This window comes from Quercus robur, chromosome 9, assembly GCF_932294415.1.
Source record: "Quercus robur chromosome 9, dhQueRobu3.1, whole genome shotgun sequence".
NCBI lineage: Eukaryota > Viridiplantae > Streptophyta > Magnoliopsida > Fagales > Fagaceae > Quercus > Quercus robur.
In genome coordinates this window covers 22,871,780-22,943,868 of record NC_065542.1, presented here as the reverse complement: position 1 = coordinate 22,943,868, position 72,089 = coordinate 22,871,780, and the positions used below count along the sequence as shown (strand labels likewise).

General features: G+C 37.2%; 2 protein-coding genes, 1 long non-coding RNA gene and 1 pseudogene across 3 annotated transcripts; 2 read left to right on the top strand and 2 right to left on the bottom strand.

The window, feature by feature from the left end:
* The first annotated feature begins 31,512 nt into the window (after nucleotides 1-31,512).
* Nucleotides 31,513-32,114, top strand: LOC126699686 (uncharacterized). The gene is made up of 2 exons (XR_007646863.1): nucleotides 31,513-31,658; nucleotides 31,761-32,114. It is a non-coding gene; the product is annotated as an uncharacterized LOC126699686 (long non-coding RNA).
* A 2,258-nt stretch (nucleotides 32,115-34,372) lies between these two features.
* Nucleotides 34,373-34,936, top strand: LOC126700858 (uncharacterized). Its single transcript, XM_050399036.1, has 2 exons — nucleotides 34,373-34,537; nucleotides 34,622-34,936. The coding sequence occupies exons 1-2, from the start codon at nucleotides 34,373-34,375 to the stop codon at nucleotides 34,934-34,936; spliced, it is 480 nt and encodes a 159-aa protein (XP_050254993.1).
* Nucleotides 34,937-39,569: 4,633 nt separating this feature from the next.
* LOC126700857 (protein BPS1, chloroplastic-like) lies at nucleotides 39,570-48,970 on the bottom strand (annotated as a pseudogene).
* Nucleotides 48,971-55,038: 6,068 nt separating this feature from the next.
* LOC126699685 (MDIS1-interacting receptor like kinase 2-like) lies at nucleotides 55,039-58,560 on the bottom strand. The gene is made up of 2 exons (XM_050397636.1): nucleotides 55,733-58,560; nucleotides 55,039-55,653 (listed from the first exon to the last, which is right to left on the bottom strand). The coding sequence occupies exons 1-2, from the start codon at nucleotides 58,491-58,493 to the stop codon at nucleotides 55,361-55,363; spliced, it is 3,054 nt and encodes a 1,017-aa protein (XP_050253593.1). The 5' UTR covers nucleotides 58,494-58,560; the 3' UTR covers nucleotides 55,039-55,360.
* Between the last annotated feature and the right edge of the window lie 13,529 nt (nucleotides 58,561-72,089).

Below are 72,089 nucleotides of genomic sequence, written 5' to 3'. Positions count from 1 at the left end.
GACTTTTTGATTGCTCAGCAGTCCAGTTCCCTTTGCCATTTCTTGGTCCTCTTGACGTTTGAGCACTTGCATTCTTTAATGCTTAAAGCTTATGGCAATTAGGTCTGGTGTGTCCTTGAATTCCACAATGATAGCAGAAATGTTGAGTTCTCAGACCTCTTTATGACTTTGGAAGTGATTTTCCTTTCGTCTTAGGTTTGACCACTGATTTGGTAGGAGGCTTTGTCAAAAACCATTGGTCAGTCACATTTTGCTTCTTCTCAGCCCCCACTTTCTCAACAGCAATGATTGCTACCATTGGTTCCTTAGCTTTCACAAACTTCATTTCCTTGGACATATTTGCACTTGAACTGCTCTCTCCGTTGTATCCCAATCCGCTTTTGTTGGAGAAAGGTTTTTGATGAGCAAGCACTTCATCAAGCTCCTTGGAGGAAACCCGCTCTACTTTAGCATTAGCTTGAATCACCTCAAGCTCAAGAAATTTGATCTTTGAATAGGCTTCGATTAGCTCTCCATTCAGCATCTTAACTTCACACTTAGATTCCTTGTACCGCACTAGAAGACTTTTGTAGTCTTGCTCTGCTCTCTTCATTTTCTTAATGGCTGCTTTAGCCACTTTTGTATATTCACCGATCTTTTCAAGGAGGGAATTGTAGGTTTCTTACAGTCCCACTGTTCTTTCATCTTCCTCATCATTGGATTCCTCTACTATCCCAATCGACTCCACTTCAGTGTGCTCACCAAGCACTTCCATTAACGCACTCAAATCATCCAAAGATTGTACAGGAGCAATGGTCATAAATGCGGAGTAGTTTCCTTCTCCGTCACAGCTTTCTTCCGAGTTTGAATTAGAGGAGTTTGTGTCACTAAGAGAAGTGGCATACACTTTACCCTTCCCTTTCAAATAGTTAGGACACTCCTTCTTGAGATGTCCATGATTGTTGCATTCATAGCACATGATTCCTTGAGAGGATTGAGAATCCTTCCCATCTTTCTTTTTGAAATCCTTTTTCTCCTTCCAGGAATTTGGGAATTTTCCCTTCTCAACAAACTTTCTATTCTTTTTGAACTTCAAGAACTTTCGGAAGTTCTTAACAAGATATACCACATCTTTTTCAACCTTATCCTCATCCGATGAGTTTTGAGCTTCCACTCTCTCATTGATTGTCTTTAGAGCAAGAGATTTGTTCTTCCTTTGTGATGGTAGAGATAGCTCATAGGTTTGAAGTGAGCCAATAAGTTCTTGAACTTTGATCTCATCAAGGTCCTTGCTCTCTTCAATGGCAGTAACCTTTGCACAAAAGCTCTCTGGTAATGATCGTAGAATTTTTCTCACAATCTTGGAGTCCTCTATCTTTTCTCCCAAGTTAAATTTCCCAATTACCACCTCATTCAGCTTCCCATAAAATGAGTCAAATGACTCGTCTTCACTCATCTTCAGTTCTCCGAAGCGTGTGGTAAGCATTTGCAGCTTAGTGTCCTTCACCTTTTTGGCTCCCTCATAAGTTGTTTCCAAAATTTGCCACGCCTCCTTGGCAATTGTAACATGAGAAATCCTATGAAATTCATTAGGAGAAACACCATAGAAAATAGCATTTAAAGCCTTGTTATTAGCATTAACTGTCGCAAGGGCAGCCTTATACCATTCGAATTTGGCGACCTCCGGCCTAGTCCATCCAATATCTACAGCATCCTAAACACTCTCATCAATAGAACATAGAAATATTCTCATACGGACTTTCCAAAATGCATAGTTACTTCCATCAAAATATGGAGGAGCATTATGAGATTAGGATCAATCCATCTCAAAAGGGGTCAAGGATCGCACTTAGGTAATGAAACCACAACAAGTGCACCTACTCTGATACTAATTGAAAGTTTGATTAATGTGTAAAACACCAATGAACGTTTAGACCCCCAAATTAAAATTACCAATACAAGCTTATAAACAAACAATATATGTGCGGAATATGAATATAAGCTAAACCCAAATAGATAAAACTCTATAATCCATAATTAATCACAAACACAGCAGTAATTAAATGGTAAAGAGTAAGAAAAGAAGGATGCAAACACAAAGATAACACGGCGATGTGTTATCAAAGAGAAAACCGAAGTACTCGGCGAAAAACCTCTCCGCCGCCCTCCAAGCAGTCAATAATCCACTAGAGAATAAAGTTGGGATACATGAATAGCAAAAGACCCTCCAAGCCTAATCTACTCAGTGCACCTAAGCCCTCCAAGCTTCTTTCTCCAACAGGGTTACGCCGAATCTTGTCTTCTCTAGCTTACCGGATCCCGCAATCGCCCATTGCATTAACCAAAATGAATTGGTCCCTTTTGAACTGCTTCCCAAGCACCAAAATACTTCCTCACTGATATGAGTATGGTGAGATAAGGATTTGGCTAAATGTACCTCTCAAGGATATGTTAATAGAGAGGGTGAGAGTAGAGGAATTTGGAGAATCAAAGGATGAAGATTGTGGATGAGTCAATCCTATTTTTTTCTAGGGTTTCTCTCTCAAAATTCTCTCTAAAAGCTCTCTACATTTCATAGGTATAAGGGTATTTATAGTAGGGTGTATGAGGAATGCGAAAAGTCATGTTTCAACCAAACAGGGCATTCTGGCGACTCTACCTCGCGATTGAAATGAGTCGTGAATTTGAGTCGTGAGCTAACTGCCTGGCCAGACTAGAATTTTTGTCCCGTAGTACTCCAGCTGTCGTGACCCTTCAGCTCCCCCACATGCTTCACACATGTGCCACCTTTAGTGACTTGCCAATCATGAGATCTAGTCGCGAGACTCTTCTTGAGTGCACACATCTTGAGTTTTCTTCACACTCTCTCACACACTATCCTTACATGATTCCCACCTAAATACAGGGTATCTAATTGCTAAATTACAAGCAAATTTGGCATGGAATAAAGCCAACACATGATTGAATAAATTCGACCGTACATCTTCAATAGCAAAAGCTCCAAAGCTATAGATATCGCATTTCTCAATTATCTTTATTTGTATAAGCAAGCTTTGCAAACAAATAGAATATCATGCCAATATGTTCATATGCTCTTGAAAGTTCAAAAACGTGTACAAAACACCTTTGAACGTTTAGACCCCCAAATTACAACTTAACCAATACAAGCAATATGTCAAACAACTAGTGTGCGGAAACTTAACACATGCTATAATATGAAATTGGTTAAAAACTATCTAAGCCATAACAAAATAAAACCACAGCAGATAATAAATAGGCAAAGATAGAGAGGAAGGAAGATGCAAACACAAAGACAACACGCGATGTGTTATCGAAGAGGAAACCGAAGTCCTCGGCGAAAAACCTCTCCGCCGCCCTCCAAGCGGTAAACAATCCACTAGAAAATACAGTTGGGATACAAGGACAGCAATAGACCCTCCAAGCCTAATCTACCCAGTGCACCTAAGCCCTCCAAGCTTCTTGCTCCAACGAGGTTGCGCCGAACCTTTTTCTTTTCTAGCTTCCCGGATTCCGCTACTAGATCGTAGCATCAACCAATGAAGATTGGTTCCTTCCTAACTGCTTCCCAGAAATCCAAACAACTGTCTCACAGTGATGATGATAGTGAGAACCAGGTTTGGTATAATGCCTCTCAAGGATTTGACAATGGAGAGGAAGAGAGTTGAGGAATTTGAAGAGACTCTAAGGTAGAGATTGTGGGTGAAACAATCTGGTTTTTCTTTAGGGTTTCTCTCTCAAAATTCTCTCTGGAAGCTCTCTTTCAATCGTGGGTAAAAGGGGTATTTATACTAGAGTGGGAGAGGAATGTGAAACGTCAGGTTTTACAAAAACAGGGGTGGCTCGCAGCTTGACCTCGCGGCTTGACTAAGTCGCGAGATCCAGTCGTGAGTTAACCGTATGGCCAGTTGTCTTGTTTTGTCCTGTAGTGCTCCAGCTAGCATGACTGTTCATCTTCCAGCATGCTTGGCACGTGTGCTGCTTCTGGCGGCTTGCAGCCGCGAGTCACCTGCGAGTCCCAGCCGCGAGTCTCTGTTTTCTTGCACACTCTTGAGCAAACTTCACTCTATCTCACTCACTACCCTTACAACAAACCCACCTAAATACAGGGTTACTAAATGCTGAATTACAAGCAAATTTGGCACGGAATAAAGCCAATAAGATGGTTGAATAAATTCAACCTTACAGCTCTATGTTCAACATTAGTTAAAAAAATGAAGTATATTACCTAGTGCAACATATCCATATGTGCCAGCAAGTGAAGTCCAATTCGACTTTAAAATTGGAATTTCTTCATTGCCACTATGTTTCTTGATATTTGACTTGCTTTATAAATGGTTCCATGCCATCCCTTCCCAATGCAAAACATAGAATCAAAACCCTTGGTTGTTTCAAGGATTTCCTTGTACATTGCTCTTCCATCAAAAGTTGATATCGAAAAGACCTTTTAATTATGCATGTTATTTGTTCAGTTTGCATGTCGATTGTTCCTTTTTATTTGTAAAAAGAAGAAGAATATTCCAATGAATGCCAATGCAAGTAGAAGTGTTCCTAAAAGAGGGAAAATGATTAACAAAATGACTTTATGTCCCTCTTTTGGAATATGTTTTTCTTCCACACAAGTTTGCAATCCTTTATTTCCTTCTTAGGCTTCTGTTGTAGTATCTTGAAATGACTTTATTTCCTTTCAATTCATTGTAGGATATGTTCTTGTTGGGGAGATAAACACCTTGGGGAGACTCCTTGAATAGTTAATATAATATGAGCTCAACTGTGGACATCACTTAACCCAAAAGGCCTAAGCCCTATAGGTATGAGCTCAACTATGTTATATTAACCACTTATTTTTCTCATCATTATTCAATGTGAATCTCCACTCACATGTGTACATTCAATATGATATATAACAAGCCATGCATTTCTTCAAAAGCAGTGGGAATTAAACCATAGAGATATTGTGGGAGAAGTTCAGTAGCTCCAAGCTTTATAAATTTCCAATTTCGAAAGATATCTCTCCCTTAAGCGAGTTATAGCTCAAATCTAGTTGGGACAAGTGTGCTAAATTAGACAAATCAACTGGAATGCCTTGACTAAACTTGTTGTTGCTCATATTCAAGTAGTTTAGCTTCAAAAGGTTCCCTATATATCTAGGGATTGAGTTAGTGATTGTTGGCAGATAGATCTAGATACTCAGGTTTTGTTAATGATCCAAGCACTGGAGGTATATCCCATGAAAATTGATTTCCATTCAACATCAACTTCAACAAAGAAGTCAGCTTTCCAAATTACTTTGGAAGCTTCCCAACTAATCAATTATAAGAAAGATCAAGTAATTGTAGTTGAGTTGAATCTCCCATTTCAAGTAGTATGCTACTAGTAATATTGTTCCCAACAATCCGTAAGGTGGTTAGTTGTGGGCACTGACTCCAATTGTGTGAGATTTTACCATAAAATCTATTGTAACTTAGGTCCATGTATCGCAACTTTCTATAGACACCGAAATCTTCAGATACATTTCCAAAGAGTTGGTTTCTTTCAAGGCGGACTCTAAATAAGCTTGTACAATTTCTCAAGGTTTTGGATATTGGACCTATAAGTTGGTTGTTGAAGGTAGTAATGTTTTGAAGGTTTGTATCTAGTTGTAGCACTACTAATTGAGAAGTCTATGTTAATTGGCTTTATTCTGTGACAAATTTGTATGTATTTATTTTCAAATTTAATGTATCTTTCTAGGACTTAATTATATTTGGGGTAGAAGTACTTGAGCCTCATCTGCTATTTGGAAAGCTGCATTTGAAATCATCTCGTGACCTCAGGCAACCTTCTTTGCCCGTGAGTGACATGGGGCAAAGTTTCAAAATTAGAGTGATGACTAAGCAAGTTGTGATCATCTTGCAAACAGCCAAGCCGCGTCAAGCGCGTGAGTTGCAAGCGGTCATTGTACTCTGCTCTCTGTACATTTCTGGCCACTGTGATTATGCTAGCACACACCCTCACAACTTCTATGCATGGCTAGGCCTTTCAGATAAGGGTCTTAACAAACCCTAGAACATAAGTTCAATATCCAAGAGGCCAACCCTTATAAGAAAAGAGAGATCTTTTGAAAGTTCAAAAACGTGTACAAAAACACTTTTGAACGTTTAGACCCCCAAAAACCAACTTAACCAACCCAAGCAATATGTCAAACAACTAGTGTGCGGAAACTTAACATATGCTATAATATGGAATTGATTAAACAACTATCTAAGCCACAACAAAATAAACCACAGCAGTTAATGTAAAGGCAGAGATAGAGAGGAAGGAAGATGCAAACACAGAGATAACACCAGATATGTTATCGAAGAGGAAACCGAAGACCTCGGCGAAAAACCTCTCCGCCGCCCTCCAAGCGGTAATCAATCCACTAGAAAATACAGTTGGGATACAAGGACAGCAATAGACCCTCCAAGCCTAATCTACCCAATGCACCTAAGCCCTCCAAGCTTCTTGCTCCAACGAGGTTGCGCCGAACCTTTTTCTTTTCTAGCTTTCCGGATTCCGCTACTACACCGTAGCATCAACCAATGAATATTGGCTCCTTCCTAACTGCTTCCCAGAACTCCAAACGTCTGTCTCACAGAGATGATAATGGTGAGAACCAGGTTTGGTATAATGCCTCTCAAGGATTTGACAATGGAGAGGAAGAGAGTGAGGGATTTTGATGAGACTCTAAGGTAGAGATTGTGGGTGAAACAATCTGGTTTTTCTTTAGGGTTTCTCTCTCAAAATTCTCTCTGGAAGCTCTCTTTCAATCGTGGGTTAAAAGGGTATTTATACTGGAGTGATGAGGAATGCGAAACGTCAGGTTTTTCCAAAACAGGGGTGGCTCGCGGCTTGACCTCGCGGCTTGACTAAGTCGCGAGTTCCAGTCGCGAGTTAACCGTATGGCCAGTTGTCCTGTTTTGTCCTGTAGTGCTCCAGCTAGCATGACTGTTCATCTTCCAGCATGCTTGGCACGTGTGCATCTTCTGGCGGGTTGAAGCCGCGAGTCCCAGCCGCGACACTCTGTTTTCTTGCACACTCTTGAGCAATCTTCACACTATCTCACTCACTACCCTTACAACAATCCCACCTAAATACAGGGTTACTAAATGCTGAATTACAAGCAAATTTGGCACGGAATAAAGCCAATTAGATGGTTGAATAAATTCAACCTTACAATCTCCCCCTTTGGCTATTCCGTGACAAAACCCTAAAACAGACTCTAGACTTAACATGTGAGTTGGGAACAGTTGATCAAAACTCACTCACACCTAATTCTAGAAGCTGTGAAGCACTTGAATCATATGAACATAAACTCCTGAAACACAACAATACACCATGATCATTGTAAGCAGAAAATTATAAATGCATATGAAACAGGCAAAATGAGATCAAGCAAAGATGGAGTTAATAAACAAACCATGGCTTGATCAACCAAGTGAACACCACAAGGTAGTGATCACAGTGTTCATTCACACTTGGAATGAACACACGGACATACAAGTTAACAAGCACAAGGCAAGACACTTGTATGTTCAACACTCAACCAATGCATAGCACACATGGCATATGCATCTAGGAACAATCTTACAAGGGCACAAGAGTGACAGTACAACAATCACAATGCAGAACATTTAGATTAAAGTACTGATTTCAACATAGCATAAAGGCTGCACTTAAGCATGGTACATACCACAAGGCCTACAAACTATGCATAAAACAATAAACCCTAAAAGCTTATAGAAGCATATGGGTACAAACCAACAAAAACCTGAATAACATCATCAAACATATATTAAAGTTTAAACCAAGAGTATATGAAAAGAGTTAGAAACAGTTATACACCAAAACACAGTGTATCAAAACCATAAAAACCATAAGTTTAGAAGATAAGACGAAAAACAAAAGTATGTGTGTGTGTGTACTCCCCCTATCACTATGCACACTTCCCTTTGAACTTTTCTCCCCCTTACTGAATGCTCTCCCCCTTTTTGTCACGAATAGCTAAAGACTCTCGTCTAACTTTCGTTGAATCTCATCTAGCTGATTTTCCATAGCCTCGAGGCGCATTTGGACATGGTTGTTTGTGGAGTAGAGAAGTGCCACAAGCTCATCAACGCGTTTCTGAATATGCTCAAGGACACTACCAACTCTGTCAGTATGAGAAGCAGTTTGTGCTTGCGGAATATCAGCCGGTGAAGTATCAGGAACATCACGTGATGCAGATGTGGTATGTGCAGGTGTCTCTGAGTCAGGGGCAGATGGATCAAACGGAGAGATGTGAGCACGTCTTGGTGATTTGGAGGAGTGACTTCTGCTTGCTTGAAGAGTGAACAATGAAATGGGACGTTGACGAGTCAACATTTTACCATCTGCAGGAGGAGTAATGCCTGCATTAAGAATGAGTTTCATGACGAGACTGCAAAATGGAATGATTCCTCGAGCTGTAGATCGACACGCGGTCTTCCTCAAGTTGTAGTAGATGTGAGCACATATATCAATAGGGGCTCCAGTAATGAGATCACACAGAAATATAGCTCTCCCAAGATTGATGAATGTAGTGTTGGACAGTGGGTAGAGATTGGTGAACATGATCAACTTCAGTGTGGTCAGCTCAGATGCAAATTTTGCGGTGCTGATGGAAGTTCCTGCACTTGATACCTCATGATCGTGCCCTAGGATTTGTAAAATTTCCCCAACCTCTGGATTTCGTTCATCATAGGGAGTCAAATTCACATTCTGAGGTCTGGTGATGCCGAGAAGATTTGCGATGGAGTCTGGGGTAACACTAAACTCTGTTCCTCTGACCCAGAAAATGAGGATAGGTCCAAGATCAGATGCATTGGAGAAGCATTCCTTGACCAGCTCATCCATTGGATCATCAAAGTTTCCGAACAAGTTTGCCCAGTCTCGTTTCTCAAAGATTCGAGGGATGAAAGTAGTCCCTAAGGTGTTGAACTCTACTACCCGCTCCACTATAGTTGTTGACTTGTCAAACACATTTGAGTAGGCGTGTGAGTTCAGGGGAACTCTGAATCTATCCTCATTGGGATCTTGAGATGCTTGAGATGAAAGACGAGTCCTTTTAGCAATTGGGGTTGCTGGTTCGTCAGAAACAATGTCTTTACCCCTGGAAGATCGACGAGACATCTGCAAGAGAACAGGCCAACAGAAAAGAACCAAGCAACAATACCCCACAAAAGATTGTCAACAAGATTCAGTATAAACAATATTTCAATATAAAAACCCAAACTGAATATAGTGCAGACCCAACCAATCCTTCCAACAAAACACAGAAGCACAAACTAATACGTGCATCAAACTTGGTGAAAGTGCACCAAGATAAAGAAAGACATCACAACTGTCATTGAGACAGGTTAACATGACCATGATATGCAATAAGAAACAGCATATGAACATTTAGAGCAGATAACATAAATCACTCCATCAGAGACATGAACATGGGGAAAATATTTCAATCATGAAGAAACCAAACATCCACACTGGAGCACGTGGTTGAGAGACAAACATTATGTTATCATATCAACTCAGAAACCAAAACCAAACACCAACATCAATATTCAGGCAAATGTAAAGAGTAAGTCACATAGACACCAAACCCATTTCAGAAAAGATTCTCAGAGTCAATAATAAGAAAAAATGAGAACGATGAAAAACACATTGTGATTGCTCAGTATGAAAACAGGTGAGAACAATATCAAACAGTACACTCCATACCCATTACACATAGAGATAAGTATAACGAATACAATACCAGTCCAAACAGCAACAGAAATATGCAGGAAAAAGAAAATGAGATTGAGAAGACAAAACCCATACCTTTTCTTGATGATTTGGAGAAGAAACGAAGCACCAAAGGGTTTTGAAAAATGGATTCACGAAGAGTTTTGGGAGGAAACAACAGTTTTAAAAGAAAATGAACAGTTACAAAAGTTCGAGGGAAAACTGAAAGAGGTTTAAAAACTGCTCCTGTTTCTGCAAAACACGCGATTTTCGCGACTGGATTAAGTCGCCACACAGTCGCCAGCTCAAGCCGCCAAAGCACTCAAGAGGAAAATTTTGAAAAATTTTTCTAAGTATTTTTCGCGACTGGAAGGTCTACCAGCGAGTGAGTCGCGAGCTGAGCCGCGAAAATCTCTGAGTGAATCTCGCGACTGGACCTTCCACTCGCGAACAAGTCGCCAAAACTGACCAGCGAAGATGCGACTGAGGCTCGCGACTTGTCATACCCGCGACTGAGCCGCCAAAACAGGGCAAAACTGTATTTTTGAAATTTTCAGATTTTCCCAACAAAACACTTTCCAAAAACACCTAAAACACTCAAAAATCTTTTTGTGCTTGAATTAACAAAGATTGAGTATGTGAAAATACTTTTTATCAAGTACAATCACACAAATGAATATGACATTTATCGAACATAAACTTGTGTGTTGTGTGTGGATAACAACAATGAGATAGTCCTTTGTCTAATGTGAAGCTTCAATGATCAATTCAATCAAGGCATACACAATTAGCACTAGATCATATGACCAATCTCAATTATAGAAATATGAATATATGACTTCCCACACAACTTGATAACATAACTTGGAGCCTTTCATTTGACTCCACTTTTAGCCATAACATTTGATCTTTTGAGGCAATCATCTCTCATTTTGAGAGGTATAGACAACATTTTTCTTTGAAGAATAGGCCTTTGGCCTTTTTGAAAGAAATTTCACTTTTAATATAAGGTCGCTTACCCTTTTTCCTAGTCAAATACTAGAATGTGCGACAGGCTTTTGCAGCTCAATATCTCTTTTCATTTGGAGATTTACATTTGGTGAGCTCTTTTTAGCAAAAAAATAAAAAGTGGGAAGAGATATAGACACAAGTCTATGCATGTTTCAAGATCAACATAACCATTCACTAATCATTCATGACAAGTTTGAAGATCTATTTACAACAATCACATAGATGTCAAGATTTTTCCAATAGTGATATGAGTGCATGAAAACAAGTAATGCTCGAAAATGCACAAAGCCATTAGCACAAAGGTACAAGGCAAAACGAGTTTTAAGACAAAACTCAACAAAGTCAATCAAGCTTTTTGATTTTCAAATTTTTTTTATGTAATTTTTGGATTTTTGACTCAAGAAATAAAAAGATTGATAAAACACAATTAAGAAATATTCACAAACAATCAACCAAAATAAAAAACAACAAGCATATCAAAACAATACATAGTCACAAAGCATAGGAAGTATTAATGCATGGACATGTTGTAATGCTTATGCATGAGTACCCCTTTTCACCCACACGTCACTTGCGTTTGGGGTGATTTCCTTAAAGGATTGGGTACGAGAGTTAGGGCTTTCAAACCTTCGTGAGAAGCTTTCCAAGCAGTTGGTGAATGCACCAATCATCTTCATCACGTCCATTATTCCGGGATCTCCATTTTGCTCTCTAGGTTGATCCCCTGCCCAAGTTCTCCTATCAATTCTTGGTCCTCCTGACCTTTGAGGAGTAGCACTGTTCTTTGCTCTCAGCTTTTGGCAATTTGGTCGAGTGTGCCCTTGAAGTCCGCAATAATGGCACACATACATTCCTCTAGGACCTCTTTGTGGTCGAGGACGTGACTTGGCACGAGACTCAGACCTGCCCACATACTGATTACGATGATTCAGCATCCGTTGGTCCACCACATTCTTCTTCTCCTCCACCTCGAGCTTCACACCAATAGGGTCAGCTACAACTGGATCTTTGGCCTTCACAAACTTCACTTCTTTAGTGACATTTTCAGTTGAGCTACTTCCTCCGGTAAATCCCAGTCCGGATTTGTCTGAAAAGCTCTTCTGAGATGATATAACATCATCTAGCTTCTTGGTGGTGACCCTCTCTATTTTTGCATTTGCTTGAACCACCTCACTTTCAAGAAAACTCACTTTAGTGTAAGCTTCGGACAGCTCACCATTCAAAGTTTCAATCTCGCATTTGGCCTCCCTATACCGGATTAGGAGACTTTTGTAGTCCTCCTCAGCCTTCTTCATCTTTCTCACAGCAGCCTTGGCCACCCTTGTGTATTCACCAGATTTCTCCAAAAGTGAGTTGTAATTTTCTCGAAGAGTAGCTGTGCTTTCTTCTTCTTCAGCTTCTGATTCTTCAACAATTCCTAGTGAATCATCCTCACTATGTTCTCCAAGGTCTTGAACAAGCAAATTCAATTCATCCGAAGACTCAACATGAGCAATAGTCATGAAAGCTGAGTAGTTCCCTTCTCCATCACAGCTTTCTTCGGATTCTGAGTCAGACGAATCTGAGTCACTCAGGGTCGTGGCATACACCTTGCCTTTCGACTTCAAATAATTCGGACATTCCCTCTTAAAGTGTCCATGCCCGTTGCATTCAAAACAAGTGACACCTTGTGTGGATGGGGATTCTTTTCCATCTTTCCTGTTGAAATCCCTCTTCTCCCTTCCAGAATTTTGGAATTTTCTCTTATCATCAAATTTTCCATTGTTTTTGAATTTCAAAAACTTTCTGAAATTTTTAACAAGATAGGCTACATCTTTGTCCACCATATCTTCTCCCGATGAGCCTTGATCTTCCACCTTCTCATTAGTGGTCTTTAGAGCAATGGATTTACTCTTCCGTTGATTTGACAGCGACATCTCATAGGTCTGTAGAGAACCAACCAGCTCCTGTACTCTGATGTCGTCAAGATCCTTGCTCTCTTCAATAGCTGTCACCTTAGCACGGAAGCTTTCCGGCAATGATCGAAGGATCTTCCTTACAATCTTTGAGTCCTCCATCTTCTCCCCCAAGTTAAACTTACTGACAACCACTTCATTTAACTTCCCATAGAAAGAGTCGAAAGACTCATCCTCACTCATCTTGAGCTCCTCAAACCGAGTGGTCAGCATTTGTAACTTGGTATCTTTTACTTTCTTCGTGCCTTCATAAGTTGTTTCCAGAATCTCCCATGCAACTTTGGCAATGGTAATGTGAGAAATCCTGTGAAATTCATCTGGAGACACACCACAGAAAATAGCATTTAGTGCTTTACTGTTAGCATTAGATGCAGCAAGTGCTGCCTTATCCCATGTGGATTTGGCTGCCTCAGGTTTGGTCCAACCCATCTCAACAGCATCCCACACGGATTCATCAATAGAGCATAGAAAAGCTCTCATACGAACCTTCCAAAACGCATAATTACTTCCATCAAAATATGGAGGTGCATTAAGGGATTGAGACCTATCCATCTCAAAAAAAGGGAGTCAAGGATCACACAATGGTAATGAAACCAAACAGCTGTGTACCCGCTCTGATACCAATTGAAAGTTCAAAAACGTGTACAAAAACACTTTTGAACGTTTAGACCCCCAAAAACCAACTTAACCAACCCAAGCAATATGTCAAACAACTAGTGTGCGGAAACTTAACATATGCTATAATATGGAATTGATTAAACAACTATCTAAGCCACAACAAAATAAACCACAGCAGTTAATGTAAAGGCAGAGATAGAGAGGAAGGAAGATGCAAACACAGAGATAACACCAGATATGTTATCGAAGAGGAAACCGAAGACCTCGGCGAAAAACCTCTCCGCCGCCCTCCAAGCGGTAATCAATCCACTAGAAAATACAGTTGGGATACAAGGACAGCAATAGACCCTCCAAGCCTAATCTACCCAATGCACCTAAGCCCTCCAAGCTTCTTGCTCCAACGAGGTTGCGCCGAACCTTTTTCTTTTCTAGCTTTCCGGATTCCGCTACTACACCGTAGCATCAACCAATGAATATTGGCTCCTTCCTAACTGTTTCCCAGAACTCCAAACGTCTGTCTCACAGAGATGATAATGGTGAGAACCAGGTTTGGTATAATGCCTCTCAAGGATTTGACAATGGAGAGGAAGAGAGTGAGGGATTTTGATGAGACTCTAAGGTAGAGATTGTGGGTGAAACAATCTGGTTTTTCTTTAGGGTTTCTCTCTCAAAATTCTCTCTGGAAGCTCTCTTTCAATCGTGGGTTAAAAGGGTATTTATACTGGAGTGATGAGGAATGCGAAACGTCAGGTTTTTCCAAAACAGGGGTGGCTCGCGGCTTGACCTCGCGGCTTGACTAAGTCGCGAGTTCCAGTCGCGAGTTAACCGTATGGCCAGTTGTCCTGTTTTGTCCTGTAGTGCTCCAGCTAGCATGACTGTTCACCTTCTGACATGCTTGGCACGTGTGCTGCGTTTGGTGGCTTGCAGCCGTGAGTCACCCGCGAGTCCCAGCCGCGAGTCTCTGTTTTCTTGCACACTCTTGAGCAAACTTCACTCAATCTCACTCACTACCCTTACAACAAACCCACCTAAATACAGGGTTACTAAATGCTGAATTACAAGCAAATTTGGCACGGAATAAAGCCAATTAGATGGTTGAATAAATTCAACCTTACACAAGGCTAATGGAATTTAGCAAAAGGAAAGCATACAGCAGGCCCAAAGAGGCTCAGCAAGCATAAGTCAAATAATAACATGCAGACAATCAGCAGAAACAATCGAGCTAAAGAGAGGCAAAGTTTTCAGCAAACTCGCTTTGGAGTGACAATAACAAAACCACCACCTTCATGAACAGCAACTTTTTGGCTACCCTTAGAGGGTCATAAATTTGCAAAAAGAAAGAGAACGACTTGTCTAAGGAGAGTTAAGATTGAAATAGCAGGCCCGCGAAGAAAAGAAGAGAAGCATTCGCATGTGAGTTGAGAAACAACCCACGAAAGAAAACTGCATGAGTTTTCGCATACGAATTGCAGGAGCAATCCATATGCTCAGGGGGATGAATGTTGATGCCTATTTTTGCAAATCCATATCCAAAAGCCTATGAGCAAGAAAGCCCAATGAAAAGCAAGGCCCAAAGGCCCACCAAGAAGACCAAAGAGCAAGAGAGGTCTAAAGAAAGAAACGCAAGGGAAAGCGATCTGCAGCAAAACGCAAATCTGTCGCAGAATACAGTTTTGCCGCAGAATACAGTTCTCTGGCAGAATGGTTTTGGCAGATAAAGACAAATTGGGCCCAAGACCCTTTTGATCCAGTCAACTTTATTTGGCTCACAAAGGCCCCAATCCTTTTGTATAAAAGATAGGTGTGAAAACTAATATGAAAAAGCACGGTGAAAGAAACAAGGAACAGCAGGAAGTGTTAGCTGCAGGAAACGCGTGAAGGAAGAGTCAAACTAAAGGAAATGACAAAACACAACAAGAAACACGTGAAGAAATAATACAGCTACGCAGTAGAACAAAACAAAGCTAATCTGCTATGACAGTAACGGTGTGGGAGACAAACACAGAAGGGCCGGGGCACCACTAACCTATACCCAGCCAATACAAAGGAGGTGGGCCCACGGTCAAGGGGATTCAGAGGGTGTGGTTTGGTGGTGGGGGGAAAAGGGGGTCTATATTTGGTTTCCTGCTGTGACTTCTTTTGGGAATATATCTTGCTGGGATAGTATCTTACCCAAAAGAAGTAATGAATGGTTGGGACCATCTGATGCATGCCATAGAGCTAGGTAGTGAGGTAGCCCAATCCTTATTGATTAGTCACCTAGAGGTAGAGGTATACAGCAGGAACAAACAAAATGGAATTTTGTCGTGAAATGAGTAGTGGTGCAGCAAACATGTACTGAGCAATGGCAGGGGCAATCAATGGGTGGGTGGGTAATCTTGAAGGGATGCCCGCAACAAACCAAAAACAATTGGTGAAACCTTAGGGGTAAAAGGGAGAAATCTCATTGAATCAGTTTGCTATAAAAGGAAGAGGTAACCATGGCAAAAAAAAAAAAAAAAAAAAGAAGAGAAAGGAAAACCAGGGAAGAGAGAAAAACACTGAAAGAGAGAGACCCAACGGGGGGGAAGCACTTAAGGGGGGAAACCCATGGTAAGAGAGTAGTAAGCACCTAGAGAGAAGGACCCAAGAAAAGGAAAGACCAAAAAGGGGGAACAACCCACGGCAGGAGAGTAGCAAGAAACCAAAAGTAAAAAAAGAACGGAGAGAAAGAAAGAAAGTGGTAAAACAAAGAGAGAAAATACGGCAGGAATAGAGGTATGCATCAATAGACCATCTTTTCCCTCCCTCTTAGCAAACCCACTTTTTGATGTCCCCAAAAGTAATAGCTAGTAGCCATTTAGGCATATTCTCCAAAATGCACAACTTTGATGGCAGAAGCCTATGACAAGGTTGTTCAAATTGGGGTTTGGGTTCCTTCTTGGTTTACTTATCTTATGGGAAGATTCAATATTTGATTTTGATTGCAAATATATTTAATTTATCTCATTATAAATTGTATCTGCTGTATTTAATCATTTTGCCAAAGCACATTTTTATCATGTTTGCTGCACCAGTTGTTCTGCTGTGGTATCTTTACTTTTTGTACTAGTTATTCTGCTATAGCACATTTTCACTATATTTACCATGTTAGCTATTATACTAGCTAAAGCTTTTCTGCTAAAGCTTTCTTCTTTATTTGTTATTATGTGTTTTACTTTTGACACAAACTAATCATTATCCTACCATAAGTATATATACATATATCTTGTTCCTCATTTTCTGCAAAATATATTTTATATATGTGTATGTGAATATGTATAAGTATATATACTCATATATGTATGTATATATTTGAGAATATGCTAACCCATTTAAACTAAAATTTGTTTGATGGGTATTTTCTTTGGGTTTTAGATTTGTTTATGTGCAGGAAGTAGAAAAGTATTTCTGCGGTAAAAACAAAGAGTAGTCATTCACATTGCAAAAGGCTTTACTGCATGGCAGAAGGCTTTAAAGCACAGCAGACAGCTTTAAAGCACAGCAAACAACTTTAATGCACAACAGACAACTTCAAATGCACAGCAGAAAGCTTTACTGCATAGTAGGAAGCTTTATTGCACAGCAGGAAGCTTTATTGCATAGTAGAAAGTTTTGCTGCATAGCAGAAAAGTCAGTCCTGCGGCAGAAATTGGAGAAAAGTTCCTTTTGTGACAGAAACTAGAGAAAAGTTCCTTCTGCAACAGAAACAGAGGATAAGCCCACTTCGCAGCATCTTTCCCTTGGACTTGGACTCAGCGTTTGCGCACAACCTGGTAGCGGCAAAATGGTACTTTGAAGCCCATTTTGCAGAGTGCCAGGCCCGACTTCCTTCTTAAAAAAAAGAAACGTAAAAAAGGAGAACCCTCTACAGTAGTTTACCCTATTTTCGTATTGCTCTATATGACATGCTTTGTGTAGCTTAGTTCTTGGTGTATGGAAATTGGTTATTCAATTATACTCGGACTAATTCATTAGTTTAGCTATGGTTGGGGTTCTAAATATTTTGCTAGGTTTGCTTTAGAATCTTTCACTAACTTCATCAAATTTCCTATCTCTTGAGGGATGGGACCAGAAAATTGGTTTTTACGGAGTAATAAAACTTCTATGTCCCTCAAATTGCCCAAAGATAATGGAATATTACCATTTAACTAATTGTTGTCTAGTTGAAGACTTATCATGGATTTCAATCTCCTAATGATATGAAAATTGAGCCAGAGAGGTTATTACATTGAAAGCTTAAAGAGAAAAGACTCCAGATTCCCTATTTCTAGGGGGATGGAGCTAGAGAGCTGATTTTCATACATATGCAACCATGTAAGCTTTTCTAAGCTTCTAATACTAGAAGGAATGAGACCTATTAGGCTATTGTTGTTCATGTCAAGTTCAACTAACTTGGAGAGGTTTCCTATTTCCCTAGGAGCAAAACCATATATTTGATTATCATATGAGTACAAATAAACTAAGTTACTTAGATTACCTAAAGAAGAAGGAATGGAACATGAAAGGAAATTATCATTGAAAAACAAGTAGACCAGGTTGCTCAAATTGCCTAAAGATGTAGGAATGTAGCCATGAAGATGGTTGGCATACAAAGAAAGGGTATTGAGAGACTTTAACTGATCTATTTCTGGAGTAATTGAGTCGTTTAACTGATTTTCAGCTAAATCTAACACCTCAAGATTGGTCAGTAGTCCAATCTATGGTGGGATTTCCCCCAGATAAGTTATTAGATAACAGATCAAGGTGTGTGAGTTTGGACATCTTACTAATTTCAATAGGGATTGTACCAAAGAGTTCATTCATGCTGAGATCTAAGAATTGCAAGGTTGGCAAGAGATGAGAATGAAAATCCATGAAGCGTACCTTCCAAGCTTGAGTTAGCCATGTTTAAACCAATAACACTTCCTGCTTGGTTGCAAGAAATGCCTAACCAACAGCATGGGATTGAGCTCGTATTTTGATTGTTTGAAGAATTGGTTGCATAATTATGGAGATTCCATGAAGGCAGGGGTGGCTGCGTTTCATTTCGAAGACTGGCTTTCCAATTGAGTAGAGCATCTGCCTCTTCATTCACCTAAAGAGAAGCAACATTGAATGAGGAATGTAACATGGCCAACGTTACTAGAGAAAAGAGGGAAAACACTTTTTTCAAGCTAGTGAATACCATGGGGCTTTGTTTTACAAGTTGCAAACTAGTTCAGAATTCTTTTTTTCTTTTTTCTTTTTTGGGAGAAGAATTCTATTTAAAATGTCTAATCCTCCCCACACTATTTATAAGTTTAAGATTTGGTTGTCTCATGCAATCAGTTCTCACTATGAATCGAGAAAGATAAAAAGGATTTGATACAATGGGATCATTGAATTTATAGTTCTTCTAATTTAATCTTGTATCCCATGATACAAGCGTTCCGTTAGATTATTTATTTTATTTTATTTGATCTTGTATTTTTATGTTTTTTTGTGTTTTTGGAGGAGAGAGACATAAAAGTGGAACAAAATTACATATTTAATCTTGTTTTTAACAGAGGTGGGTTACAAAAATCTAACTGAGTTAATCTCAAGTGGGTAAAGTATCAAATTTCAAACTACAGGTAGGCAACTTAAATTTTGGCCAAAGCATAGGTGGGTAAGTTGTAATTTGCCCTTAATAAAATAAAGGAAAATGTTTGGCTCCAACCACCAACAGAAAGATGACATGTGTCTTGGTACGTGCATACGAATAAATGTTATCCTTCTATTGGTGGTTGGGACAAACTTTTATCCCAAAATAAATACTTTATGTAGCAATCTTGACTAAACTAATTTCTAAAGAGGCTAAGTATAAGGAGGTTAAAGAAAATATGATATTTTTCACAATTTATAGCAGAGAGTTTTTTTTTTTTTTTTTTTTTTTTTTTTTTTTTTTTGAGATTTTATTGCAGAGATTAGGTAGATCTTTTCTGACTGAAAAATAATTCCCTTTTGACTTTTGACCCCAATTATGGCTAATTACCAATTTTAAACAATTTCCACAGCTAAGTCCGGTTAATTGATTAGCCAATAGGTTAATAGCATGGATATGCACCACAAAATAGCAAATCCAACACTCACACACCCAATTATGTATGTTGAGGTTCGTTTCAATTTCGGTCTAATTCGACACTATAAAGTTCTTTATCCACTGTACATTTGTTAGAAATTTAGCTAAACCAGCAACTAAACCAGTGGATTTAAAGAAGATATGCAAAAGAAGACTTGTGCGACGTGTAGCTTAGGCTCATTGATGTTTTCTACTTCAATTCGTATAAGTGTAATATTTTATACATGTGCAGATCACGTGATTCTCTAAGTCCTTGATACACATTACTACATTAGCGAAAAAACAAAACACACAAAAATAGTCCTGCTGTCAGTCTCTAATTGGAAGTTAGTGGGATTAGTTATTTCCGTTAATACTGTATTTAACGGTAAGAAAGGTTGTTTAACTCATTTTTCTGTCTTTGCTTAGTCTCTTTTGCTCTGTTTCAAGTGTATATAGAGCACCTTGATGTATTTTATTCCGGCTAATCAATAAAATTATTCTTTTTAAGAACAACTTTTTACTTATGCATGTATTTATCACAATAAGAGGAGTTATTCAGGTATTACATATGTATGTGTACGTTTCTATAAAACGACGTCCAAAAGTGGATAGATCATCCTAAGGGATGCCTACAAAATAATTGAGTCCACAAATGGGCGAATTCACTAAGTCCACAAGTGGAAGACTTCAAAACCAAGTCCACAAGTGGACGGATCATCCCAAGGGATGCCTACAAAATAATTTAGTCCACAAATGGATGAATTCACTTAGTCCACAAGTGGACGAGTTCATTATGAAGTCCACAAGCAAACGAGTCCACAAGTGGATGAATTTATTACGAGGTCCTTAAGTGGATGAATTCATTATGAAGTCCACTTAAGTGGACAAATTCATTTCCAAGTCCATAAATGGACGAGTGTGATACTTAGTCCTCAAAAAGGACAAGTTAAGTCCAACAAGTAGACGAATTCATTATGAAGTCCACAAGTGGACGAGTTTATTACGAAATCCTTAAGTGGACAAGTTTATTACAAGGTCCACAAGTGGACGAGTTCATTGCGAGGTCCTCAAATGGACAAATTCATTACGAAGTCCATAAATGGACTAGTCTTATACTAAGTCCTTAGAAAGGACAAATCATGTCCAAAGTGGACGGCTTTGCACCTACAAGTCGTTAAGTACTAACAGACGAGTTACTAAATACTAAGTGGAAGGGTTCATTCCAAAGATGCATGAAGTCCCTAAAGGACGAGCGCACCCAACAAGACGGGAGCATCCTAACACGTACACCCATCCCAAGATTGACGACATACGCATATATCAAAGTAAGAAATCAATACTTAAAGTGACAGATATAAAATGTTAAACAGACGCCATAATATAAAAAAGTGCTTACAACCAAAGCCCAAAAGCAAAGGGAACTTAATATTGTCTGAAAATAAGACGAATACATAAGAAATTATTATTAAAAATAAAAAAGCTAAACTAAAGGGTTTTGGACATCCTGAACTGGAGGATTCTCGTCGTCTTTGGAAGGAGGATTCTGGGCGTCCTGAGTAGAAGGATTTTTAGCATTTTGAGGAGGAGGATCTTTGGTAGATGGGATCAAGGGAGTGACGGGTCTCTCCACAGCAAGTTGAGCAAGGATCACACCGTCATCTTTTGGATCCCGCTCTGACTGAGTAAAGATGTTGGTCTCCTCACTAACAGTGCCACCACCCGCAGGGGTCATCGGCAGGGGGTCGTCCATGGTGACTTTGGATAGATCCAAGTTTAGGAAGACAGACCTGACCTGTTTCAGGAAATCCTCAAACCCGTCACCATAGTAGACTGTACAGGCATTAATAAAAAGCTGTAAAGCCTTGAAGTCTGTTACAACATTAGCTCTGGCTGTCTCTACCTACCCACAAAGAGCCACCAGCTCCTTCTCCAAACTCGCCTTGGCCTCTTATACCTTTTCTTGCTGACTGGTCTCCTCTTTCATCTTCTCGTTCAAAGTCGTCACCTACTTGTTAAGAGTATGGAAGGCCTCCTTGTATTGATCATGTTCATTGGTCAAGGTCTCATTGCACTTCCTAAGACAGTTAATCACCCCTTCCTCAGTGATGCACCAATCTTGCAGTGCTTTCATACGCACAAGTGCCTGAAAATGAGTTACAATCGTCAGCTAATGAATAAACAACAGAATAGAAGAGTCTGGTAAAATAACATACCCTAGAGAGGTCAAAAAGACCCGACGCCCCCAAATCCTCCGTCTCCTGCTCAACACAAGGATCCAAGTCCATCTCCTTGTTGATTGACTCAACCATCTCAACGGCATATCCCTTATGCGTAAGGAGATGACGAGTTCCCTGGGTGATTGGGCTCATCGCCGTCATTAAGCCTTTGTCAGCTCCATGACTTGGGTTAGGAGGCGACGGCTTTTTGGACTGTTTGTCGCCAGGAGTGACCATTCCTTTCTTAAGAGGATGATCATCCTTCCATTTAGCTTTCCATTTAGGCGCCCTTTTCCTGACGAGGACGCACCGCAGCTGACGCCCTCACCAACGCTCTCTGTCTGGCTACCTCCATTTCTATAAAGGACAAAGGACAAGAGTTAGATACAAAAACGATAAGGAAACGACGGAAAGAAAGAAGTAAGAAAGGAAAGACTTACGTCGACGAGAGTATCTATTCAATCTACGTGTTGCAGGCGTTGGCTCTGGACCACCATAATAGGCGTGCAGCATATCAAGAGGGATCAGGTCCCTGCACTTCCGTTCCTCAAATGGAATCTTAAGAACCTGATGGATAAAAGCCTCCTGCTCGTCAGTTATATGTGAACGAACACTAGTTGAAAAAGAGGAACGGATGACGTTAAATACTTAACAAATAAACAGAGAAAGAAGTAAAAGAAAAAATCTGACAACGCTAAACCTAAGTCTTTGACAATACCCTAAGTATTGTCGAAGACATGAGGCATTGTAACTCACTCCTCTAGACAACATACCCAATCTGTCCCCTGAACGAAGAAATATCTACCCTTCCAATTTCTATTGAAATCAGGCATGTCCGACACGAGTCTAAGCTCTTTCTTTCGCGTCGCAAAATGGCATATCCCTTGAGACGAGATGATGTGCTGGGGTCTATAGCACCAAAAGAACTCGTCCAGTAAAGGCTGACGATTCCCACCATTAAGACGACTCTATAGGATTTCAGCACCAATGAATATCCTCTAAGTAATGGGTGCAATTTGGCTGACGGATAGTCCAACTAACGGTGCAATGCCGTCAGTGGCAACCTCAGTCCTGCCGCAAATATGGCATCATAAATGCCAACGTTCGCGATCTTCCCCAAGTAGCACTTTTCAAACTTCTCGAGAAGAAGGATTGGGATATGGTCTGGAATTTGGAAATGGTCCCCTAAATTCTCAAAGATGTTGGTCGTCATCGTCGGCTTGAAGTCTTTGACGGTCCACATGTTGGGGAGAATAAAAGGACAAGTGTGGCCATCCTTGGGGCTTCCTGAACTTCCTCCCTCAGGGGCTCTCTCGTCACCTCACCCTCGACCCCGTCATCTTCTCCTCTGTATTCTTCATCCACTCTTCCCTCATCATATCCTTACCTTCTTCTCACTCTTCTTCCTTACCTTCCTCTCCATCATAACTTTCCCCTTTGTCATCAGAAGAATGGGCGAACATTTCCCTCTCTGATGACCAGGAAAAGCCCTCCTCGGGCTCATGACCTGATTGGAAGACTTTGTCATAGCCCGCTCCCTCACAGACTAACAACTATTCACTCGTCGCTTCTCTATCACTTGACATCTATTCACCTACAAATGACAAAGTAATTAATCTAAGAAACTATTTGACGATTCTTTATAGAAGTGACGACTAACTACAAGAGCTGAAGTAAAAAGAAAATGAGGGGAAAAGAGGACTTATAAGATGAAGTGACGACTCTGGAGATGACGAGATCCACAAGCTGAAGGCGACAAAGTGATGGGATGACATCTCTCTTTCTTTTAGGGTTTGCAAGGATGAAATACGAAGAAATATGAGGAAGAGGTGAGATATTTATAGGATGAAAATACATAGGAAACGAAGCGACGTTTTTGTTTAGAAACGAGGCCAACCAGCCCATGCCACGTGTCTTAGCATTAAATGATGGCTACTTGAGGAACCATTAATGAACACACCTTTTCCTGAACAAATAAAAAGCTACGAATCAAACTCCATATCATATCAGCTAAAGCCGATGGAGCCATGGAGTAGGGGGCAACTGATAAGGGTAATTTTAAAAAAGGTGTTAAACTCATTCACATGAGATAAAGCTGTTGGTCTCAAAGAACCCGTCAGCCATACCATGCATTCAAAGAAGAAAACGACAACATTGTAAGGCCGACGAGTCCTTTTCAAAGCCGACGACTCCACCTCAAAGCCAATGGCATTTGGGTGGGACGACCAGAACAACTGGACGTGGTTGGAAACTGACGGAAGGAAGCCGACAGGGATAAAGAAGCTTTTGACAAATCTAGCATTGCTTTGCTTGGACTCCATGAATGAGTATATAAGGAAACATCTTATGCCCCACGGTTAACCCTAATCAAGAGGATCCCTAAGGAAAGGATCCCGCAAGATACACGCATTAACGAGGATGAATGTCAGCTATACACTACTATAAAAACCCCAAAGCCCTCACAAACCAAGGTACACATAATTTACCCCAACTCGGACACCAAGCGGATTTGCCTGTTTCTTAATGAAATTCTAAGTCTTCTTTTTCAAAAAAAAAAAAAAAAAAAAAAAAAAAAAAGGTAGGAACCAAACCCTAATCACATAGTGGGTTGACGGGTTAAAAGTCTAGATATGCATAATCGCAGTTCGATTTATCAAAAATATAAGTTCTTGATTAGTCAAAATGAATCAAATTTTTGTTCTTGCACACTGAAAACCAGAATCGGTGGAGAAAATTAATGTCGTAAAGTACTTTGTGTAATAGCGCGTATTGACTTGCTTTTCTAACTGACTTTGTCTTTTTTGCTTTTAATTGACTGAAAGATTAGACAATGAGTCTGTTTGGATACAACTTATTTTGTTGAAAATTGAAAACACTGTAGCAAAATAATTTTTAAATGTATGAATAGTGCCGTGGAACCCATTTTTAATAATTTTTTTTTTCTGACTAAAGTGTTTGTGGGTCCTATGAACATTGCATAAACAGTTTTTGAAAAGTAACTTTGTCTTCCGCACAGTGTAATCACATGCATGAACAGTATTGGTTACTGTTTATAAGCGTTGAAAAAAAAAACATAAAACGTGCAAATGCACAAAAGTAAACGCGGATCCAAACCGCACCAATATATGGTATGCTTTTCGAAGCGTATATGTCACATAAATAGTATTTGAAGTGTTAATTGGTGCATCTTCCAGCCAAAAAATGGGAATATCATAATCCCGATGCTTCTCTTGTTGTTTTTCTTATCTAAAACGGTCGTTGCCGCACCAAACAACGTCTTCTCAGTTCCACCAGCCAGTGAGTTCCTTAATTCGTGTCCTCTTTTGAGTATATATCATGCGGGTTTCATGTTTTAAATTAGATGTTTTAGATTTATGCAATTTCCTGTCATGTTTGCAGAGAAGAAGAGAAGCCCGCGAAATATTTTTGTTCAAATAAAATTTCGGCGTCCCCCGCATGTCCCTCCCCATCCCCCCATCGGCTACCCCCCCTGCCGTGATTGATTCCCATTTAAAGTCACTGCCAATGATTATAAAGCGTAATTCCCTGGAGTTTGCCACCAACATCGTGGTAACCTTCCCTTTGAAATACGTTAGCAGGTTGATTCCGGTAGAGTATCAATATCATATGTAGGTATCCCTTTTCATTGTAAAATGTAAACTAGCATTATGTCAGTTACAATTTGCAAACTCTACTAATATCTACAAATGTGTGTCTGTTACTTTCAATTTGCAAGAATAAAACTATGAAGTTGATGGTAGGTTTTGCGATGTTTGGAAATCAGTTAACCTTGTGAAATCTGTTGAAAATAGTAATGTCTGAAATCTATAAATGCTTTCTGGGTGTAGAACCGGTCAATAAACTCAAAAGGCTTAATTAAAAATAATAAAAATAAAAATAAAAAAACTTTTTTTTTTTTTTTTTTTTAAATTTTGAAAAAACGAACTTTTTCTTGGTTGGGCAAATGCCAAACGCACTAATATATTGTATCTAATGTGAATGCGTTCATAGTATGTCGGCGTGAAAAGCTTGTAATCACAGTGATGCTACCAATTTTGTAATGTTTGACAGAAGTTATTGTTAATTTATTGAATGCATGGTCTTATTTTTTTAAAAAGAAAAAATAAAAAGAAATAGTGAATAATTTTTTAAGATCACTCAAATATATATATATATATATATATATATTTGATGAATAAGATCGCTCCAATATTAATTAAGGTAGTAGTTATCTATTAGTTAGACTAAAGAATACATTTAGCCTGAAGTTTAAGTTTTTATTTATTTATTTATTTATTTTCCACCACGCATTTTTGGTGCAGTGGTCACTCCACAAGTATATAAGTACTTGTGGGGGGTGGGGGGTAAAAGCCGGGGTTCAAGTATTCAAAAAGGAACTTCACAAACATATATACTTAGATTATTCTAGAGTAGATTTTCTATCTTGTATAACAAAAAATAATAATAATAATAATAAAATAAAAAGTTTCTATTTTTTTTTATTTTGACCTTTTATATTTGAAAATATTCATTTTGGCCATTATGTGTGATTCTGTTTTCATATTGACCTTGTTGATTTTCATTAGTAATTTGGTGATTATATGAGTGAAGTCTCTTAATGAACAATACTTATTTGGCCCTTAATGGTTAGAACACTAATAGAAATAGACTTATCTTAATATAGAGTACTTATGTGATATTTAATTGTCAGATTACTAGAATAAATGGATTTATACGAATGACATACGTGTCTTAGAGCATCCACAGCAGGTGTGGCAAATGTGCCAAATGCCAAATATTTGGCACATTTGCCACACCAAACACAAAAATGGTGCTTTATGAGATGTGCCAAATCTCAAAAATTATACAACATGGCTACAGTACCATTGCAAATTTGCAACGGTACGGACAAATGTTGCAAAATTTTTATTGTTTTATATTCTCTTTTCTCTCTCCTCTCTCTTCATTTTTTCTTTTCTCTTCTCTCTCACTCTCCAGTTCCCTCTCTCTTCGACCAGTCCGGGATGTTCACTAGCAGCAACAACGGCGTAGCTCCAACAACGACAGCGTGCACCGCCACACTCGATATCACTCACGCTCCAGCCACGCTCGATCTCACCCACGCTCAACCATGCTCGATCTCGCCAATCTCACCTACGCTCGATCTCGCCAATCTCACCTCAAGGCCGTCGATCTCACCCTCTTCCCTCTCCTCTCTGTCCACCTTTCACTCTGCCGCTCTCAAGTTGTGGGCTTTTTTTTTTTTTTTTTTTTTTTGCTGCAATTTGGGTTGATCTGATGGTGGTGGTGGGTTGTGGGCTATGGGCGGTGACAGTGGCAGTGGTGGTGGGTTGTGGGGGTGATGGCCGATGGTGGTTGTCGATGTTTTTTTTTCTTTTTTTTGGTTGCAATTTGGGTTGATTTGATGGTGGTGGTGGGTTGTGGGCTATGGGCGGTGATAGTGGCAGTGGTGGTGGGTTGTGGGGGTGATGTCCGGTGGTGGTTGTCGGTGTTTTTTTTTTTTGCTGCAATTTGGGTTGATTTGATGGTGGTGGTGGGCTGTGAGCTATGGGCGGTGACAGTGACAGTGGTGGTGGGCTGTGGGGGTGATGGCCGGTGGTGGCTGTCGGTGTTGTTGATGATAATGGGGATGGGATAATAGATTATTTTAATGTGTAGTAAATATTATTTTAATGTATAGAATTGAATGATAAAACATCTGATAAATGAGATGTTGTAAAATGATGTGATAAAATAATAAAGTAGGTCTTTAGTGTGGCAAAATGGCATTTTTTTGCAATATCTGCTGTGAATGCTCTTAGGGGATGTCATTTATATGGCAATGGACCAAATTTTCTAACAAAAATAGAGAATAGGGTATATAAACAAAATCAATTTTAAGGGCCAAATTGAAAAAAATAAAGAAACAATATGAAAATAACTATATAATAATGCATGATTCCTAGGAGCTCTCTGACCCAGCGTGGCAACCTTCCTTTCAAAATAGGTTCGTAATATGTTTCCCGGGAAATATATATATATATATATATATATATATATATATAGAGAGAGAGAGAGAGAGAGAGAGAGAGAGAGAGAGAGAAAAAAGTATTCCATCTCATTGTTATTTGTTAATGTCAACCACCATGGCTTACTTGTGAATTGTGATCTCCGGAAAGAGTAGTAATTTCTATACTCTATAAATGTTTCTAACCTACTCCGTAATTGAATAGAGAAAATAAGACTACAAAATTTATAGCTAAGTGTCTTTATTAGTTTGTGTTCATTGATGTAATGGAGTTTAGAAATTAGTATTTTGTCAAAAAAAAATTCTAACTTTTTTTGGAAATTAACAAAGTAGTGTAATAGTGTCTGTGTTTCGGTATATCAACGTGATCGAAAAGCTTGTAATAATAGAAATTGTGAAACTTGATGGGGCAATGTCACGCTCACCTCTAACAAAATTCTTCACTAATAAAAAGTTTGGGTGCATTTCTTTGTGAATTTCCAAAGTGCATGCTTGAAATTTCGTTTCGCCTTCTTTCTTTCTTTTCATGTTTGTGCGCAAGAAAATTAACCCCAAGAGCATTAAGCCACAAAACTACAGAACTTTTTTCTTCCTATATTATCATTTACATTTATACATATTCCTGATGTGCAGGTCAGATGCCATATTCTTTTTTCCTCTTTGAATTTGACTGAAAGTTTAGACAGCGGTATGCTTTTTGAAGTGTATATCGCATAAATAAAGAGCATTTGAAGTGTTAATAGGTGCATCTTCCAGCGAAAAATGGACGCTAAGACAGCTTCCACGAGGAATATCATAATCCCGATGCTTCTCTTGTTGCCGCGCCAAACAGCGTCTTCCCAGTCCCACCAGCCAGTGAGTTCCTTAATTCATGTCCTCTTTAATTAGAGTATATATCAGATTGTAAATTAGAGGTTTTATTTATGTATAGGTCTTAGATTTATACAATTTCTTGTTAAGCCCGCGAAATATTTTTGTTCAAATCAAAACTCCTAGGCATCCCCCTCGCCAATTCCGGCAAACCCTAGCAGCAAGGGTCATTCGGGGAAAGTGGTGCCGTGTCCTCCCTGCCATGATTGATTCCCATTTAATGTCACTACCAAATACCAATAAATAACCGTAAAGCCTAATGTGTCTCTGTTACTTTCAATTTGAAAAGTCATTTATTTGAATAAAGAAAATAAAACTATGAAGTTGATGGCAGCTTCTTAATTTTGTGATGTTTGGAAATCAAATTTGCCTAGTGAAATCTGTTGAAAATAGTAACGTCTGAACTCTATAAACGCTCTTTGGGTGTGGAACTGGAACCAGCCATTAAACTCCAAAGGCTCAAAAAAGGGAAGGAAAAAAAAAAAAAAAAAAAAAAAATTAATTTTTTTTTAAATTTTGAAAAAACAAACTTTTTCTTGCTTGGGCAAACGCCAAACGCTCTAATCTAAAGTGTATGTGTTCATGGTCCAAGTATGTCAGCGTGGAACGCTTGTAATCGCAGTGATGTTATTAATCTTGTAATGTTTGACAGAAGTTTATGTTGATTTATTGAATGCATGGTCTTATTTCTCAAAAACAAAGAAAAAAGAAATAGTGAATAATTTTCTAAGATCACTCCAATATTAATTAAGGTAGTAGTTATCTATTAGTTAGACTAAAGTATACATTTGGGCTTAAGTTTAAGGTCTTTATTTATTACCACACACCTTTAGTGCAATGGTCATTCTACTAGTATAGCTTGTGGAGTATGGAGAGTAAGGGCTAAAGTTTAAGTTTTTAGAAGGGAGTTTCACACACATATACACTTAAATTAGAATAAAATAGAATTTCAAAGAACGGTCCCGTAAATTCTTAAAGATGTTGGTCGTTATCGTCGGCTTGAAGTCATTGACGGTCCACATGTTGGGGAGAATAAAGGGACAAATGTGGCCATCCTTGGGGCTTCCTGAACTTCCTCCCTCAGGGACTCTCTCGTCACCCTCACCCTCGTCCCCGTCATCTTCTCCTCTGTATTCTTCATCCTCTCCTCCCTCATCATCCTCATCCTCACCTTCTTCTCGCTTTTCTTCCTTACCTTCCTCTCCATCATAACTTTCCCCTTTGTCATCAGAAGAATAGGCGGACATTTCCCTCTCTGATGACCAAGAAAAGCCCTCCTCGGGCTCATGACCTGATTGGAAGACTTTGTCATAGCCCGCTCCCTCACGGACTAACGACTATTCACTCGTCGCTTCTCTATCACTTGACATCTATTCACATACAAGTGACAGAGTAATTAATCTAAGAAACTATTTGACGAGTCTCTATAGAAGTGACGACTAACTACAAGAGCTGAAGTAAAAAGAAAATGAGGGGAAAAGAGGACTTATAAGATGAAGTGACGACTCTGGAGATGACGGGATCCACAAGTTGAAGGCGACAAAGTGACGGGATGACAGCTCTCTTTCATTTAGGGTTTGCAAGGATGAAATAAGGAGAAATATGAGGAAGAGGTGAGATATTTATAAGACGAAAATACATAGGAAACGAAGTGACGTTTTTGTTTAGAAACGAGGCCAACCAGCCTATGCCACGGGTCTTAGCATTAAATGATGGCTACTCGAGGAACCATTAATGAACACACCTTTTCCTGAACAAATAAAAAGCTACGAATCAAACTCCATATCCTGTCAGCTAAAGCCGATGGAGCCAGGGAGTAGGGGGCAGCTGATAAGGGTAATTTTAAAAAAGGTGTTAAACTCATTCACATGAGATAAAGTCATTGGTCTCAAAGAACCCGTCAGCCATACCATGCATTCAAAGAAGAAAACGACAACATTGTGTGGCCGACAAGTCCTTTTCAAAGTCGACGACTCCACCTCAAAGCCAACGACATTTGGGTGGGACGACCAGAACGCCTGGACGTGGTTGGAAACTGATGGAAGGAAGTTGACGGGGATAAAGAAGCTTTTGACGGATCTAGCATGGCTTTGCTTGGACTCCATGAATGAGTATATAAGGAAACATCTTATGCCCCATGGTTAACCCTAATCAAGAGGATCCCTAAGAAAAGGATCCCGTAAGATACACGCATTAACGAGGATGACTGTCAGCTATACACTACTATAAAAACCCCAAAACCCTCACAAACCAAGGTACACATAATTTACCCCAACTCGGGCACCAGGCAGATTTGCCTGTTTCTTAATGAAATTCTAAGTCTTCTTTCTCAAAAAAAAGAAAAAAGAAAAAAAAAAAAAAAAAAAAAAAAGAAAGTAGGAACCAAACCCTAATCACATGGTGGGTTGACCAGCTAAAAGTCTATATGTGCATAATCGTAGTTCGATTTATCGAAAATATAAGTTCTTGATTAGTCAAAATGAATCAAATTTTTGATCTTGCACACTAAAAACCAGAATCAGTGGAGAAAATTAATGTCGTAAAGTAATTTGTGTAATAGCGTGTATTGACTTGCTTTTCTAACTGACTTTGTCTTTTTTGCTTTTAATTGACTAAAAGATTAGACAATGAGTCTATTTGAATACAACTTATTTTGCTGAAAATTGAAAACACTGTAGTAAAATAATTTTTAAATGTGTAAATAGTGTCGTGGGACCCATTTTTAATATATTTTTTTTCTAAATAAAGTGGTTGTCGGTCCTATGAATATTGCATAAACAATGTGTGAAAAGTAACTTTGTCTTCCGCATAGTGTAATCACATGCATGAACAGTATCGGTTACTGTTTATAAGTTTTGAAAAAAAAAAACATAAAACGTGCAAATGCACAAACATAAATGCGGATCCAAACCGCACCAATATATGGTATGTTTTTCTAAGCGTATATGTCTCATAAATAGTATTTGAAGTGTTAATTGGTGCATCTTCCAGCCAAAAAATGGATGCTAAGACAGTTTCCATGTGGAATATCATAATCCCGATGCTTCTCTTGTTGTTTCTCTTATCTAAAACGGTCGTTGCCGCACCAAACAACGTCTTCTCAGTCCCACCAGCCAGTGAGTTCCTTAATTCATGTCCTCTTTTGAGTATATATCATGCGGGTTTCATGTTTTAAATTAGAGGTTTTAGATTTATGCAATTTCTTGTTATGTTTGCAGAGAAGAAGAGAAGCCTGCGAAATAATTTTGTTCAAATCAAAATTATGATTCGGCGAAGTATTCGTCCCCCGCCAAATCCGGGACCCGGTCCCGGTCCCCCCCGGCTATCCCCCCACTGCCGGTGATTGATTCCCATTTAAAGTCACTGCCAATGATTATAAAGCGTAATTCCCTGGAGTTTGCCACCAACATAGTGGTAACCTTCCCTTTGAAATACGTTAGCAGGTTGATTCCGATAGAGTATCAATATCATATGTAGGTATCCCTTTTCATTGTAAAATGTAAACCAGCATTATGTCAGTTACAATTTGCAAACTCTACTAATATCTTCAAATGTGTGTCTGTTACTTTCAATTTGCAAGAAATAAAACTATGAAGTTGATGGTAGGTTTTGTGATGTTTGGAAATCTGATAACCTTGTGAAATCTGTTGAAAATAGTAATGTCTGAAATCTATAAACGCTTTCTGGGTGTAGAACCAGTCAATAAACTCAGAAGGCTTAATTAAAAAAAAAAAAAAAAACATTTTCTTAAATATATATATATATATATATATATATATTTATTTATTTATATATATATTTTTTCTTAATTTTGAAAAAACGAACTTTTTCTTGGTTGGGCAAATGCCAAACGCACTAATATATTGTAACTAATGTGAATGCGTTCATAGTCCAAAGACTCCAAGTATGTCGGCGTGGAAAGCTTGTAATCACAGTGATGCTACCAATTTTGTAATGTTTGACAGAAGTTATTGTTAATTTATTGAATGCATGGTCTTATTTTTTAAAAAAGAAAAAAAGAAAAAGAAATAGAGAATAATTTTTAAGATCACTCTAATATTAATTTAGGTAGTAGTTATCTATTAGTTAGACTAAAGTACACATTTAGCCTTAAGTTGAAGGTTTTTTTTTTTTTTTTTTCCATCACGCACTTTTGGTGCAGTAGTTACTTCATTGGTATAAGTACTTGTGGGGGGTGGGAGGTAAGAGACGGGGTTCAAATTTTTAGAAAGGAGCTTCACAAACATATATACTTAGATTATTCTAGAATAGATTTTCTATCTTGTATAAAAAATAAAAAATAAATAAAAAGTTTCTATTTTTTTATTTTGACCTTTTATATTTGAAAATATTCATTTTGGCAATTATGTGTGATTCTATTGTCATATTGACCTTGTTGTTGATTTTGATTAGTAATTTAGTGATTCTATGAGTGAAGTCTCTTAATGAACAATACTTATTTGGCCCTTAATGGTTAGAACACTAATAGAAATAGACTTATCTTAATATAGAGTACTTATGTGATATTTAGGCAATGTTTGGATCCACGTTTAACCACGTTTGCATTTACGTTTGTTATAAATTGCTGGGACCCACGCAACAAAACGTGGAAACGGGAAACGCCAGCTGAGGAGAAACGCGCAAAGCTGAAGCTGGGAAACGCAAAAAATCATTCGCAACGCACCGTTTCATTAAACTCCTCTACTCAGTACTGTTCATGGACCAGCTCTCTTCATTCTCATCACAGATACGCACCGTTTAATTAAAAAACCGGTCTTGCGCGTCCTGTTCATTGTTTTGTGAGCGTACTGTGTGAACAAAATGAAGCTGTTCTGATGCCCATCACAAAACGGTACGCAACGGCTATTTTCTTCTCTCTCTCACAAACCTGAAAGCTTTATTTTCTTCTCTCTCTCAACTACCTTGGTTCAATGCCTTCAATGCTGGTTGTTGCTCCGTCCGAGTCGTCTTCAATGCTTTGCACCTACCCACAAACCACAAAACCATCAAAACAGAGAAGGAAAGGAACTCAGAAACCCATTAGCCGAACCTCTCTAAACCATTCCCCCCTGTTCTTCCTTCACTCGAGTGAATCTCCTCTCCGCTGTGGACACCGTTGCCGCCGCTGTGGGTCTCCACATTCACCGGTAAGAGTCATTAAAATTAAAATGCTCTCTGATCTGTTGGTGTAGTTATATTGTTTTCTCTGATCTGTGTGATTCTCTGATCTGTTTGTGTTCAATGTTCGTCCTTTTTTTTTTTTTTTTATGTGTTTTCCAAGACAATATGAAAGTAGGTTCTTTGATCCTCTGTGTAAAACTTTGTTGTATTTGGATATATGTGTGAGTTTAGTTTTCATTTTGCCTAACTGATTATGATTATGCACATGAACTGCTTGTTGAAATGTGTCAATGAGGCATTTCATCAATCTATGGTTTTATCTGATCTGTTTGTGTTTAATGTTTGTGCGTTTTTTTTTTTATGTGTTTTCCAAGACAGTATGAAAGTAGGTTCTTTGATCCTCCGTGTAAACCTTTGTTGTATTTGGATATATGTGTGAGTTTAGTTTTCATTTTGCCTAACTAGTTATGATTATGCACACGGACTGCTTGTTGAAATGCGTCAATGAGTGTAGAAGGAAGTTCTAGGAAAAATGGTTAAGGAGAAATTGAAGGATGGTGGTAGTAATGATCAGAGAGCTGGCTGGAAAGACCCTAAGGAACTACAAGCCTTTTGTCAATTATGTGCTGTTCAAGTCCTAGCCGGCCAGAGGAAAGGAGGATTTCTGACCAAACTTGGGGTTGACAACGTGATTGAACAGTTGGGTAACATGGGAAAAGTGGTGACTCCACTTCAGATTAAGAACAAATGGGATCATCTGAAAAAAGGGTGGAGGGATTATAACCAGTGTTTTGACAATGAGACTGGGTTGGGTTATGACCTGGGAACTAGGATGCTTGAGGCCCTTGATGAGTGGTGGACTCAAAAGATTGTGGTTAGTTCACATTACATAATTATGAAATTCTTTATTGTCTACAACTATATTATTGTGTTCTAATTATTAGTTGTCCACACGTAGGCATGTCCCCTTGCAAAAACCTTTAAAAATAAAGGTTTGTCGAATCGTGACTACCTAAACATCATGTATGGAGGCACGGTTGCAACGGGGAAAAATGCGTTCTGCACGAGCTGTCAATTACCAAAGGAAACCACCGAAGGTTCTGTGGACTCTGCTGATAGCACAGAATTTGTTGACCCCCAATGTGAACCGTTTGTGAATGTTGACGCAATGGAGGTTGATAGTCCATCATTGTCGAGGGCAGAACCAGCAGTGAGTAAGGGGAAAGGCTTGGCAACCAGTGTCCACCTTTACAAGCCAATGTACAAGAAATAAAAAAAAAAAGGCATTCAGTTGCGCAAGAGATGTCCGACTCTTTAAAGAGCATCTCAAATGTGATTGTTGAGAGTAGAAGTGGAAGTACACGTAAGGATATTGCTTCCACAGCAACTACTCAGGTTAAAGCCATTTTGGACATGGTGTTGAGTCTTCCAGGGGTGTACTCGGGGCATTACCTTAATCTGTTTAGCACCATCTACTTCATGGAAAAAGAGTGGGGTAGGCACATGTTTCCTGCCCTTGGCGATGACAAGGATATCCAACTGAAGTGGCTAGAAAAAGAGTACTAAAGGCACCCTGAATTCCATTTTGACTGAAGGAAAGAAAATTGTCTCGATAGGAACACGGGCTTGGTGTAGTAATCGTATTTTCAGTGTTGTACTTGTTGGACCATTGTTTTTCTTTTTTTTTTTATTGGTAGAAACTAAAGCTTACCATGGCTGTGTATGTAAAACAAAATTTATCATTTCTATGTCAACTTTTGGGTATATTTATATATGTTTTCCCAATGCCTCTTTTAGCTATCTTTTTTGTATTTTTGATGGTTATGCATTGTTATTTGTGGTAAACTTTGATGATGGTCGTTCATGTTTGGCAAGAAGAAGTCATGGCATATATATATATCATTGAAGCAAGTTCTATGTCTTGTGGTTGTTTTTCTGGTTCTGCATCAAGGCTGCATTAGTCGCTGCATCAGGTGCTGCATCAGAGTGCATCAGGTGCTACATCAGGGTGCATCAGCTGCTGCATCAGGGGGTGCATCAATGCTGCATTAGTCGCTGCATCAGGTGCTGCATCAGAGTGCATCAGCTGCTGCATCAGTGCTGCATTAGTCGCTGCATTAGGTGCTGCATCAGGTGCTGCATCAGGGGGTGCATCAGTGCTGCATTAGTCGCTGCATCAGGTGCTGCATCAGCTGCTGCATCAGGGGGTGCATCACATGCTGCATCAGGTGATTGATAATGAGTAGGTTAGTGAGTTCTTAAGTTATGTTTTTATTGATGCTACATGTCCTATATAGTGAAGCACCATATCAGAGTTGGTTAGACTCTACAAAATGACACTTTTTTTTTTTTTTTTCATGATTGATACAATTACAAATGGGTATTTCTTGATCTCAAAACTGTGGCAATATATGATTGATACCCGATTTAGGTGAACATGTTTAGGGAAGTTGATAATGAGGCATTAGAGTTTTAAACCAGATCTTAAACATTGAAAACAATGTCTCCTTTAAACAGTCCTAGGATACTAGCTACCTTGGCATGAAGTGCAGTAAGGGTTTAGCCTTTGGCTCCTAATGCAAAAAAAGGCAGTCAACTATACTTGGTCAATAAGAGGCATGGAGTGGATCTAGTCCATTAATGAATAGACAGAGCTATTATGAATATAAAATATTGGCAATGTCTACTATGCATCCTTCTGCAAGAACATGATCCAGAATAATGCATGGGAAGATACAAGCTGAGAAACACCAGGCATATCCATTGGTAATTGGCAAGTTAATTTCTCACTTTTCTTTCAAAGGGGCATAAGTATTCATTTAACCATCCACCGAAGCAAAAATTTTAATGAATTGATTCATTCAACCTTCCACCTAAATAAAAGTTTAAAAATAATTAATTTTTATTTTTTGTATCAAAATAGAAATAATTTTATGTCTTAGCATTTAAAATTTAATAATTTTTTTGAGAAACTACTTAACTTATATATATATATATATATATATATATATATATATATATATAAGCGCAAAAAAACTCAAAAGAAAAAAATAGTATTTTGCACCAAATATGCCTTGTCAATGTGTAAATGCCAAGTACGTAAACTAAGCATGTTGATTGATAAATTTTTAAAATTAAGTGCCAAGACCTTATATTATCCTACACTCTCAACTAATAATTTTATTCCACATGTTTTATTAGTTAAGTTGCAATATCCTTATGTTTGCCATAGAGAGTATTCTTGAAAAGATAATAGAATAAGTTTTATTTTATTCATGAACTGGGTAGAAATATATATTTTTTAAATGAAATTTATTCTCAAAGAAAATTGTGGTATTTTAGCATGTATGCAAAATTTAGACAAGAAGAAGAAGAAGTGGAATATATTACCTATCCACCAAAGAATTAAATTTTCTTTCAGTTTTTTCTTACGTGGTAACATAAAAACTAAAAAAATAACTTGTCTAGAATATTATTAAAACAAGTGTTCCAATCAAATAGTTTTGCTAGTGAAATTGCTCGCGTGGATATATGATCTCAAAATTGCTAGTGAAATTGCTCGCGTGGATATATGATTGATACAAGAAATTTGTGTTTCTGCTTTGAACAGTTTATTATTGTTGCTAGCTTTTGTACCTTAAATTCATCATTTTCTGGTTTGCAGCTGAGTACTCTCTAGCATTTTTATTGAAGTGCCTTGAGTGATTTCCTCAGTTCAAAGGAAGGGACTTTTATATTACAGGAGAGAGCTATGCAGGTTGAGTTCAATCTTTGTATATAGTTATTAATCTAAAGTAATGCCAATGTTTTTGTTTCTACACCATTGAATAGATGACACTGAAAAGCATCTGTAGGTCTGTTATTCGAAATACATGATATATGGGCCTTTTCCAAGCATCAGTTATTGTTGGGTTAAAATTAGGGACAGTGAAAGAATTACAAAGTAATATATTATGCTTATAATGTGGAATTATTTTAGTAATTTCATCGCCTTACTACCCTCCACATCCATCCCATTGTATAAATTTATTTTATATCATTGCAGCAGTAGTAATTACAACACTTATGTAAAACAAGGGAAGTAAGACCTCCATTTCATGCTTATATGCAATTGTTTGATTATTGGAGTAAGGCTTCCATTTCATGCTTTACTTATTCTACTAATGCTCAAGTATTAATATCTGACATGATGTTCAATGGAATTGGTTTTGTATTTCAATGTTTTAAATCAATTTGCTTATGCATTTTGGGAAACTTCTATATATATATATATATATATATATATATATGTAAGCAAGTAGAGATAATTAATTAAATATATGTATTTCAATATTTTATACTTCCACCTAAGTGTTGAGAGTTTCTTTGGCTGTGTTGGGATATACAAGGAGAAATAGGCATTAATGTAGACTCAAGGTATACAAAAGGATGGATTTGCTAAACGACTCATCTGATTCCCAGCACCAGTAAGTTTCTATACTTTCCCCTCTAGATGTGAATATACAATTTGAAGAAATCTTAGATGAAATCATGAAAGCATATGCTTAGGATTGTTAATTTAGCCTACATTTTTTTTTTTTTTTTTTTTTTTGTTTACTAACCTATGTATTATAGTATCACATTAGTATTTGTACATATGCAGGGACAATGACTTCTACCTGAGCGACGACATTGTACTCGCAGCATATATAGCAGGGTGTTCATGTGCATTTTACGTGGAGACCTATATGACTAAAATACCATTGCATACGAATATACAAAGTGGGTATGAATGGGTACAGTATACATTAATTGGAAATAAGGAGAAATGTCGAAGAAATTTTAGAATGTCAAGCCATGTGTTTGGACAACTATGTAATACATTGCGCCAGTATGGATATAACGGTATCAGAAGAATTTGCTTGGAAGAGTCTTTGGCAATGACATTGATGGTACTTGGTCATGCCGAGGGTAATAGATGGGTACAAGAAAGATTTCAGCACTCGGGTGAGACAGTGCATCGACACGTGACCACGGTAGTTAAATTGTTAGCCACCGTAATGGCACCAAACATTATCAAGCCTGCTGATCGTACATTTCAGGACGTGCCAAAACATATTCAGCATTCAAGTCGATATTGGCCACATTTTAAGGTACTTTCTGAATTTGGTATCTTCACTTGATTTTATTCAAATTATCTTTATGGTTATACCATGTATTTAATTTCACATTTGATTTTTGTTGCACTGGTTAGGGTTGCATTGGTGCAATTGATGGGGTCCACATCCCCGTGATCATACCAGATGAAGAGCAACACCCGTACTATAACAGGAAGGGGATCACCACAACAAATTGCATGTGTGCGTGTGACTTTGACATGAAGTTCACATTCGCATGTGTAGGGTGGGAAGGGTCAGTGCATGACACGAGGATTTTTTTAAGCTGTCTCAATAATGAGAGCGACAACTTTCCAAAAGCTCCAGCTAGTTAGTAAATATGCAGTTTAATTACAGTATTAAAGTATGTATTAATGTAGTGAAAATGCTAATGTAATAAATGTTTTCATCTATAGGAAAGTATTATCTTGTTGATTCAGGGTACCCTATGAGGAAAGGGTTCCTTGCACCATATAAGGGGGAGAGGTACCACATCCCCGAATTTCAGCCTTATGAAGTGCTGCATCGTCCAGAGGAAAGATTTAATTATCTCCATTTGTCACTCCGTTCGGTCATAGAACGAACTTTTGGAGTTTGGAAGAATAAATGGAAAATTTTGAGAAATATGCCAGGGAAGAGTATACATAGTCAATCGAAAATCATTGTTGCTACAATGGTTCTTCACAATTTCGTTAGAGCACATGAGATAAATAATAATGTTAATAGTTCCAGATATACAGGGGGCACATCTGGACGTAGTGAGAGAGGTCATTACGATGCTGAGGCACATGCAATCTCAATCTTGGACGAACCTGAGATGAAACAAGTTCGTGACAATATCACAGCATCGATATGTGCGGACGATAACTGAGTATGTTGACTATTATTTTTGTCACAATAGAAATTTAGTGTGGTTGAAAATACCATTGACATTATGGAAATTTTGTTTGTGGGGACCAAATTGGACAGTTCACAAACTTCAATATTGTATTACCATTTTTTGTTATACTGTTGGTAAGCACAATTGAGGGCTCACAAAACTTGATTGTAATACCATTGCAGTATGCATTTGTATATAATCGTTACACGTGAAACTCATGGGTATTGCAACAGTAGATGTCAAGATTACAGGAAACTTATAAATAGACCCCAATCTTATTTGAACAAGAGATAAACAATACTAGAAAACATAAAACCCGTTTGTATACAGGAGAGAGTATAGCTTCAATATAATTAAGATTGTACTCTTTCTACATATGTAGCAACCTAGCTTTGGGTCACAGAGTACCATTACATAGCAAAGTGAAAGTTCAAAAACGTGTACAAAAACACTTTTGAACGTTTAGACCCCCAAAAACCAATTTAATCAACACACGCAATATGTTAAACAATAGTGTGCGGAAACTTAACATATGCTATAACATGGTATTGATTAAACAACTATCTAAGCCACAACAAAATAAACCACAGCAGATAATGTAAAGGCAGAGATAGAGAGGAAGGAAGATGCAAACACAGCGATAACACCAGATATGTTATCGAAGAGGAAACCGAAGACCTCGGCGAAAAACCTCTCCGCCGCCCTCCAAGCGGTAATCAATCCACTAGAAAATACAGTTGGGATACAAGGACAGCAATAGACCCTCCAAGCCTAATCTACCCAATGCACCTAAGCCCTCCAAGCTTCTTGCTCCAACGAGGTTGCGCCGAACCTTTTTCTTTTCTAGCTTTCCGGATTCCGCTACTACACCGTAGCATCAACCAATGAATATTGGCTCCTTCCTAACTGCTTCCCAGAACTCCAAACGTCTGTCTCACAGAGATGATAATGGTGAGAACCAGGTTTGGTATAAAGGCCTCTCAAGGATTTGACAATGGAGAGGAAGAGAGTGAGGGATTTTGATGAGACTCTAAGGTAGAGATTGTGGGTAAAACAATCTGGTTTTTCTTTAGGGTTTCTCTCTCAAAATTCTCTCTGGAAGCTCTCTTTCAATCGTGGGTTAAAAGGGTATTTATACTAAAGAGGAGTGGAATGCGAAACGTCAGGTTTTTCCAAAACAGGGGTGGCTCGCGGCTTGACCTCGCGGCTTGACTAAGTCGCGAGTTCCAGTCGCGAGTTAACCGTATGGCCAGTTGTCCTGTTTTGTCCTGTAGTGCTCCAGCTAGCATGACTGTTCATCTTCCAGCATGCTTGGCACGTGTGCAGATTCTGGCGGGTTGAAGCCGCGAGTCCAGCCGCGAGTCCCAGCCGCGACTCTCTGTTTTCTTGCACACTCTTGAGCAATCTTCACACTATCTCACTCACTACCCTTACAACAATCCCACCTAAATACAGGGTTACTAAATGCTGAATTACAAGCAAATTTGGCACGGAATAAAGCCAATTAGATGGTTGAATAAATTCAACCTTACAATCTCCCCCTTTGGCTATTCCGTGACAAAACCCTAAAACAGACTCTAGACTTAACATGTGAGTTGGGAACAGTTGATCAAAACTCACTCACACCTAATTCTAGAAGCTGTGAAGCACTTGAATCATATGAACATAAACTCCTGAAACACAACAATACACCATGATCATTGTAAGCAGAAAATTATTAATGCATATGAAACAGGCAAAAAGAGATCAAGCATAAGATGGAGTTAATGAACAAACCATGGCTTGATCAACCAAGTGAACACCACAAGGTAGTGATCACAGTGCTCATTCACACTTGGAATGAACACAAGGACATACAAGTTAACATGCACAAGGCAAGACACTTGTATGTACAACACTCAACCAATGCATAGCACACAAGGCATATGCATCTAGGAACAATCCTACAAGGGCACAAGAGTGACAGTACATAAACCACAATGCTGAACATTTAGATTTAAAATACTGATTTCACATAGCATAAAGGCTGCACTTAAGCATGGTACATACCACAAGGCCTACAAACTATGCATAAAACATAAACCCTCAAAGCTTACAAAAGCATATGGGTACAAACTAACAAATACCTGAATAACAACATCAAACATATATAAAAGTTTATCCAAGAGTATATGAAGAAAGTTAGAAACAGTTATACACCAAAACACAGTGTATCAAAAACATAAAAAAAAACATAAAAACACTAATTACTCCCCCTCAACAAATTACTCCCCCTCAAAAGCTGCTTTTCTGCTTCAATTATCAATGGACTTTCTCCCCCTTTTTGACATGGAATGGCCAAAGGGTCACTGGTCATGCTGAGTTGTGAAGCTGTCAAGTGTAGCAGCCAAGACATCAATCTGGTCTTGCATGGCTCTCATTCTGTCAGAATGCTCAGTCTGGACTGCCCTGATCCCATCAAGCCTTTCCAGAATGATCTGGAAAGCATCTGGAGGTGCATCTGCAGAAGTTGAAGCTCTGGACCTCTTGCCACTCCTCCTTGGTGTTGAGGTGGATGCATGCCCTGCTGCCTCTGCATCAGTCTCCATTGGGACTTCCTCTCCTTCATCACCTTCATCTTCTTCTCCTGGAAGCCTAACACTGATCCTTTTGCAGGTAAGTTTGTTGATTGCAGAGGGTGTGGACATGTGACTGATGTCTTGAGGAATTTGAACACCCTTCCTTCGAAATATCCTCATTAGGAGACTGGGAAAGATCAGTTTTGGTCTAGATGTTGTTCTTGTCTCATCCACAATGATGTCAAAGATGTGGGAACTTATATCTATGAAGTTCTTCTCTTTGAGATCCATCAGAAAAATTGCTCTAGCACAATTGATTGTGGTCAACTTCCTAATAGGATAAAGGTTAAACATCATGATTATGGTTAGAACCCTCATGTCCACTGGAAAGGCAGTGGTATTCAAACACTTCCCTTCTCTCTGCCCACCTATTCTCTGTTGAACTGTTTCAATAGAGACACTCCTATCCTTGAAATTGACAAACTCCTCATCATCCAAACCCTCAAGCCCTAGTACATCATCTATGACATGTGCATCCAAGATGAATTCTTTCCCTCTAACCCAGCAATTTAACTCATTCTCCTTTATCACAGCATTTGAATAAAATTCTCTAATCAGAGGTTCACACACCAAAGGGAAATCACTCAAAAGTTTGTCCCATCCTCTTCCTTCAAAACAACTGGGAATAAAAGTTTGCCTTAGATCGTCCAAATCCACAAATCTCTCTTGAATGATTCCTGCATTCAAGAAGTTATCCTTGTATCTCTCAAAATGGTGAACAGACCTAAACAATCTAGGATCCATCTTAAGTCTTTTGTCAGCCTTCTTCGCAGTAGATTTCTTCTTCTGAGGTGAAGGAGCCATCTGTGAACAATCAGAAAAGGCCACAACAACATATAACAATATATGCGCATAACCAGTCAGTACCATGTAGTTAACAGAGAGAGATATCAATCAAACAAGTGAACTTCAACCACTTAAACAGCAAGCAATTTAGTTCAAACATATGGATAACCCAAGCCTAGGATAGGAAACACATGAACAACATGGTGAAGCTATCCTGAAGGCAGATGAAGGACATTGAGGCAGATTTAAGAAAAAAATGATATGACAAACAAACAATATATTGAACCTAACAGAGTCTTCCCACAGATTATCAAACTAGGACATGCACATCTTGCAAAGGAAAACACACAATTTCAACAGAACCAATAGTAACATCTCAACAGCTCAAAGTTCAGAATGAAATGAAAAGAATACTTAGCTAAGCACAAGAGCAATAGGACAAAGACTATCATTAACACAACCTATAACAACAGAATCCACAAGCTAAGCAAGAACAAAAAGCAGAGACCGAACCACAAACCCATTTCAAAAACACAATCAAATGCGAAAAATCAAGGGTAAAAGCACAAAATCAAGTAGAAAAGAGTGAAAATCAGAAAACCCCAACCTGGAATTCGACGATTTTGGGCTGTAAGGATGCAACACTAGAGATTGGAAAAGGGAGCACGGAGTGTTTGGGAGGGAGAGTGTTTAGAGAGAAGATGAACAGTCACAAAAATTCGAGGGAAAAACTGAAAAAGTTTAAAAACTGCTCCTGTTTCTGCAAAACACGCGATTTTCGCGACTGGTTCAAGTCGCCACACAGTCGCCAGCTCAAGCCGCCAAAGCACTCAAGAGGAAAATTTTGAAAAAATTTTCTAAGTGTTTTTCGCGACTGGAAGGTCTACCCGCGAGTGAGTCGCGAGCTGAGCCGCGAAAATCTCTGAGTGAATCTCGCGACTGGACCTTCCACTCGCGAACAAGTCGCCAAAACTGACCAGCGAAGATGCGACTGATGCTCGCGACTTGACACACCCGCGACTGAGCCGCCAAAACAGGACAAAACTGTATTTTTGAAATTTTCAGATTTTTCAGCAAAACACTTTCCAAAAACACCTAAAACACTCAAAAATCTTTTTGTGCTTGAATTAACAAAGATTGAGTATGTGAAAACGCATTTTATCAAGTACAATTACACAAATGAATATGGCATTTATCAAACATAAACTTGTGTGTTGTGTGTGGATATCAACAATGAAATAGTCCTTTGTCTAATGTGAAGCTTCAATGATCAATTCAACCAAGGCATACACAATTAGCACTAGATCATGTGACCAATCTCAATTATAGAAATATGAATATATGACTTCCCACACAACTTGATAACATAACTTGGAGCCTTTCATTTGACTCCACTTTCAGCCATAACATTTGATCTTTTGAGGCAATCATCTCTCATTGTGAGAGAAAAAAAAACATTTTTCTTTGAAGAATAGGACTTTGGCCTTTTTGAAAGAAATTTCACTTTTAATATAAAGTCGCTTACCCTTTTTCCTAGTCAAATACTAGAATGTGCGACAGGCTTTTGCAGCTCAATATCTCTTTTCATTTGGAGATTTACATTTAGTGAGCTCTTTTTAGCAAAAAAAATAAAAAGTGGGAAGAGATATAGACACAAGTCTATGCAAGTTTCAAGATCAACATAACCATTCACTAATCATTCATGACAAGTTTGAAGATCTATTTACAACAATCACATAGATTTCAAGATTTTTCCCATAGTGATATGAGTGCATGAAAACAAGTAATGTTCGAAAATGCACAAAGCCATTAGCACAAAGGTACACGGCAAAACGAGTTTTAAGACAAAAACTCAACAAAGTCAATCAAGCCTTTTGATTTTCAAATTTTTATGTAATTTTGGATTTTTGACTCAAGAAACAGAAAGATTGATAAAAACACAATTAAGAAAAATTCACAAACAAACAAACAAAATCAAAAACAACAAGCATATCAAACAACCATAGTCACAAAGCATAGGAAGTATTAATGCATGGACATGTTGTAATGCTTATGCATGAGTACCCCTTTTCACCCACACGACACTTGCGTTTGGGGTGATTTCCTTAGAGGATTGGGTACGGGAGTTAGGGCTTTCAAACCTTCGTGAGAAGCTTTCCAAGCAGTTGGTGAATGCACCAATCATCTTCATCACGTTCATCATTCCGGGATCTCCGTTTTGCTCTCTAGGTTGATCCCCTGCCCACGTTCTCCTATCAACTCTTGGTCCTCCTGACCTTTGAGGAATAGCACTGTTCTTTGCTCTCAGCTTTTGGCAATTTGGTCGAGTGTGCCCTTGAAGTCCACAGTAATGGCACACATACATTCCTCTAGGACCTCTTTGTGGTCGAGGACGTGACTTGGCACGAGACTCAGACCTGCCCACATACTGATTATGATGATTCAGCATCCGTTGGTCCACCACATTCTTCTTCTCCTCCACCTCGAGGTTCACATTAGTAGAGTCAGCTACAACTGGATCTTTGGACTTCACAAACTTCACTTCTTTAGTGACATTTCCAGTTGAGCTACTTCCTCCGGTATATCCCAGTCCGGATTTGTCTGAGAAGCTCTTTTGAGATGATATAACATCATCAAGCTTCTTGGTGGTGACCCTCTCTATTTTTGCATTTGCTTGAACAACCTCATTCTCAAGGAATCTCACTTTAGTGTAGGCTTCGGACAGCTCACCATTAAGGGTTTCAATCTCGCATTTGGCCTCCCTATATCGGATTAGGAGACTTTTGTAGTCCCCCTCAGCCTTCTTCATCTTTCTCACAGCAGCCTTGGCTACCCTTGTGTATTCACCAGATTTCTCCAAAAGTGAGTTGTAATTTTCTTGAAGAGTTGCAGTGCATTCTTCTTCTTCAGCTTCCGATTCTTCAACAATTCCTAGTGAGTCATCCTCACTATGTTCTCCAAGGTCTTGAACAAGCAAATTCAATTCATCCGAAGACTCAACATGAGCAATAGTCATGAAAGCTGAGTAGTTCCCTTCTCCATCACAGCTCTCTTCAGATTCTGAGTCGGACGAGTCTGAATCACTCAAGGTCGTGGCATACACCTTGCCTTTTGATTTCAAATAGTTAGGACATTCCCTCTTGAAGTGTCCATGCCCGTTGCATTCAAAACAAGTAACACCTTGTGTGGATTGGGATTCTTTTCCATCTTTCCTTTGGAAATCCCTCTTCTCTCTTCCAGAATTTTGGAATTTTTTCTTATCATCAAATTTTCCATTGTTTTTGAATTTCAAAAACTTCTTGAAATTTTTAACAAGATAGGCTACATCCTTGTCCACCATATCTTCTCCCGAAGAGCCTTGATCTTCCACCTTCTCATTAACAGTCTTTAGAGCAATGGATTTACCCTTCCGTTGATTTGGCAGTGACATTTCATAGGTTTGTAGAGAACCAACCAGCTCCTGAACCTTGATGTCGTCAAGATCCTTGCTCTCTTCAATGGCTGTTACTTTGGCACGAAAGCTTTCTGGCAATGATCGAAGGATCTTCCTTACAATCTTAGAATCCTCCATCTTCTCCCCCAAGTTAAACTTGCTGACAACCACTTCATTTAACTTCCTATAGAACGAGTCGAAAGACTCATCCTCACTCATCTTGAGCTCCTCAAACCGAGTGGTCAGCATTTGTAACTTGGTATCTTTCACCTTCTTCGTGCCTTCATAAGTTGTTTCCAGAATCTCCCATGCATCTTTGGCAATAATAATGTGAGAAATCCTGTGAAATTCATCTGGAGACACACCACAGAAAATAGCATTTAGTACTTTACTGTTAGCATTAGATGCAGTAAGTGCTGCCTTATCCCATGTGGATTTGGCTGCTTCAGGTTTGGTCCAACCCATCTCAACAGCATCCCACACGGATTCATCAATAGAGCATAAAAAGGCTCTCATACGAACCTTCCAAAATGCATAGTTACTTCCATCAAAATATGGAGGTGCATTAAGGGATTGAGACCTATCCATCTCAAAAGAAAGGGAGTCAAGGATCACACAATGGTAATAAAACCAAACAGATGTGTACCCACTCTGATACCAATTGAAAGTTCAAAAACGTGTACAAAAACACTTTTGAACGTTTAGACCCCCAAAAACCAATTTAATCAACACACGCAATATGTTAAACAATAGTGTGCGGAAACTTAACATATGCTATAACATGGTATTGATTAAACAACTATCTAAGCCACAACAAAATAAACCACAGCAGATAATGTAAAGGCAGAGATAGAGAGGAAGGAAGATGCAAACACAGCGATAACACCAGATATGTTATCGAAGAGGAAACCGAAGACCTCGGCGAAAAACCTCTCCGCCGCCCTCCAAGCGGTAATCAATCCACTAGAAAATACAGTTGGGATACAAGGACAGCAATAGACCCTCCAAGCCTAATCTACCCAATGCACCTAAGCCCTCCAAGCTTCTTGCTCCAACGAGGTTGCGCCGAACCTTTTTCTTTTCTAGCTTTCCGGATTCCGCTACTACACCGTAGCATCAACCAATGAATATTGGCTCCTTCCTAACTGCTTCCCAGAACTCCAAACGTCTGTCTCACAGAGATGATAATGGTGAGAACCAGGTTTGGTATAAAGGCCTCTCAAGGATTTGACAATGGAGAGGAAGAGAGTGAGGGATTTTGATGAGACTCTAAGGTAGAGATTGTGGGTAAAACAATCTGGTTTTTCTTTAGGGTTTCTCTCTCAAAATTCTCTCTGGAAGCTCTCTTTCAATCGTGGGTTAAAAGGGTATTTATACTAAAGAGGAGTGGAATGCGAAACGTCAGGTTTTTCCAAAACAGGGGTGGCTCGCGGCTTGACCTCGCGGCTTGACTAAGTCGCGAGTTCCAGTCGCGAGTTAACCGTATGGCCAGTTGTCCTGTTTTGTCCTGTAGTGCTCCAGCTAGCATGACTGTTCATCTTCCAGCATGCTTGGCACGTGTGCAGATTCTGGCGGGTTGAAGCCGCGAGTCCAGCCGCGAGTCCCAGCCGCGACTCTCTGTTTTCTTGCACACTCTTGAGCAATCTTCACACTATCTCACTCACTACCCTTACAACAATCCCACCTAAATACAGGGTTACTAAATGCTGAATTACAAGCAAATTTGGCACGGAATAAAGCCAATTAGATGGTTGAATAAATTCAACCTTACACAAAGCATCACGCCTAGTTAAAACTACATGAAAAAAGCCATCAACTTCCTTTGTAAGAAGATCTATAGTCCCTATGGAAGTCCCTCTGCTCTCCTTGCCAAATCTGAAACGGATGACAAGGAATGCTTCCACTTTAATAGGGTCCACACCACCTTGGATCATGGGATACAATTTATTTACACTTGTATCAACTGCTTCGAGCTCTTTCAAAACTGTAAATCTTCCACTTGAATATAAATTTCTAATTTCGCTATTAATGCTAGTTTGCAAACTAGTAAAAGCTTGAGCCCACAAAACCCTTTGTCATCAACATTCAAATCAAACAACTCTATTGCAGAACCAGAGAAAGGTGAAGAAAAGACACTGTAGATAAATACCATCTCCACCTTAACCCCATACATAGCACGCAGTAAAACCTTCCCTTTGGCTGAGTTCGTAACCTGGTCCGTTGGGTTAAGCTTTCTCAGCCTCCCACCCAAGGTTTCCTCAAAATTGTTCAACAGTAAAAGAAGCCTTTTAGACAAATTGCAACCCTTGGGTGATATCATCCGGGAAGGATTTCCAAAACGGAAGAAGGGATGGGGTAAACCATGTGGACGACTCATGTCAATGAATTAACTGCACAAGAAAGTTAAAACGGGCAGGGATGACATTAGAAAAAGCATCAGAAAAACCATAAGACAAAGCACTAATTTCCCGCACCATATGAAAAAAATTAATACAATACAGCATTTTTGCTTGCAGTATAAACAATTCCTTGACACAACAGCAGGAAAGTAATCATTTCAGCAAAGATGTTTCTACCAAAACACCTACCTATGGATAATAACTAGAACCAAATAGAATACTTCTAGAACTATAAAGGTAAGTGCAATTATCATTCTGACTGATAATAACTCACCATCAGGAAACAACAACAACAACAACCATGCCATCTCAGCAATATAATCAAGCTACAGACTAATCCCTTGACTTCCTTCAAATCATATTCATACAACAGATATAGATCCCATAATTTCCATTTTCACAGGGGTACTCTCATGAACCCAGCTTTCAAGAGCAAAACCAAAACCAACAAATTTACAGCAAATAATTAAAACAGAATTTAAAAAAATAAAAAATAAAAACAATGAAGACACAAACCCTGTGCTTGGTATAATTATACATCAACAGCAAAAGGTTTAAACTTTCAACCATAAATCCCTTGCATCCAAACATATACCATCAGAAATTAAAACAAAGCTTTCATTAGTAACCATAACTATTTGTGTCACAACTTGAAGGTCCATGTTCAAGATTTAGAAAAGAATATACAGATTTCATTATCAACTACTAATATCAAACAAGTTCATAATTTTGCTGGTAAGACAATAACACATGCAAACTCCCAGCTGACAATTCAGCTTAGTTATGATGCCATTTGCAATCAAAAGGGTAAGGAAGAATGCTAATTTTTTGTAGTAAAAAAAAAAAAAACTTGTCATGCTAGTTGACAGTTGCAAAATTGTTAAAAGCATGACTGAATTGCAACTGCTAAATCTATATGAGAGTAAAATTTTCTACATAGGGCTGCTTCTTGGAAACAAAATTATAAAAGTAGGCACTCAAGGAATCCATGGTTCACAATCCGAAGGACAACAATAAAGAAAATAAATAAATAAATAAATAAAAAAAGTGTCATCTGACCCAGATTAGGCCAATCTGACCCAAAAATTTCCTCTGGATGTTACGAAAAAAAAATAATAATCAGCTAACAAACTTTTAGGTGCTATTTATTTCTTGACACCTGAGATTGTGTAAATTATAAACACATACCCAACAAATAATAACTCAGCTAACGGGATTGTGTAATTCATTACCTCACAAGTTTCAAGAGCTTTGTGGGGAAGAAGGAATGGGTCAGGTGGGCTATGGCTGTGAGTCTATGAATATTGATTTGATATCTCTAGAGTCTATTGTAGAAGAAAAAGGAACTTACAGCAAAAGCGACGATAGCAGAAGAGAGGGCGAGAAAGCCATACTTGGCCATGCCTTCGAAGAGGCCAACGAAGGTATTAGCTATGCCGAACATAATCCTCCAGAGCAAAGCACAAAGTAAAACGGCAGTGGCCCCAAAGAGAAAGAGAGAGTTTCTCTTAAAGAAAGCCTCAAATTGCAAACCAATGGCCTGGCGGTAGCGAGAGAAAGCGGAAGAGAGAGCTGTGGCGGGCTTGTCGAAGACCTTTCTGGCGAAGTTAGCATTGTTGACAGAAGAGAAGAACCTAAACCTAGTTGATGTGAAAGAGAGATTAGGGTTATGAGGTGGTTTGAAAGTGAAAGTGTTTGAGAAAGAGGGTTTTGGTTTAGAATGTTGAAATTGAAATTGGGAGATCAAGGAGGTTTTGGTTTCGGATGATGAGAAATTACGAATAGCAGCGTAAGAAGGGACATTCGGAAGTTCTGATGGGTGTGGAACTCTCCTGAGGCGTTAGCTAGGGTCCAGAGAAGAGTGAATGAAGGAAAGGGAAAAAGGGTTTTCAATTTTGGTATTTATATGCTACAGTGTTTTCAGTTCCGCTACAGTACCCGCGTTTGGTTTTTTTCATCTGCGTTTTTTCCACTTAATTGTTACAGTGTTTTCAGCAATAAGTTTTCAGTTTCAGCAAAATAAGTTCTATCCAAACAGACCCTTAATTGTCGGATTACTAGCATAAATGGATTTATACGAATGACGTACGTGTCTTAGGGGATGTCATTTATATGGCGATGGACCAAATTTACTAACAAAAATAGATAATAGGGTATATAAAAAAAATCAATTTTAAGGGCCAAATTGAAAAAATAAAGAAACAATATGAAAATAACTATATAATAATGCATGATTCCTACGAGCTCTCTGACCCAGCGTGGCAACCTGCCTTTCAAAATAGGTTCGTAATATGTTTCCCGGGAAATATATATATATATATATAGAGAGAGAGAGAGAGAGAGAGAGAGAGAAAAGTATTCCATCTCATTGTTATTTGTTAATGTCAACCACCATGGCTTACGTGTGAATTGTGATATTCGGAAAGAGTAGTAATTTCTATACTCTATAAATGTTTCTAACCTACTCCGTAATTGAATAGAGAAAATAAGACTACAAAAGTTATAGCTAAGTGTCTTTATTAGTTTGTGTTCATTGATGTAATGGAGTTTAGAAATTAGTATTTTGTCAAAAAAAATTCTAACTTTTTTTGGAAATTAACAAAGTAGTGTAATAGTGTCTGTGTTTCGGTATATCAACGTGATCGAAAAGCTTGTAATAATAGAAATTGTGAAACTTGATGGGGCAATGTCACGCTCACCTCTAAAAAAATTCTTCACTAATAAAAAGTTTGGGTGCATTTCTTTGTGAATTTCCAAAGTGCATGCTTGAAATTTCATTTCGCCTTCTTTCTTTCTTTCCATGTTTGTGCGCAAGAAAATTAACCCCAAGAGCATTAAGCCACAAAACTACGGAACTTTTTTCTTCCTATATTATCATTTACATTTATACATATTCCTGATGTGCAGGTCGGATGCCATATTCTTTTTTCCTCTTTGAATTTGACTGAAAGCTTAGACAGTGGTATGCTTTTTGAAGTGTATATCGCATAAATAAAGAGCATTTGAAGTGTTAATTGGTGCATCTTCCAGCGAAAAATGGACGCTAAGACAGCTTCCACGAGAAATATCATAATCCCGATGCTTCTCTTGTTGCCGCGCCAAACAGCGTCTTCCCAGTCCCACCAGCCAGTGAGTTCCTTAATTCATGTCCTCTTTAATTAGAGTATATATCAGATTGTAAATTAGAGGTTTTATTTATGTATAGGTTTTAGATTTATACAATTTCTTGTTAAGCCCGCGAAATATTTTTGTTCAAATCAAAACTCCTAGGCATCCCCCTCGCCAATTCCGGCAAACCCTAGCAGCAAGGGTCATTCGGGGAAAGTGGTGCCGTGTCCTCCCTGCCATGATTGATTCCCATTTAATGTCACTACCAAATACCAATAAATAACCGTAAAGCCTAATGTGTCTCTGTTACTTTCAATTTGAAAAGTCATTTATTTGAATAAAGAAAATAAAACTATGAAGTTGACGGCAGCTTCTTAATTTTGCGATGTTTGGAAATCAAATTTGCCTAGTGAAATCTGTTGAAAATAGTAACGTCTGAACTCTATAAACGCTCTTTGGGTGTGGAACTGGAACCAGCCATTAAACTCGAAAGGCTTTAAAAAGGGAAGGAAAAAAAAAAAAAAAAACTTTTTTTGTTTTTAAATTTTGAAAAAACAAACTTTTTCTTGCTTGGGCAATCGCCAAACGCTCTAATCTAAAGTGTATGTGTTCAAAGTCCAAGTATGTCAGCGTAGAAAGCTTGTAATCGCAGTGATGTTATTAATCTTGTAATGTTTGACAGAAGTTTATGTTGATTTATTGAATGCATGGTCTTATTTCTCAAAAAAAAAAAAAAATAGTGAATAATTTTCTAAGATCACTCCAATATTAATTAAGGTAGTAGTTATCTATTAGTTAGACTAAAGTACACATTTGGGCTTAAGTTTAAGGTCTTTTATTTATTAGCACACACCTTTAGTGCAGTGGTCATTCTACTAATATAGCTTGTGGAGTATGGAGAGTAAGGGCTAAAGTTTAAGTTTTTAGAAGGAAGTTTCACACACATATACACTTAAATTATGATAAAATATAATTTCTATCTTGTATAAAAAAATAATTTTTATTTTGAACTTTTATATTTCAAAATATTCATTTTGGCCATTTATGTTGATTCTATTTTCAAATTGACCTTGTCATTGATTTTCATAAGTAATTTGGTGATTATATGGGTGACGTCTCTTTTCTTTTTTTACAAGATAGAAATTCTACTCTAACCTAATTTAAGTATATATGTGTGTGTAAAACTTCCCACTAAAAACTTGAACCTCAGGCCTTGCCCCCCACACTCCATAATCACTTATATTTATAGAGTGACTATTGTGCCAAGGGTGCGCAGTAATATAAGAGACGTCTCTTAATGAACAATACTTATTTGGCCCTTAGCGGTCAAAATATTAATAGAAAGTTTGGGTGCATTTCTTTGTCAATTTATAAAGTGCATGCTTGAAATTTCATTTCGCCTTCTTTCTTTCTTTTCATGTCTGTGCGCAAGAAAACCCCAAGAGCATTAAGCCACAAAACTACGGAATTTTTTTCTTCCTATATTGTCATTTACATTTATACATATTCCTGATGTGCAGGTCAGATTCCATCTTCTTTTTTCCTCTTTGAGTTTGTATGCTAAGGTTCATTTTTATTTTAGATGACAGATCAAGGTGTGTGAGTTTGGATAGTTTACTAATTTGAATAGGGATTGCACCAAAGAGTTCATTCATGCTGAGATCTAAGAATTGCAAGGTTGGGAAGAAGGGATTTGATACAATGGGATCATTGAATTTACAATTCTTCTAATTTGATCTTGTATCTCATGATACAAGTGTTCCATTGGATTCTTTTTGATCTTATTTGACCTTGTATTTTTATATTTTTTGTGTTTTTAGAGGAGAGAGACATAAAAGTGAAATAAAATTGCATATTTAATTTTGTTTTTAACAAAGGTGGGTTACGAAAATCTAACTGGGCTAATCTCAGGTAGGTAAAATATTAAATTTTAAATCATAGGTAGGCAACCTAAATTTTAACCAAACCACAAGTGAGTAAGTTGTAATTTTCCCTTAATAAAATAAAGGAAAATGTTCGGCTCCAACCACCAACGGGAAGATGGCATGTGTCTTGGTAAGTGCATAAGAATAAATGTTATCTTTCTATTGGTGGTTGGGACAAATTTTATCCTAAAATAAATACTTTATGTAGCAATCTTGACTAAACTAATTTCTAAAGAGGCTAAGTATAAGGAGGTTAAAAAAAATTATATTTTTCACAATTTATTATAGAGATTTTTTTTTTTTTTTTATTGGAGATGTTATTGTAGAGATTAGGTAGATCTTTTCTGATTGAAAAATAATTCCCTTTTGAGTTTTGACCCCAATTACGGCTAATTACCAATTTTAAACAATTTCCACAGTTAAGTCCAGTTAATTGATTAGCCAATAGATTAATAGCATGGATATGCACCACAAAATAGCAAATTCAACAAACTCACACACCCAATTGTGTATGTTGAGGTTCGTTTCAATTTTGGTCTAATTCGACACTATAAGGTTCTTTATCCACTGTACATTTGTTAGAAATCTAGCTAAACCAGCAACTAAACCAGTGGATTTAAAGAAGATGTGCAGAAGATGACTTGTGCGACGTGTAGCTTAGGCTCATTGATGTTTTCTACTTCAGTTCGTATAAGTGTAATATTTTATACATGTGCAGATCACGTGATTCTTTAAGTCCTTGATACACATTGGCGAAAAAACAAAACACACAAAAATAGTCCTTCTGTCAGTCTCTAATTGGAAGTTAGTGGGCTTAGTTATTTCCGTTAATACTGTATTTAACGGTAAGGAAGGTTGTTAGATTCGTTTTTCTATCTTTGCTTAGTCTCTTTTGCTCTGTTTCAAGTGTATATAGAGCACCTTGATGTATTTTATTCCGGCTAATCAATAAAATTACTCAGCAAGTTTCTTGCACAATAGCTCTTTAAACTACAATTTTTGGTCTATCTATCTCTAATGACAATGACATCTTGCAGACAAGAATGGTTACCATCAGTTATTGACAATTGGCTTGCAAACAAAGCGCAAACTATAACTAAAATTTTTCCATCTACCCTTTTATATGCCTCAGTTGGAATATAAATGACTAAAACAAAAAGATCACCATTAATCTCTTTTTTACTACATTTGAATTATTTATGCATATACCAAAATAGCCAATCAAAAATGTACAATCACAATGCCCTTAAATCTGTGTTTCCAGCAGCACATTATTAATACTTGTACGTAATTAAAGATCTGGTCAGCAGCATAAATTTGACAAAATATAGTGCCCCATAAAATTCATATTCTTTCATGTTCTTTCTTGTCCTAGTCAGAGTCGGACGGTGGATGGCTCTAAGAAAGTGTACTTTAGCTTGATAACACCCGAGAAACCATGTGCATAGTTGGTCTAGATTCTGGATTCGCTCGCAAGCATTCAATTGCCAGCTTTATGATGAGTATTAGTTGATTCTCAGCCTGCAGCATGGGAGGTGGAATGCGTAGGTCAAACAAATCTTTCAACAAAATATTCTCCTCCACGGATGAAGCTGATAGAATGGAGGTGATTTCACCAGGATGCCTTCCTTTGATCACTTCAATAGCCAAAACTCCAAAGCTAAACACATCGCATTTCTCAGTTATCTTCATGGTATAAGCAAGCTCTACAAAAAAAGCAAAATATTATGCCAATGTATTGATGTAATCTATGTTCTATAATGATTGAAGAAATAAGTATATTACCTAGTGCAACATATCCATATGTACCGGCAAATGAAGTCCAATTGGATGAGTCTCGATTAAGAAGCTTAGCTGTGCCAAAGTCTGAAACATGAGCCTCGTAATCTGAATCCAGCAAAACATTTTTGCTTGATATGTCCCTGTGAACAATTGGTGGTGAGCAATCATGGTGCATGTAAGATAGAGCATGAGCCAAACCTTTGATGATATTCATCCTCTTATTCCAGTCCAACTCCTTTGCTCCTCCATCACTGCTCAAAATTGTGGCCAAGCTACCCCTTTCAAAGTACTTATAAATCAAAAATGAGTGTTGTGATTGTGAACAAAAGCCATGCAATTTTACGATGTTTCGGTGGCGTATTTCTGTTAATGCCTTTATCTCATTGAAGAACTCTTTTTGTTGTACAATCTCACCATCACACAAGGATTGGAGTTTCTTTACTGCCACCGTGTTTCCTGATGTTAGAGTTGCTTTATACACAGTTCCATGTTTTCCCCTCCCAATACAAAACATATCATCAAAACCCTGTGTTGCTTCAATGATTTCCTTGTACATTGCTTTTCCATCAAAAGTTGATATTGAAAACACTTTCTCATTGTCTGTGTTAGTCGTTTGATCTATATGAGGGTCCTTCCTATTTCTTTGCAAAATGAGGAAAACTCCAAGAAACATCAATACAAGTGATAGTGTTCCAAAAAGAGGGAAAATGATTAACAAAACGATTTTGGGTCCCGTCTTTGAAACTGTTCTTCCTACCACACAGGGTTGCAATCCTGTAACATTTCCACACAGCCTTTTATTTCCTTGTAGTGCTTCTATGCAAGCATCTTGAAATGCTTTCGTATTCGGAAGAGGGCCCTCCAACTTATTATAGGATATGTCCACATATGACAAACCATGCATCTCTTCAAAAGCAATTGGAATAAAACCAGAGAGGTTATTGTGGGAGAAATTCAACATCTCCAAGCTGTGAAGCTTGCCAATTTGTGAAGGTATCTTTCCTTCGAGCGAGTTATGACTCAAATCTAGCTGGGACAACTGAGCTAAATTACAAATTTCAACTGGAATATCATGGCAAAACTTGTTGTTGCTCATATTCAAATAGTGTAGTTTCAAAAAGTTCCCTATAATTCTGGGGATCGAGTTGTCAAATCTATTACTGGATAGATCCAGAATCTCAAGATTTGTCAATGATCCAAGCTCTGGAGATATATCACCAGAAAGTTGGTTTCCATTCAACTTCAATTTCAACAAAGAAGTCAACTTCCCAAATTCCTTTGGTAGCTTCCAAACCAACCGATTATAAGAAAGATCAAGTACATGGACTTGAGTGAAGTTTCCAATTTCAGGTAGTATGCCACCACCAATACCATTCCCAGCAATCAGCAGGGTGCCTAGTTGCGGGCACCTACTCCAACTGTGAGAGATTTCACCATAAAATCTATTGTAACTTAGATCCATGTATTGCAGGTTTCTATAAACACCAAAATCTTCAGATAAATTCCCAAAGAGTTGGTTTTGTTGAAGGCGGACTCTAATTAAACTCATGCAAGTCTTCAAGGTTTTTGGTATTGGACCTATGAGATGGTTGTCATATGCAAAAAAACCTTGGAGAGATCCACTTTGGCATAAGTTTTGAGGCAAAAAACCAGTAAAGTGGTTTGTATTCAACACCAGCGTAGTCAACTTTGTGAGATTTCCTATCTCTTGAGGAATAGGACCAGAAAATTGGTTTTCACGAAGATATAGAACTTCTAAGGAACTTAAATTACCCAAGGAAATTGGAACAGTACCACTTAATTGATTGTTGCAGAGATCAAGAGTAGTTATGGACTTTAAATTTCCAATTTCTGGGGGGATGGAGCCGTTGAGGTGATTTTCAAACACTTGCAACAATGTTAGCATTTCAAGGTTTCCAATACTATAAGGAATGGGACCTGTTAAACTATTGTTACATATATTAAGTTCAAGTAAATTGCTAAGGTTTCCAATTTCTGGTGGAATGGAGGCAGAGAGTAGATTATTATGAAGGGCAAAATAAGCCAAGTTGCTTAAATCGCCCAAAGATGCTGGAATGGAATTCAAAAGCACATTATCATTGAGATACAACTCAATCAGGTTGCTCAAATTACCTAAAGAAGCAGGAATGGAGCCACGGAGATTGTTGGCATACAAAGAAAGGGCATTGAGAGACTTCAACTGGCCTATTTCTGGAGGAATCGAGCTGTTTAACTGATTTTCAGCTAGGGACAGGATCTCAAGATTGATCAGTAGGCCAATCTGCCGTGGGATTGCCCCCGAAAAGTAATTGAAGGACAGATCAAGACATATGAGTTTGGAGAGGTGACTAATTTCAAGAGGGATTGTACCAAATAGCTCATTCATGCTGAGATCAAGGTAAGCAAGACTAGGGAGAGATGAGAATGGAAAATCATGAAGCGTACCTTTCAAGCGAGAGTTCGTCAAGTTTAATGTAGTAACACTTCCTGCTTGGGTGCAAGAAATACCGAACCAACTGCATGGGCTTGAGCTTGAGCTTGTATTTTGATTGCTCAAAGAATTGGTTGCATTATTAGGAAGGAGAATCCATGAAGGCAGGGGTGACTGTGTCCCATTTTGAAGACTAGCTTTCCAATTGAGTAGAGCATCCATCTCTGCCTCTTCATTCACAGAAAGAGAGGCAACATCGAATGAGGAATGTAAGATGGCCAACGCGACCAGAGAAAAGAGGGAAAACACTTTTTTCAAGTTAGTCAATGCCATGGCTCTTTGTTTTACAAGTTGCAAACTGGTTCAGAATTCTATTTAAAATGTCTACGTTCCCCCGCACTATTTACAGGTCCAATCAGTTTTGACGATGGTGCGTAAGAGAGAAAGGATTTGATACAGATTTCACACGGCTAGTACCATTACATGGAAATTATCTTTACCAATTCGTTTGAAACTCGTCAAAAAGCTATTCAAAAAGATAAATAAAAAAAACTTATATAAAAAAAAGTAATAAAGTTAGGGTTCGTTTGGAAACAGCTTATTTTGCTGAAAAATGAAAACACTATAGCAAACTAATTTTTAAATGTGTGAATAGTACCGTGGTACCCATTTTTAATATTTTTTTTCTAAATAAAGTGGTTGTGGGTCCCGTGAACAGTGCACTCTGTCTCCTAAAAGCTAAAACGCGTGCATTAAAAAAAGAAAAGAAAGGAAAACGCGTTTATTGCGTTTTACTGTAGCATGGGTCCCAGCGTTAATAAAACGCAAACGCTGAACGTGAGGAGAAAATGCAAATCCAAACGCTCACTTAGTGTGAAAAGAAAAAAAAAGTCATTAAGTTTCCAAAAGAATGCGGGAAAACCGGTCTATGAATTTGGATTTGTTCTTCTTCTTCACACTAAGTGAGCGTTTGGATTTGCGTTTTCTCCTCACGTTCAGTTTTATTTTGCTGAAAATTGAAAACACTATAGCAAAATAATTTTTAAACGTGTGAATAGTGCCGTGTGACCCATTTTTAATATTTTTTTCTAAATAAAATGGTTATGGGTCCCGTGAATAGTACATGAATAGTGCACTTTGTCTCCTAAAAGTTGAAACGCGTACATCAAAAAAAAAAAAAAAAAAAAAGGAAAACGCGTTTATTTTGTTTTACTGTAGCATGGGTCCCAGCGTTAATAAAACGCAAACGCTGAACGTGAGGAGAAAACGCAAATCCAAACGCTCACTTAGTGTGAAAAGAAAAAAAAAAAAAAAGTCATTAAGTTACCAAAAGAATGCAGAAAAACCGGTCTATGAATTTGGATTTGTTCTTCTTCTTCTCATAGGACCCATAACCACTTTATTTAGAAAAAAAATATTAAAAATGGGTCCCACAGTACTATTCACATATTTAAAAATTATTTTGTTACAGTGTTTTCAGTTTTCAACAAAATAAATTGTATCCAAACGGACCCTGAAAGTCAAAAAGTTATTCCTTTAATAAAAAAAAGAAAAAAGAAAAAAGAAAAATAGCTAGTTAAAAAGTCAGTGAGAAACATGGTTTAAAAATAAACTGTTAAGAGGGTGTTTGGTACATGCACTTAAAAATATGTGTATTGTTATTTATAAACATGTGTGGAAATACGTGTGAGTGAAAATGTGTGTGAAAATACGTATAATATTGTTTAAAAACTGAAAATGTGTGTTTGAGTGGGTGTACGAAACACCTCCTAAAAGAGAAGAAAAGAAAGATAGTGGTATTGTTTGGTGTTCACTTATCTCTCATGACAAATTTCTATGTATTTTTGGGTTTCATTTGTATTGTAACAATTTTCTAGATTCGCTATTTGTAGAAATCTAGCTTAATTGTATGCTGGAGACAACTTTAATGGGTCCCGTTGATGAGTTTTTTCAACCCAACTCATTATGGGGGGTTAAAAAAAAAATCCAACCCATCACAGGGGTCCAATTCAACTCACGTGATCGGTTAGGTCAGGTAGACCCATGAGTTGGACAGTTTTTTAATTACTATATGAAAATAACTTAGAGCAAATTTATAATCAAATAATCACGAGCATAATACCAAACAAACACAAACTATATGAGAAAATTTTAGAGTTTGGGTTTTATTTAGGAAGGGGGGCAAAAAAGTAAGTAACAAAATTATATAATTTTTTAATATGTTTTTTAAATTTTAAGAATATATTAATTATAGGTGGGTTGGGTCGAGTTAGGTGGATCTGTAAATCTCATGACCTAAACCCAACCCAATCCCACACTGTTAAAAAAAATATAAAAATAAAAAAATCATGACCCAACTAACCCACCAACCCTAAAAACCAACCCAATCCATTGGGTTAGGTTTGGTTGAGTCAAGTCGGTTTTGGCTAGTTGGCGGGTTCGTTACACACCCCTACCCTTTAGCAATGGAAATTAATTAGACCCTCTAGATTAGGGAAAAGGAGCTCAAAAATATAAATAAATGTGACTTTAAACAAAAATATTTACACACACTAGCTCCAAATAAACATGTAAGGATATGTTAGGAACCCGGTGGTTCCTAATGGGGATGGATAGGAATTATGGGGGAATCGATGGTAATTGTAAGGAAATTGACTTAATTTGAGGTAGTCATCCTCCATAGAGAAATATTAAGAGAGAGAGGAAATGCACTAAGTATTGAGTTGGTTTATTCTTCAATGATGGAAATGCGATTACTAATAGATATTTATAGAACTATAAAACTATTCTATTGGCTCATATGACCTTATTCTAATGGTTCTATTATTTCCCATGTGCATTATTAATAATTCCAACATGTGTTAAATATATTAACCTACTTGGAATTGTAACTAACTAACTAAATACAACATTACAATAATTATTATTTATATAAGGGTTCCTAACAGGATACCATTTAACCAAAAAACCTTAGACTTGTGAATTTGGGACCTTTGGGCCTAACTATGTTATTGTAGTCACCTACTTTTGTCATTGTTATTCAATATGAGATTTCACTCACATTGAAGTCATACTCAAATATATGTTAATGCCTCAAAGAGAAACAAAGGGAGGGGAAAAGAAGACATTTATTTATGTTTTATTTTGGTAAATGGGTTGCAATTTAGGGAAAAAAAAGATATATGGTAGAAGTTATAGTAACAACTTTATAGTACAAGTGTATTTTTTGTTTTTTAAATTCAAAATAGAGAAGAAGAGAATCGGAAAAAATAAAAACAAAACACAAAAAATAAAAACAAAAAATGTGAGATTAAGAGTAAGGAAACCACAAATTCAAAAATAAATAAATAAATAGAAGAAGAAGATGATTAAGACTTGTTACAAGTAATAAATAAATAAATAAATAAATAAAAATAAAAACATGGGCTTAAATTAGATAAGCAGACCATCATCATGCATAACGAGGAACTTTCCTTCAACATCAAAGTGAACAATGAATCTAATTTATTTGGATTTTAACAAGACTTTGGACTCATATAGCAATTTAAGTAGTCAAGCTTTGAGATTCCATGTTTCTTACACCTTTTCTTTTTATCAAAAAAAAGTTTCTAACAACTCTTTTTTTTTTCCTTAAAGTTTCTAACACCTTTTAATTCTTCTTTGTCATCATCAACCTGTAAGCACTCATACCAATTATTTACACACTTTCTATTTTAATATATTTTTCCTCACTTGTTTGTCACTTTTGTCATACCCACTCTTGCCTTGACTCTCTTTTCTAGATTTTTCCAATCCGAGAGAGAGAGAGAGAGAGAGAGAGAGAGAGAGAGAGAGAGAGAGAGAGAGAGAGAGAGAGAGAGAGAGAGAGTATGGTGGTAGTTGAAATAATAATAATAAATAATTATTTAAAGAAAATAAATTGTTTAAGAGTTTGTTAGTGGATTTTAGGAAAGAAGGAAAAAGGAAAGGAAAGAAATTTATTGGGATGTTTTGTTGGGTGAATTGGTCGAAGGAAAACTGGTGAGACCTAATTTTTTTCTCTTGAGGTCCTCCTAAACATTTTCTCCCCAAATTGGGATAGAAAATTAAAATGGGAAACCAAGAAAAAGAAGCGGACCAAAAAACCTATGTTCTGGATTAGGAGGATTTTTTCTCACCCACAGTGGTGTTTTGGTAGTTTTTTTTTTTCAACAAAACCATGAGTTTTGGTTTTTCTAACCTGTTTATATAAATATTAGCGCGTGTTTAGAGAATTTCTTTTTAATTAAAAAATTATTTGTATTTCTAATATAGAAGAGTATTTCAAGTTTGAACACCTAAGGAAAATCCTTTTAAAGTTGCTAAAGTAAAAACTTTTTTTTGTGTGTGTGTGTGTGTGTGGAAAACATGGGATTGTATTAGTGATTGATTAAGCCTTGAAATTAGACCAGCAGACCATCATCATGCATAATGACTAACTTTCCTTCAATATCAGAGTGAACAATAAGTCTAATTTATTTGGATTTTAACAAGATTTTGGACTCATTTTGCAATTTAAAAGTAGTCAAGCACTAAGATTCTGTGTTTTTGACACCTTTTTTTTATCCAAAAAAAAAATGTTTCTAATACCTTTTAATTCTTCTTTGTCATTACCTACCCATAAGCACTCACACCAATTATTTACACACTTTCTATTATGATATATTTCCCTCTCCTATACCAATTTTTTACACACTTTTTATTTTAATATATTTAGGGCAAATTATAATTTACCTATATATGGTTTGGCCGAAATTTAAGTTGTCTACCTAATACCTATGGTTTAAGTTGCCTACATGTTGTCACATAGAATTGTAAAGAACCAAGCTTTGTCTAGTAGCGAGTATTTGAGTTTGGTTTAACAACGAAAGTAAAAAGTTCAAACTTGGCTCAGGTTCTAACCAAGCCTATAAATTATGTTTGAGCTTGAGCTCATCAAAAACTCTAAAAGCTTGATCTCGGCTTGACTTAGTTTGTTCCATTAATCATGCGAATCTAGATCTTAGGATCATAGAGTAGTTTTTATTGTTGGTAGATTGTAATTTACATATAGACATTGAGGGAATTTAGGTTTTTTCCTCAACAATATCAAACTTATTACCAAACCCACAAACAAGCCTAGACTTATCTTATTTTGTATCAAGCCCTAATGTTCACGAGCTTGTTCATGAATAATTTTTTTTGCTTGGGCCTAACTTGTTTGTTAAAGAAGTTAAAAACTAAGACTTAAGCTTGGCTTGTTTATACACAAACATGAACAAACTTTTTCTCTAGCTAATCTCAAGCTTAGTTCATTTACAACTCATTGTGTTGATAACTTATACACAGGGATGGACATAGGTGGGGGCCTGGGCCCCCCTAGGTCCAATTTTATTTTATTTTATAATCATCCTATATTTCATTTTTATAGTTGGGCCCTCCTTCTCCCCAATCAATTTAACTAGCCTAACCTAAATAGCAACTATCCAATCCAAAAACTTAACAAAAATAATAAAAATATTCAAAATAGTGATTGTATTTTAACAAAAAAAAAAAAAACTATTTTACCACCAAAGAACAAAAAATTCATGTGTTATTGAAGAAGCTGAAGCTAAATTTTTTGCAATTACATTAATTGGTATAAATACCAGTTGACTGTAGCAAGTTGTTAAAAATAAAATACAAAATTTTATTAAGATTATATCTCTTCCTTCAATTAAAAAACTCAAATTCTCTCTCTTCCTTATTATTTTAATGAATTTTTTATATTATTTTAAATGAAGTGATAAAAAAATAGAATATTTGATATTGGGTGTATTGTAAAGTGTGGTGGTAAAATAGATAAAGTAGCTTTTGGATGTACTAAAAGCTAAAAAGTTTTAGCACCATCACTGTAAATGCTCTAATTTCAACCAAAAAAAAAAAAAAAATTCTAGCCAACTTAGTACTAAAAAAAACATTATTTTGTTTTTGTTTTTGTCTTTGTTGGTAGATGATTGCATTTTAATGTATTTAGAAATAACGATTTTGTATATTTATAATTTTACAATACTACATGGATTTTTTTTTTTTTTTCCAACCTCCGCTAGCTTAAAATCCTAGATCTGTCCCTACTCATACAGCTATAGGCATGCTATTGGTAAGTGTAACGAATGGCTTACTAAGCCCAACTGTCATGGTAAGCTTCCTCTAGCTAAGTTCGCTATACACTGTACATTTGTTAGAAATCTAGCTAAACCAGCAACTAAACCAGTGGATTGAAAGAAGACATGAAGAAGATGACTTGTACAGCAACATGTAGCTTAGACTCAATGATGCTTTATACTACAAGTTGTATAATTGTAGTATTTTGATACATGTGCAGATCACGTGATTCTTCTAAGTCCTTCATACACATTTTTGTCAGTGCCTAATTGGAAGTCAGTCCCTACTGTATACCAGTTAAGAAGGTCGTTGGATTTGGATTTCTGTTTTTGCTTAATTCCTCTTGCTCTGTTTCTAAATGCGTATATAATAACAGCACCTAGATGTATTTTATTTCGGCTAATTAATAAAATTACGCAGCAATTGTTTTGCACAATAGCTCTTAAAACAACACTTTTTGGTTTCTCTAATGACATCTTGCAGACAAGAATTGTTACTATTTGTTAGGTTCTAAAAATTTAGAACAACTAGCAAATTGTGAGCATAAATTTATTTAAATATAGATTTCTAAGTCTATTGTTATGACTAGACAATACTCCAGGTACTGCAAGTCAGGATATAAGAATAAGGAAGATGCAAGTTCAGAAATTCGAAACATGCCAAGTTCAACTAATCGAGAAGAAGGCTCAACCAATCGAGACATGGATCTGCATAATTTAATTAAAGCCCAACAGCCCATTAAGTTATTAAGGTATCAAATCTAATTTTTCTTGTATCTAAAGGAAACCATAAGACACGTTTTTGTTAAGAGAGAGGAGGGTTATGACTAAACAACGCTCAAGGTACTGCAAGTCAAAATATAAGAATAAGGAAGATGCAAGTTCAGAAATTTGAAACATGCCAAGTTCGACTAATCGAGAAGAAGGCTCGAACGATCAAGATATGGATCTACAGAATTTAATTAAAGCCCAACAGCCCATTAAGCCCATTAAGTTATTAAGGTTTCAAATCTAATTCTTCTAGTATTTAAGGGAAACCATAAGACACGTTTTTGTTCAAAGAGAGAAGAGTGCATATTGTGCCTCCTAATGTTGTAGAAATTGCTACCATCTCTAGATAGCTTAGGTGATGATCTAAATCTTTGAGTGGAACTCTCAGAGTCATAAACTAGAGTGTTTGTGTGCAACAAATTTATAATATAAGAGTCCGTACATTCGGAGCTACGTGTGACTGAATCCAATAGTATTCTACCATTCTATTAGTGAATTGTTGCCTTATGGATTGTTTAGGTTAAATCATTCTCAAGTTTTTTACCTTGAAACTGGTCTGTTTCAATGGTTTTCCTAGGTCATCATATCGATTGTGTTCTTTACTTTTCTGCTATTTATAATATTATTGGTACTTGTTTAACCTAGACCTGTTTAACCTAGACCTGTTTAATTGAACTAAGTAACAACTTGGCTATAAATTAGATTAAACAATTTGTGTTTTCCAAGGGTCTAAAATCTAACACTATCATTTATATCTATATAATATGTTATTGGTTTAACAAATAAGTATAGCATATTGATTGTTTGAAGAATTGGCTGCATTATTAGGAAGGAGAGTCCATGAAGGCAGGGGTGACTGTTTTTCATTTTGAAGACTAGCTTTCCAATTAAGTAGAACATCTATCTTTGCCTCTTCATTCACAGAAAGAGAGGCAACATCGAATGAGGAATGTAAGATGGCCAACGCAACCAGAGAAAAGAGGGAAAACACTTTTTTCAAGTCAGTTTTGATGATGATGGGAAAAAGAGAAAGGATTTGATACAGATTTCACACAGAAAGTACCATTACACGAAAATTATCTTTACCAATTCGTTTGAAGCTGGTCAAAAAGCTATTCAAAAAGATAAATATAAAAAATTATATAAAAAATAGTCATAAAGTTAGTGTGAAACATGGTTTTAAAAACTAAGCCCGTTTGGTAATGTTGTTCTAGTAATGTTGTTTGTATTTTTTGAAAATACGTGTGAGTGAAAAATAATAAACAATTGTTCACAGGTTGCAAAATAATTTGGAAACCCACACCCAGATGGAGAAAGCTTTTTGAGGTTTTGCTTGTAAAATAGCAATTAGGGCGTGTTTACACCCCCCCAATGCTAGTGCTCTAAGGTAGGGGAACACCTTGACTTGCAAAGAATCTATATATATATATATGTTTTGTCTATTTTTTTTTTTTTTTTTAAATTGAGTGCCAAACTTGAGAATTAATAACTTAGTTGTTGTGTCCTTAACACAATTCTAAAATTTAGCCCAAATATTAGCAAACATAGTCCAAACAACAACAAGATTTGGCTAAACAATAGCAAATGAGAAAAATATTCAACAAAAAGCCCATTAAAAAATAAAATAAAAACCCTAATTATTTAGATTCGTACTCGTTCAACTCATTCCATAAAAATAATATTTAATTTCCTTTTTCTTAAAAAACAGTACGAAGAGAAATATTGTAGCCTTATAAGTGTTTCTCAGTGGCTCAGCTCGTAGTCGCAACAGGTATCATCCATTGCTCTCTCTCTCTCTCTCTCCATTTTTCTCTTCTTAATTTATCATTATTTTAGACTCTCTCATTTTATTACTCTCATTTCAGCATTCTCTATTTTCATCACTTTATCTTTCATACATACTTTTTTGTTTTCTCATTTTTTTTAATAAAAAAAAATTATAAAACATCATGTAACTGTGTATTTTATTTGATAATATCAATATATTTAAGTTCTTTTTTATATTAAATTCTCCATAATTAAATTTCTTAATGACTATTCTAAGAAAAATTCTTAAAGTTGGCATTGCTCCATGGTCCATAAACACATGAGTAAAGGTACACTAACCCCACAATATTATTCCGAAATCATTCTTGTTCTCAAATTTGAATTTCTTCCTTTTCTGATAAATGAGGTTCACCACGACATCGTTTGTTGTGCACTTAGAGAGAAATAGTTCATTGCTTGCCTTTCATTTTTTTGGTGTGACCTACCCAGGTTTTTTACGCTGCTAGCCCCACAAAAAGCTTGGAGCCCACACCATCTCTCCACTCATATATAGCCAAGTAAACTAATAATTATCGTTTATAATATTCACCAACACAACCACATAGCGAGACAATGATCAAAGACCCAAACGGCAAAGCCTAAGGAGATCAAAGGAGGTAATGGGGGTAGGCCAAAGCCTAATGTTAAGTGGTGCAAGAAGCACCAAAAATCAAAACACAAATAATCACCAGGTGTTTGTTCAGTTTGTCTTAGTGAAAGACTCTATCAACTATCAACTAGAACTAGTAGTTACGTAGAACCTCTCTATAGCCTCTGGTTCTTGTTGTTGTCAAAGAGGTGTAACACTTGGTCCACGCTCCTTGGTGTAGTGCCTCCATTACTGCCATTGCTGAGTCCACGGTCCCTTATTGCCCGATCTAAAAAAGGCAGTGATTTGTTGAAAAAAAGCATGTTCCTATCATCCTCACCTATTCTTCAAAACTGGTTAAATCTTACCCCCTTCTTTATTATTTTAAATTAATTTAATATTTTGGTTTTTATATGAACCAGACTAGATTGGTGTTTGGTTCATGGTCCAATCGAGTCCCATTTTTAAAAAGATAAGTTGACTATCAAATATCAATTAACTACAACCATATTCCAAAAAGCTGAAACATATCCTTCAATTCAAAAAAAGAAAAAAAAATGAGGCATCCATATTAAAAAAAAAAAAAAAAAATACAAGAGATAGTGATGAGAATCACAAAGCATTCAAGGATCCATTACATGTTCTAGTTGGGCCTATTACTAAAGCAAGATCCAAGAAGCACTTAATGGGCTGATTCTAACGCAGGACATTCCAAGCTTGACCCAAAGGAAGATGAAGGTGTAATAAATTTAATCCAAGCTATTGAGGGCTAATCTACTTTGATTGGGCGTGATTTATGGCGTGGATTAATGGCTGATTGACTTTCCAGCCCCATATTAGTTAATAGCCATTTTTTCTATTTTGGAACTTATTATTTTAGACCAAATCTACCTTTAGGCTTTTATTATTTAGAACATTTTTTAGCTATTTTCCTATTTTGGATATGCTAATTTTAGACCAAATCAACTTTTATTTAGGGTTTTATTATTTACTACATTTTTCGTATTTTCTATTTTTCAGTCATGCCTTATAAGTAGCATGCACTCATTGTAATAGAGAATTATTGAATAAAAATCAGAAAAGGTGAGGCTTTGCTTTTCTTTCGATTCTTCAAGAACTGTGAACTTATCAGGGATTCTTCCTTGTGGCATTCAAACTTTATACCTTTGGTTCGTTATTCAATTATAATTATTGGGTCAAGGTGTTACTTATACCTTTGGTTCACGTTTCACTTATAAATGTTGGGTCAGGGTTTTCTATCAAAATCTGAATTTTAGCTTTCTTGGGCAAGTATTCCAATATTTTTGTTGGGTCTCAAAGCGTGTCTATTGAGGTTCGCATCAGATAAAAGCAAAGAGAGGAAGCAAAATCGAGTAAATAAAAAAAAAAAAAAAAAAAAGGAAGCGAGGAAAAAAGGGAAGAAGATAGAAGCATAGAAAGGAAAGCAAGAGCTAACAAAATCTAAAGAATAAAAGAAGAAGAAAAAGAAGTGCAAAGAGAATAAAAGAAGTAGGTGGAGCGGAGAAGGAAAAAAAAAAAAAAAAAAAAGGAAGAACGAGTAGCAAAGCACCAAAGACCAAATATTCTTTTCACATGCACAAAAGTTGGTGGACATGAAGAGAAAATAGTCAGTCCCCACCGGTTTTTTCTTTCCCTCCGCCTTCCAACCAAACACATTTCTCAACTATTTTCTCTCTTATTTTCTTCTCATCTTTTTCCATCTTTCCCAAAATCATCCCAACCAAACATACCATTAGTGAGTAATCACGAGAAAATTAGAGAAAAGCTTTGAATGTGGGACATTTGGTAAGAGGTGCTTGACTCGAGGAATTAGTGCAATTGCAATTATTCTAAATGAGAAAAGTTAATGAATGCCCTAAAGGAATTGGTTTAGTAAGTAATTTTATAAACTTTTTAGGAGAAAAGAACAACGTAATTGATTTTTTAATAGATTTTTATATTTTCTACAAAAGTGATATTAAAACTTTCCTAAGAATAAAGTTTAGCTACAAACTACGTTGTACCCTAAGACTACAACTTCACTCAATATCTTTTTATTGGATGTGACAACTCCATCATTAGGTTCCATTTTCTTCTTATATCCTCCATGCTTGAAACTTTCCAAAAGATCATGCCATCAATTAATTGTTTAAATAGCAAGTTTTTGTAGTTTAAAATTATGTATTAAAAATAAGTTTATGTATTATATAGTAAATAATATCCGATTATCACAAAATTTGACAAGTGTGTTAAGAATATATGAAGCCAAACTTTGTTAATTTCCTAAAATGAACTATTAATAAATGTCTTAAGAGTACCCATTAACCGAACCCTAAATTCCTCGTATATCTCTTTATTGGATGCGAATTTTGAAAATCTAACCATTGGATTGTATTGCATTTTCTTTATGTTCTTAATATACACATATCGAATTTCGTTTAAATTGAATATTATTTACTATTCGATTAATAAATCTATTTTTTATTTATAATTTTATATCACAAAAATTTGAAATTAAAAAATTTGATTGATGATATAGCTATTGATCTTTAATTATTTTGAAATTTTGCAAGTATAAAAGATATAATAAAAACATGATATCTAACATTAATTTTTGAAAATTCACATCTAATAAAAAGATATAGGAGGATTTTGAAGAGTGTATCACCAAACTAGTTTGGAGAAAAACCTTTTCAAATTACCAATCAAATTACTTACTTTAAGATTGGATTTTTCTAACTATATGTACAAAACGTCAAGTCAAACTTGGAAGTTTTTCTTCCAAAAAAAAGACTTTTATGTTTCCTCTTAGTGATCTTTTCTCCTAGACACAACAAAAATTAGAGAAAAGCTTTGAATGTGGAACATTTGGTAAGAGGTTGGCTAGAAAAATTGGTGCATTTGCAATTATTCCAAATGGCCCACAAATTACCAAGACATTTAGTTGGTATACTTACAAAAAAACAAAAAACAAAAAAAAAAAAGAAAAAGAAAAAAGCTTTGAATGTGGGACATTGGACATTTGAACATGATGAAAATTAAGACTTGGAACTTGAAGTTACCATGCATGTACAAGAAATTGATTCAGTTTTAACTTTTATGTAAATTCCACTTCACCTTGACTCTTTGCTCGGATTCGCATGGAAAATTGGTAGCTAATTTCCTCTCTGCAAAAACACTTGTTTCAAAAGATTTAGGGTCTGTTTGGTAATGTAACTCAAATAACAGTTTTCAGTGTTTAAATACCACAACATGTATTTTCAACCCACATATATTTTCACAACACTTAAACAACGTTATTAGAAATCTCTTATCAAATGGGCCTTGATATTTCAATTTCTGGAGCAACTATTAACCAGTAATCTTCAAATAAAAAAAAATCATCAAAATTTAATGAATCATCAAAATATTAAGTTGTAATAAAAAAAAATCATCAAAATTTAATGAATCATCAAAATATTAAGTTGTTATTAGCATGCAAAAAAATTGGTCAGTGTTGGCCATATAATAACTTGTGAAAATTTTGTCAATTCAACTTTTATGAAAATTATAACTTCAAGGGGTTACCATAGTAGTTCCTAAGGCCTCATGATATATATCTATGAGATTCTGGGTTTGAAATCTCTTGCCAACATCTTGGGGCCACTCCCATGGGATTCTTTCCTATAATAACCCAGTATATATGGGACGGGGGGACTGCACATACCCAAGGGATTAGTTAGATACTCAAAGAGGTCTACATATTCTTGTTTGTTAAAAAAAAAAAAAAAAAAAAAGGTGGCAATTCCTTTTCTCTGCCTCGGTCCACTCGCCCGAGGCGTACTCCCCAAGCAACCATGTGCGTTGGCGCCCACAACACCAACAACCCCCCTTTTCATCACCCTAGCTGCCTCCAATTCCTGCTCATTTTTTACTAACAAAGTAATACATAGTTGCTCATGTCTATCCACAGATAACTCAACCGATTTACTGAACCCACGGATTCTATATTTAACCTAACGAGATGCCTCCAATCTACCTTCATCAATCTCCAAAATTCCAGTAGCATTGTCTTGCAAAAATGGATCAACTATGTTTAAAGGTGTACACAGCATAGGACTTCCCTTTCCACTTTCCTCAACTTCCCCTAGTCTAGCCCATTCAGCACAAGGCAAATTCGAGCCCAAATTTAGTATTGGTGATGACTCCACCAGCTCTAAATGACCCTTTTTTGTCTGCACCTCCAACCCCAAAGCCTGTGACTCCATGTATCACCTACCACTGCTGATTGCATCACACTCATCTGACCTATCAACTCTGTAACAGTATAGAAGATTGAATCAGTCCATAGAATCGCCCGATCCAGCAACATCAACAAGTAAGTAAACTCCCAGGTACTTCCCACCAAATCCGATCTCAACCCAAACACCAAACACCTAGTCGAGACAATCACTCTACTCAATTGCTTCGATTGACTCGAAGAACATTGCTAAAGTGATAAAACTCTAGTGTGTGACTATAATGCTGCTGCCTTTGAGGATTCTCCTCGCTCCCAACTACTATGGGCAACAAATGATATAACTAAATGTCCCAAATCCATCTGGATTTCACAGTTATCATGGGCCGTAATAACTTCCCCAACCT

What these genes read in the sequence shown, in the direction of transcription:
- LOC126700858 (XM_050399036.1), top strand. Translation starts at nt 34,373, where the DNA reads ATGGGAAAAGTGGTGACTCCACTTCAGATTAAGAACAAATGGGATCAT. An exon ending in GGTGGACTCAAAAGATTGTG is followed by an intron (nt 34,538 to 34,621) that starts GTTAGTTCACAT and finishes GTCCACACGTAG; the next exon opens with GCATGTCCCCTTGCAAAAAC.
- LOC126699685 (XM_050397636.1), bottom strand. Translation starts at nt 58,493, where the DNA reads ATGGCATTGACTAACTTGAAAAAAGTGTTTTCCCTCTTTTCTCTGGTC. An exon ending in ATATGGATATGTTGCACTAG is followed by an intron (nt 55,654 to 55,732) that starts GTAATATACTTA and finishes CTTTTTTTGTAG; the next exon opens with AGCTTGCTTATACCATGAAG.